Raw genomic sequence first — 72,089 nt, forward strand, 5'->3', positions numbered from 1 at the left:
GAGTTCATCAAGGCCCATATAATTCAGTTTTGCAAACGGTCTCTCTCTGCCCTGTCAGGTGAAGACAATGGGTTGGGGATTTCTTTTCTTTTGCTGGTGGGGCACTTTTCCTGGCTAACACAGCACATGTTGAGCTATATCTCTATCTATATAAAGAGTGCAATAAATTATGTGTGGTGGGAATATTTTGTTTAAATCCCTGATAAACAGCTTTATTACACTGGAGTCCTTGATGAGCTTCCCACAGCACAAAACTCATTTAGCAGGCCCATAGACTCCCAAATCAGCAAGCCAAGGCTGTGCTGGGCCCACTGTCTTGCTTAGGTAGGCAGTTGATGTTCCACTGTTCTGTAGTGATCTTGTGGCAAAGTTGTCTATAAACTAGGGTCAGTGTTTTCACACCTGCATGTGGAGAGCCAGGCACAGGGGCCAGATTGTGAGATGCACATAGTCGCAGGTGCCCAAGTGTAAGAAGAGGGGCCTTAACCTGCATTCATCCTGCCCCTCAGCAGGCACATCCATCACCTGGGAGAATATTCCTGAGCAGCTGCTGCTGTACTGAAAGGTGCGTGTTGATTTGTGAAGGGCTAGGTGCGTCCTAAGTTTGTGGCATAGCACAAAACTGGCAGCCCAGGTAGAGGGAGGACTCCTGGCTATTTCAGGGGATGAAATGGTCCTGCCCCTGCAATTTAGGTAGCCTCGCCTGTGCCACTTTCAGGGCTCTGCATTATGGCTCCCGCACAGACATGCACCCTCTCATCCCCTCAACACCCACCCGTGGTTCTCCTACACTCTGCCAGTGCAGGGGAGATTCTCCCACTGCTGCATGGGGTGAGTGTCTGTGTCTATGGCCCTGGACAGAAGCCCGGGAAGATAGGAATTGCCAGATTGGATAAGACTCGTGCTCCATCTATCCCAGCATCCAGTCTGTGACAACAGCCAGAGCCGGCTGTCAGAGGACGGTGTAAGAACGCCATAGTGGCAGATGTGGGATAATCTGCCTCTCATGTAGGTATCATCCTGGTCTCTCAGGGTACGTCTACACTCCAGTAAGATGCCCGAGGCTGGCCCATGCCAGCTGACTTGGGTTGGAAGGGCTCAGGCTAAGGGGCTGTTTAATTGCGGTGTAGCTGTTCGGGCTCGGGCTGGAGCCTGGGTTCTAGGACCCTGCGAGGTGGGAGGTCCCAGTGTTTGGGCTGCAGCCTGAGCCTGAACGTGTACATCACAATTAAACAGCCCCTTAGCCCGAGCCCAAGTCCTCTGGCATGGGCCAGCTGCAGGTGTCCATTTGCCCTTTAGACACAGGGCTAGTCAACACTCCTGCACTATAGCGCGTCAGGTGAAGACGCGCTATGCTGACGGGGGAGCGCTCTCCCGTTGACGTAACTACCCTACCTCAGCCAGATTGCATCTCCTGCCAACATAGCACGATGTAACCTGCATCCCTCAGCAGGGGTGGCTTTTTCACACCCTTGAGTGACGTAACTTACATCCATGTCAGCGGTAGTATAGACAAGCCCATAGTCAGAGATCAGCTTAAGCCCTGAAGCCCAAGGTTTATTATCCTTTCCAGCCCTTTGGTCATCATTATCCCTCACTGAAACCGTCCCGCACCAGCCCCTTGTGTATTTATGAAAGCCGGGATGGTGCTGTTCATTCCCATTCATGCACCATAGGAGAGTGAGCAGCAGGGTGCAGAGAGGAGTCAGTCATTTGATGTTGGGAGGCAGCTAGGATGGGAGCAGGAGGGCTGGTGGCAAAAGTCCTGCAGGCCTAGCAAGAAAAGCTAGGGCTGCCCCAAGTACGTGGGATGGGTTGTCCACTGAGTACACAGGACCACAGCTTTCAAAGCCCTAGCGCCTCAAGTGAAATGGATCTCAGCGTATCAACCTCAAAAGGCTAAAGAGCCGAGCTGACCCTGGAGAGATCAGCGACTTGTGGATCTCAAAGCACGCTCTTCTTTGACATTTCCCTGCTGAGATACCGACTTGCAGGTTGAAGGGCACCAAGGTATTTTTGGCCCTGATGCACACACTGTTGAGCCATCCTCTTTGGCTAAAGACATCGCTGTTATGCAGCGCAACACATCTGCAATTTTAGGGAGACTTTGAAATCTGTAGCAGCTGTGGCTTAGGAATGACTGCACGGCATGTGGAACGTGTGAAATCTTCCCCTAAGGTGGACAGGGAGAAGCAGTTGCTGATCTGTCTATTTCAAAAACATTGAGGGAAAGACGCACTTCGCAGCCTTGCACGGCTACCGGCTTCCACAAGATGTAATTTCCCCTCCTGTTACCTTATGCTACATAAGACTTTGCCAAAGTCACAGCTTGTTGCTCTTCCTCCTAACACAGCCCTGACAAAAAGAACAGGAGTACTTGTGGCACCTTAGAGACTAACAAACACGGCTGCTACTCTGAAACAGCCCTGACAGATTTGCTATCCAGCTGCCTAAATGATAGCAAAAGCCTCACTGCAGGACAATCAAAGAGGCATTGGCTCCTCCTTGCAGCAGTATCTAATGCAGAGGTGGTCCAGTCTACGTCCTAATGTCTTAACTGCCGAGTTAGCTCAGGTGATCAGCACCTGGATCTGAGCACCCTGGTTAGCCTAGCCTGCAAAGCCCTGCCTGTGTGACTGAGGCCTTGTGTACACTACGAAATTAGGTCGAATTTATAGAAGTCGGTTTTGTAGAAAGCATTTTTATACAGTCGATTGTGTGTGTCCCCACACAAATGCTCTAAGTGCATGTAGTCGGCGGAGTGTATCTGCAGGACCGAGGCAACCGTCGACTTCCAGAGCGTTGCACCGTGGGTGGCTATCCCAAAGTTCCCGCAGTCTCCACCGCCCATTGGAATTCTGGGTAGAAATCCCAATGCCTGATGGGGCAAAAACATTGTTGCGGGTGGTTCTGGGTACATATCGTCAGGCCCCCCTTCCCTCCCTCCCTCCATGAAAGCAACGGCAGACAATCGTTTTGCACCTTTTTTCCTGGGTTACCCGTGCAGACGCCATACCACGGCAAGCATGGAGCCCGCTCAGCTCACCGTCACCGTACGTCTCCTGTGTGCTGGCAGACGCGGTACTGCATTGCTGCACAGCAGCAGCTTATTGCCTTTTGGCAGCAGACAGTGCAGTATGACTGGTAGCCGTCATCGACGTAGTCCAGGGTGCTCTTTTAACCGACCTCGATGAGGTCAGGGGTGCCTGGGCAAACATGGGAGTGACTCAGCCAGGTCATTTCCCTTTTAAGTTTCATCTTATGTCTTTTAATCAGCAGCCAGGAGAAGATGATGGCCAGCAGTCATACTGCACTGTCTTCTGCCGAGCACCCAGGAGATGACGATGGCTAGCGGTCGTACTGCACAGTCTGCTGCCAGCAAGGTGTATAAAGATAGATGAAGTGGATCAAAAGAAGAAATAGACCAGATTTGTTTTGTATTCATTTTCTCCTCCCTTCCTCCCTCCCTCCGTGAAATCAACGGCCTGCTAAACCCAGTTTTGAGTTCTATCCTTGAGGTTTTGAGTTCTATCCTTGAGGGGGCCATTCTGTTTCTCGCAAAGCCACCCCCTTTGTTGATTTTAATTCCCTGTAAGCCAACCTTGTAAGCCATGTTGTTGGTCGCCCCTCCCTCCGTCTGAGCAACGGCAAACAATCGTTTCGCGCTCACTCCACTCAACACTGGTGAGGCCTCAGCTGGGGCACTGTGCCCAGTTCTGGGCACTCTCCTTTAGGAAAGATGTGGACAAATTGGAGAGTCCAGAAGACAGCAACAAAAATGATTAAAGGTTTAGAAAAGATGACCTATAGGCTGGGAGGAAGGGTTAAAAAAACAGGCATGTTTAGTCTTGAGAAATGAAGACTAAGGGGGACTTGATAATAATCTTCAAATATATTATGGGCTGTTATAAAGAGGACAATGATCAATTGTTCTCCACGTGCACTGAAGGTAGGACAAGAAGTGATGGGCTTAATCTGCAGCAAGGGAGATTTAGGTGAGAGATTATTAGGAAAAGCTTTTGATCTATTCAGGTAGCTAAGCTCTGAAACAAGCTTCCAAGGGTGGTTGTGGAGTCCCCATCTGTCATAAATATAAAGGGAAGGGTAACCACCTTTCTGTCCACAGTGCTATAAAACCCCTCCTGGCCAGAGGCAAAACCCTTTCACCTGTAAAGGGTTAAGAAGCTCAGCTAACCTGGCTGGCACCTGACCCAAATGACCAATGAGGAAACAAGATACTTTCAAAGCTGGGGGAAACAAAGGATCTGTCTGTCTGTGTGATGCTTTTGCCGGAAACAGATCAGGAATGCAGCTCCGAACTCCTGTAAAAAATTAGTAAAAGTAATCTAGCTAGAAATGCGTTAGATTTCTTTTGTTTAATGGCTGGTAAAATAGCTGTGCTGAATGGAATGTATATTCCTGTTTTTGTGTCTTTTTGTAACTTAAGGTTTTGCCTAGAGGGATTCTCTATGTTTTGAATCTGATTATCCTGTAAGGTATTTACCATCCTGATTTTACAGAGGTGATTCTTTTACCTTTCCTTTAATTAAAATCTTCTTTTAAGAACCGGATTGTTTTTCATTGTTCTTAAGGTCCAAGGGTTTGGGTCTGTGTTCACCTATGCAAATTGGTGAGGATTTTTATCAAGCCTTCACCAGGAAAGGGGGTGTAGGGCTTGGGGGGCTATTTTGGGGGAAGACATCTCTAAGTGGGCTCTTTCTCTGTTCTTTGTTTAACACGCTTGGTGGGGGCAGCATAGGGTTCAAAGACAAGGCAAAGTTTGTACCCTGAGGAAGTTTTTAACCTAAGCTGGTAAGAATAAGCTTAGGGGGTCTTTCGTGCAGGTCCCCACATCTGTACCCTAGAGTTCAGAGTGGGGAAGGAACCTTGACATGATGGCAGAGCGGTGGGATCATTTTGAGATCATTTTGAGATTTTTTTAGATCATTTTGAGATAATTTTTGAACCAGAAGCACAGCAAGATTTTAAAAGGTTTTGTAAAAGAGGATTGCAGCTGTAAATTCTATGTACCTGCCTGGGGGGACAGAGCAGCAGGCATAACAAAAGGGATCTTTCTTTTTTGAGCTGGAGTTTTCTCTACCTAAAGGCAGGGTAGTTAACCTCCTGCAGGGAAATTCACAAGTTTTTCACAGACCTGAAGAGGTTTTGTTTGTTTGTTTGTTTTGTTTTTTAGCTAAGAGCAGCTAGAGGCTTTTTCTGTCTATTTGCTTGGAGACAGAGGTGTTTTTTTAAAGGATTGTTCTGTAGGCTGAGAATAGCTATCAGAGAACATAGGTATCGGGTTACAGCACGGCAAAATTTTACAAGCCAGGGGTTTTTTTGTTTTTGTTTTGTTTGTTTTGTGGTTTTCTTTCTAACTCTCGGGTGTAAAGTTAGTTAAAACAGAGAGGCTAAGATGACAGAAACCAAGCACAACACAAACTGGAGTTAACCAGACTGGAGGCAGCAAAAGAGGCAGAAAAAGTCCTAGAGGCTGCCCACAGGAGAGCTGTGGAGGCAAAGGACAAAGAAATGGAGGCAAAGGACAAAGAAATGGAGGCAGTGAAAGAGGCAGAAAAAGCCCTAGAGGCTGCCCACAGGAGGCAAGGGAAAAAGAACTGGAGGAGAAGGAAAAAGAGAGGAAGCATGCACTGGAGATGGAGAAGGCAAAGGCTCAGCAGAATTTACCAACAAACCCTAGCAATCCTTCTCCAGGTACCACTTCCCATCCCAGAAGTTTCCCCACCTACAAGGCAGGCGATGATACCGAGGCCTTCTTAGAAAACTTCAAAAGGGCCTGCCTTGGGTAGAGCATCTCTACAGACCAATACATGGAAGAGCTGAGGCCGCAGCTCATTGGACCCTTAGCCGAGGTGGCAGATGAAATGCCTAAGGAACACATGAACAAGTATGAACTGTTTAAAACCAAGGCGAGAGTCAGAATGGGACTAACACCCGAGCATTCCCGTCGGCGACTCAGAGCCCTAAGCTGGAAACCAGACGTGTCATTTACCCGACATACCTACCACATTGTGAAACATTGGGATGCCTGGATATCAGGAGCAAGTGTTAAATCTCCAGAAGATTTATGCTTCCTAATGCAAATGGAGCAGTTCTTAGAGGGTGTTCCTGAGGAAATAGAAAGATACATCCTAGATGGGAAGCCCAAAATTGTAATCGAGGCGGGGGAGATTGGAGCCAAATGGGTGGAGGTGGCAGAAAAGAAAAAAAACTGGTCACAGTTGGAGCGGATACCAGAAGGGACAACCTCAGACCACACCCTACTACCGGGGGCAGCCCAGGGCCCCAACTACACCCCAAGGAACACTCCAGACACCTTATCATCCTGCCACACCGTTCTCCAGCAACCCACCTCACCCCAGTGACCCGTCAGCTGGACGATGTTTTACATGTAACGAGCCGGGGCATAAAGGCCAACTGCCCTAAAAACCCCAACAGATTACAGTTCATTGCACCAGAATCACACCAGAGGTCCTCAGGCCCAGATACCTCCCAGATACCCTCAGAGTGGAGGGAAACTGAGTGTGGGTGGGAAGACGGTCACCGCATGGAGGGACACCAGAGCACAAGTGTCGGCTATCCATGCCTCCTTAGTGGACCCCAATTTAATCGACCCAGAGATCCAAGTGACAATTCAACCCTTCAAGTCAAACTCTTTTGACTTGCCTACAGCCAAGTTGCTGGTCCAGTACAAGGGCTGGTCAGGAATGTGGACTTTTTCAGTCTATGATGATTATCCCATCCCCATGCTGTTGGGGGAAGACTTAGCCAATCATGTGAAGCTAGCCAAGAGGGTGGAAATGGTCACCCGCAGCCAGGCTAAGCAAGCTGTCACACCTAGCTCTATTCCAGAAACTTCTACCAGGACCTGGTCAGAGGTGACGGAGCCGGACCCCATGCCAACGTCAGCAACAGCAGTAGTGGATCCAGTCCCAGAGACCCAGACAGAGCCAGTCCCAGAATCAGAACCGGCGGAACAACCAGCACCAGAACCAGTGCCAGCACTGAATCCAGTGCTCGCAACCCCAACACCAGAGGGCCCCACCGAACCTGCACCAGCAGCAGCAGATAACCCTACACAAGAGGCTCAGCCAGAGCCTGAACCCCAACATAGTGCACCAGCAGAGAGCGGTTCACAGTCAACGGAAACAGCCCCATCACCTGCATCGCTTCCAGAGGGAACAAGCCAAAGTCCACAATCCATTGAGGAACTGATGTCTCCAGCATCAAGGGAACAGTTTCAGGATGAACAGGAAGCAGATGAAAGCCTCCAGAGAGCTTGGATGGCGGCACGGAGCAACCCATCACCTCTCAACTCTTCTCATCGATCCTGGTTTGTTGTAGAAAGAGGACTTTTATACAAGGAAACCCTTTCTGATAGGCACCAGGAAAACTGGCATCCTCAGAGACAGTTGGTAGGTCCAACTAAGTACAGGGAAAAGCTCTTGAGCTTAGCCCACAATCACCCTAGCGGCCATGCTGGGGTGAACAGGACCAAAGACCGTTTGGGGAGGTCATTCCACTGGGAGTGAATGGGCAAGTCCACAGTGCTATAAAATCCCTCCTGGCCAGAGGCAAAACCCTTTCACCTGTAAAGGGTTTTGCCTCTGGCCAGGAGGGATTTTATAGCTCTGTGGACAGAAAGGTGGTTACCCTTCCCTTTATATTTATGACACCATCATTGGAAGTTTTTAAGATCAGGTTGGACAAACCCCTGTCAGGGCTAGTCTCGGTTCACTCGGTCCTTCCTCAGCACAGACGGCTGGACTTGATGAGTTCTCGAGGTCCCCACCTTTCTACGATTCTATGTTTCATTATTTTAATGCTGTGGCGGTTCTGTTGTAATATTAATTGGGTATTAGTGTGCCTAGAGCCTCATGTGGGCATCTTTTTATTATTATTATTTCTCTTGAAATACATCAATAAATGAACAAGAACTGGAACTTGTATATCCAGTTCTGTGGGCCATCTGAGATTCAGAGCTTGCTCTGTATCTACAACTGACATCAAACCCATTGTGAAAGCCTGATTTTCAAAGTGCCTCAGATGTCCCTCCTCACAAGTCTGTAAATTTGGCCCTTATCTGTCTATCAATTTCATAAAGCAACAGCTGATTTCATATTGTTTCACTGCAGGCTTCTTCTTCCCCCCTTCTTCATAACAGGCAATACCCCTGTACGCATGGAAGTTCAGTGCTATGGGCTAGTGTGGTCGTGGTGGAGTGAGACGTGTCTTATATACAGCATCTGGGATATTTACATCTCATGGTTCCTTTATGATCAGAAAAGGGAAAAATGGAAAATAGGCAAATAAAACAAAACAAAGACATATTTTTAAGAAGGTGCCTGCCCAAGCTGTGATGTTATATTCTTGGCTTTCATGTTATACCAATAGTGTATCAAAGAAAACAAAACCAAATTCTAATGTCTATAGTAAAGGAACAGATCTTTAGTCTGGATTGGAGGGAGTGTGAGCTAGTGCATAGGGCATGGAAATGCGACTCTGGAGTTCTATTTGTGCCACTGGCCTGCTGTGTGACCTCTGGCAAGTCACTGCATCTGTCTGTGCCTCAGTTTCCCCCTACTTTTTGTCTATTTAGACTGCAAACTCTGTATACGTACAGCACCTAGCCCAAATGGGGCCCTGATCTCAGGTGGGCCTTCTAGAGCCACTGTAATACAAATAATAGGTATTAGTAATATTGCAAAAGCAATTGACTTGGGTATTGTTCTTTTCCACATGACACACTCCAGGTCTGTGTAACACGCTTGTGAATGAATATATCAAGGTAAGTCTTTCTGAACCAATCTAAATTGGAAGTCCCGGATGACTGGAAAAAGGCTAATGTAGTGCCTATCTTTAAAAAAGGGAAGAAGGAGGATCCTGGGAACTACAGGCCAGTCAGCCTCACCTCAGTCCCTGGAAAAATCATGGAGCAGGTCCTCAAGGAATCAATCCTGAAGCACTTACATGAGAGGAAAGTGATCAGGAACAGTCAGCATGGATTCACCAAGGGAAGGTCATGCCTGACTAATCTAATCGCCTTTTATGATGAGATTACTGATTCTGTGGATGAAGGGAAAGCAGTGGATGTATTGTTTCTTGACTTTAGCAAAGCTTTTGACACGGTCTCACACAATATTCTTGTCAGCAAGTTAAGGAAGTATGGGCTAGATGAATGCACTATAAGGTGGGTAGAAAGCTGGCTAGATTGTCGGGCTCAACGGGTAGTGATAAATGGCTCCATGTCTAGTTGGCAGCCGGTGTCAAGTGGAGTGCCCCAGGGGTCGGTCCTAGGGCCGGTTTTGTTCAATATCTTCATAAATGATCTGGAGGATGGTGTGGATTGCACTCTCAGCAAATTTGCAGATGATACTAAACTGGGAGGAGTGGTAGATACGCTGGAGGGGAGGGATAGGATACAGAAGGACCTAGACAAATTGGAGGATTGGGCCAAAAGAAACCTGATGAGGTTCAATAAGGATAAGTGCAGGGTCCTACACTTAGCATGGAAGAATCCAATGCACCGCTACAGACTAGGGACCGAATGGCTAGGCAGCAGTTCTGCGGAAAAGGACCTAGGGGTGACAGTGGACGAGAAGCTGGATATGAGTCAACAGTGTGCCCTTGTTGCCAAGAAGGCCAATGGCATTTTGGGATGTATAAGTAGGGGCATAGCGAGCAGATCGAGGGACGTGATTCAACACTGGTGAGGCCTCATCTGGAGTACTGTGTCCAGTTTTGGGCCCCACACTACAAGAAGGATGTGGATAAATTGGAGAGAGTCCAGCGAAGGGCAACAAAAATGATTAGGGGTCTAGAGCACATGACTTATGAAGAGAGGCTGAGGGAGCTGGGATTGTTTAGTCTGCAGAAGAGAAGAATGAGGGGGGATTTGATAGCTGCTTTCAACTACCTGAAAGGGGGTTCCAAAGAGGATGGCTCTAGACTGTTCTCAATGGTAGCAGATGACAGAACGAGGAGTAATGGTCTCAAGTTGCAATGCGGGAGGTTTAGATTGGATATTAGGAAAAACTTTTTCACTAAGAGGGTGGTGAAACACTGGAATGCGTTACCTAGGGAGGTGGTAGAATCTCCTTCCTTAGAGGTTTTTAAGGTCAGGCTTGACAAAGCCCTGGCTGGGATGATTTAACTGGGAATTGGTCCTGCTTCGAGCAGGGGGTTGGACTAGATGACCTTCTGGGGTCCCTTCCAACCCTGATATTCTATGATTCTATGATTCTATGAGAGTGATCACTTTAGATAAGCTATTACCAGCAGGAGAGTAGGGTGGGGGGAGAGAAAACCTTTTGTAGTGATAAACACCCATTTTTTCATGGATTGTGTGTATAAAAACATCTTCTGTATTTTCCACAGTATGCATCCGACGAAGTGAGCTGTAGCTCACGAAAGCTTATGCTCAAATAAATTGGTTAGTCTCTAAGGTGCCACAAGTCCTCCTTTTCTTTTAGAGAAGCTATACTATCTGCACCGGCAGATCCTCGGGTGATTAAAACAGGAGAAGCTTCGTTGGCTTCAATGGAGCTATGCCAGTTTATCGTCTCTGAGGAACTGGTCCATTAAAGCAACACAGGCTTTGTTCTCAGAAGTGTGTTCCTTTTCCACTTCTTCCCAAAGTGCTGCAGTCTTTCCAGCAATGGATTCCTCAGCAGAAAGCTGCAATAATATTGTTACCCGTCTGAACCACTCTCTGCCTTTTGAGTCTAATTAAGACTTGGGATTTTCACCTCTCACTTAATAGCCGAGCGCCCCCCCAAAAGGCCTTTCACGTCTATGACTGCAGGAAAGAGGAAAGCTTATTTGTGTAGACAGCAGAATGTAATATCAATGCTGTTGCTTATGCGCTGTGTAATTGCCTGCAGTCATGCTGTTAGCCACAGCACCATGAGGAACGCTCACTCTTAGGGGAATGGATTTTGAAAATTTGTCTCTCACTCAGAGCAAGTCAGCCCACTGCAATCCACTGAGCAGGCGGTCTGGCGTTGTTGGTGTTTAGATGGGGAATAGATGAATATTCTCCTTCCTCTGAATGCCTCAGCGTGGATGGAACAAGAAGGGTCCCGTTGATGGGCCTTTATAACTGGGCAGCAAACAACCTGCATCTGGTCAATTGCCCCCCGCCCCCCATGCAACAAGGGGAAAAGCTGCAATGAGTGGAAAATCGTCTTACAGGGTGTAATGAACTGCAGTCACCGACCCTGAGCCCCTGCAAATGCCATCCTGAGAAGGCAAAGGCAAACCAAGGCTGGTGGCATGGTCAGTGTAAATCTATTGCCCTTAATCTTGAAACAGCCTTCAGGGTTTTCAATAACCCAGCTCCCAGCAAGAAACACTAGTCAAAAGGGAGGGAAACTGAAGCACAGGCAAGCGAGGCTTCTAGGGATGGCTTGAATGGCAGAGAGATGCAGGGAGGCTCAAGCTGCAGAGGAGAAGGCTCTTGCTGCTATGATGGTCAGACCATGAGGAGGGGTGAGAGGAGGCCTGTGCTAGGTAAATGCAGGGAGGAGAGTGGATATAAGCGCCATACTTAGGACAAGTCTGTGGAGGGTATAGAGCAGTATAGTGTGAGTACTCCATAGCCATGTATCTTTAGGTGACTCTGTATTTAGGCCCCAGTTCTCCTGGGCCAGCTCATGTGGAATAGCAGTGTTACCACACAGGCTGTCTGTAAATCTTGGCATGAACCCCATGGTCATGGAATGGGCTGAAAACCACATTACACGCTACTCTTCTTCTTCTTGATAAGCATTTCTATAGCCCTGCCATTTACAAACTGGAGACAAGACAGGTCCCCTGCCCTGAGGAGTTCACAATTTAAATACATCCAGGCAGACAAGGTCAAAGCAGGCCCAGGACAACAGGGCTGCAGAGGGAGAACGTGGGAATTATAAGTGTTAAGGAGGAGGGGCTGCATAAGGGGCTGAGGTTTTTTAAGAAAGGCTTTCAAGGAGACAGAAGGGGGCACACGTGGTGGCTCGGGTTATTCAGTGTTACAGGCAAAGAGCCTGATTCTCCATCGCCCTGTACCTGTGTGGTCTCAGCACTAGGGTAAAGTGAATGGAAAACACGGTTGTTCTGATTTCATAGCATTTTAGGCTCACTTTGCACTCATGTTAAAGACGGTGCAGGGAGCAGGGCAGTGAAGAATCAGGCCTATGGGGGCAGCATGGTAGAAAGCTCACAGCCATATTCTGCTGTGTTGAGTTTATCCTCTGCTCTGTGCCATCTTGCCACTCCCAGTATTACCAACTCCAGAGGTTTAAAAGTCATGAGTTCAGCCCCTCCTCCCCCAAATCACAAGATATACTTATAGAATCATGAGGTTTTTTGTAAAATAAAAAAAAACTAGTTTCCTTTTCTTTGTCTTTGAGTTTTTCAGCCTTTGGGACATACTCAGATCACATTTTCAAGCTTTTCTCTGCTCCCATAAAGGCTAGAAACTTACTTCTTTTTTGTTTGTTTTTTAAATGGAAGCCGAGATGCTCATGCAATGTCAAGTTTCCAAAAAACACACCAAGAGTTGGCAACAGTGCACTCCCCTGATCCTGGGATACTTACAGGGAAAAATGGGCCCTGATATAACATAGAGCAGCTACAGGGCTGCTCTGAATTACGCTGCCACTGGTGGCAGGGAGCCAGATTAGGATTGTGCCCTCTTCCCTGCCTCCTCTCACTCTTGGGGTGCTCCCGCCCTGCCCAAACATGTCCATTGCCAAAGGAGGGAGTGGCATAGAACTGGATTTCCTGTGACAGGGGGAATCTTCATCTGCCCCTTTATGGCACTTCTCTGGCTGCTTCACACTGCCTCAGAGTGGGGACCCAGGATTCATCCCCCACCCATCATTCAGGGGGCACTCAAATCATTGTGAGCACATTACATTTTCAGAGCTGTTTTTATCAGGCTATCTGTTTTGTTGCAGTCTCCACTGTGGAAAACGAGACCAAAGACCAGTTCCGGGATTTGTTTTTAAATGAAAAACTCAATGCTGCAATTCTTGTCCTTTAAAATAAATGACAGCTAGTTTTATAGGGGAATAAGCAAAATCCCATGCTTTTAGCTTGGAAACTGCTGGCTTTTGTTTTCTGTGCATTGCTAAGCAGTCCCGTGTGTGAAGTGGAGCTCAGCAGCCATGTTGGTCTCAGACCTGCTGCTGTCTGTTATGGAGAATACGCACACTCTGTGCTCTCCCGGAGGCTTCACTTTAGTTCTTTCTTGATGTGATTTCCATAATCCTTAAATGAGTCATTTCAGACTGAAAGTACCTGTTTTGCTCTATGTGTGTGGAAGCATGATGCTGTGTGCCATAACTGCCCCCTACCTCATAACGAGCTAAATCCAATCGATCTACAATACTTATATGACACCCATCATGATAGAATCTGGGCACCTTGCCATCTTTAATGTATTTAGCATCACAGCACCACTGTAAAGTAGAGCAGTGCTACTATTCCTCTTTTTGGAATTCCTTATTGCCCAAGGTCACACGGGGAGTTAGTGACAGAGCAAGAAATTGAACCCAGGTCTCCCAAGCTAGTACCCTAATCACTGTGCCATCCTTCCTCTCTAAAGCCAAACCTCCTTACTAAGTATTTACTCACTCCCTGTTCAGAAAAAATTTCATCCACATGACTTGAGTAAAGCCGTCCGTTAGGATGTGGCATAGAGATTCCCCAAGGCACGTTTGCTTAGGTACATCACAGATTATTTTTTGTCTTCCTCTCATAGAGGTTGATGCATCGGTTGAGGCTGGATTAGATGGCCCATCGCTCTGTCCTACAATGGCAGTTCTTGGGTCACTGTAGCAGTGCCCATGTATTCAGAGCCATGCCCAGCTATATTAACTTACAATAAATATTCATGAATAGACTACACAGCCAGCATGATGAAAATCTTCCCCCCTCTGCTTCAGCGCTTACAGAATAAAATTGACATTAACAAATCTGTCCTTGCTTCAGCCTGGTCCTGGACTCTTGTGGACAGGGGCTTTCACTCAGCTGGCTCAGTAGCTATGCTGGTAGTGGTCCTGGGTCAGAATAATTTCTCTGGTAACATAGTGCAGCTCTATTAATGGGCTCCTTAACATCATCTCTGTATTAGAAGTAACTGAGTCTCAGAGCCACCCAGATTGGTGGCTGCTTATTTTTAAGTGCCAGTGGAAAGTCCAGCAGTTTGACAGCCCTGAAAACTAAAGATGCAGGAGTCCAGAGAACGGGGCAGTGCAGCTAACAAGCAAGCTGCCGTATCAATGTGACTCAGCCGTGACGTCTAGGGGTTTGGATGGGGGGAGTTCAGTCTCCATAGCTCATTCAGGGCTTGACTTCTCCACTGTCACTGCTAACAAGGGCAGCGCATGATGCCCACTGTGGTGGGGTTCTTCAGTGATGCAGGCACCACCGTAATGATGCAGGGAGAGTCCTACTGAACTCATTACACTTGGTCCTCCCAAACAGGCAGCAGATGACAGAACTTTTCCATTTCTATGGACCTGGGCTGGATTTGAATGAATGACCTAGTAAAGGATCTCTAGCCTATTAGCAATCCCCGAGTCACTCAGTCTCTGGGACAGTGACTCCATAAGCCCTGCCAGCTCTAGAAAAAATTACAGTGTTTAAACAAGGTGGTAGGTTATACAATGGCTTATTCTTACCACTGTTGCATCCATGGGATTGTGGGCTGTTGTGGGTGCTGAAATGGCCCGCTGTGTAAATTAGAGCAGCCCCAGGGGTGCTCTTGTTTTTGGCAGCTTCCTGGAAGCTGCCTCTTAGCAGCTCCACAGAGTGTTGCAGCCCAGAATCTCCAAAGAGGTAGGTGCTATGGAGACTTGCACTCCTGCACCAACATGCTGGCTCTGCCCTGGGCATGCCCCCTTGTTTTGGGTGTTGCAGTGGGTCCAGCCCAGGGCTGCTTAATGGCAGTCCTACACTGTGCTTGAGCGGGAGGGGCACTTGCAGCATAGTTCTGGCTTCTGTCTCCATCAGGAAGGGATAAAGGATTGAATCTCTCCCAATATGTGTCTTGTCTTCTCAGAAATGAGAGGGGTCGGGGGTGGTGGTGGTGGTGAAACCCAGGTTATATGTGGCCTGGCACAAGCACGTACAAACAGGGCGACATTTGTTGTGCAGGCAGGGCTAAATATGCAGCCTTTTCTCAAAGGTGGCCCTTTTCAAACAGACAAGTAAAACTGAGGCAGGAAAACAAATGGGGTAGGACGACTCACAAAACCACACCATGGATGGCTGAATTAAAATAATGGAAATGTAGGCCTGGAAGGGACCTTGAGTGAGGTCATCTAGTCCAGTCCCCTCCTGAGGCGGACTAAGTAAACCTAGACCATCCCTGACAGGTGTTTGTCTGGCCTGTTCTTAAAAACTTCCAAGGTCAAGGATTCCATAGACTCCATGGAGAACCTACTCCTGTACTAAATTAGCCTGAGAATTAGAAAGTTTTTCTTAATATTTAACCTAAATCTCCCTAGCTGCACATTAAGCCTATTCCTTCTTGCCCTAGCCTTGGTGGAAGTGGAGAACAATTGATCACTGTCCTCTTTATAATAAACTTTTACATATTTTAAGGCTGCTAGATCCCATCTCAGCCTTCTCGTCTCTAGAGTAACTGTGCCCAATTGTTTCCTCATAGGTCATGCTTTCTGGACCTCTTGTAGAAGTAGGGCTGGGTCTGATATGGTGGCCTGGAATTCAGAGCAGACGGGAGTATTTCAGGAGAGGGGCACAAAGCAGAGATTGTAATCACCATCAGTGGCCATGTGCAGCAATAGGCGCTTCAGATAGATAAATAGCCCTTTAAGTGGGACAGATCAACGGCATTTGAGACTCCTGTTATGTGTCTTCAAGTGCTCGGTCAAGGTTAGTTAGTTAACGACAGTGCAACCGTTACACAAACGAGACTGCTTCCTGGGCAGCTGAGACATGGACCCAGCCCTCGCCCCCAATAGCGTCTCTCTTTTTCATTTGCTTCTCCTGCCATGGGACCGTGGAGCCTTGACAAGCTGCCTTGATTAATCGCGTGTGCTCCTTGGCTCTCGTCTGGGGCTAACTGACAGAAAGTGAAGCATGACAGTGAATAATGGCAGGACCTTTAAAAATCCATGAGAAATGAAATAAACACAACAGTATTTGTTCCACCCCCCCCATGACATTTCAGACTGTGCTGCTGCATTCCCCACTTCATAAAACAGGACCCAACATGTCTGAGAGCAACAACCTTAAAACTGCCATTGACAGGTGCATGCTACCTACGCTGCATATCTACTTTTAACTCTTTCTCCTCCCCTGAGCTGGGGGGTACGAATTCAATGGAGGGATGGGCAGGCTATAGTAGAGTGAAAACGTAAAACTAACTTGAAGTGTGGGTGTATGTGTAGCACCTAGCACCCTGTGGTGCCACCAGGAACAAATAATAAATAGTATTAGCAGAGTGATCTAGAAGACAGGACTCTGGATTAGGAGACCTGGGTGCTATTCCCAGCTCTAACACTCCTTTCCTGTGGAACCTAGGTGGAGCCAGCACTAACCAGGGCTGGGTTCAATATTTAGGGGTTTCTTTCCATCAATACAATACAGAACCGATCGATCCCCCACCCAGTAACCTGGGAAAATTACACACCACTCCTGGGTAACTCTGAGAGGCAATACTTCCCCACTCACAAGCACAGAGTCCAAATGTAGAAAATAAACTTTTAATAAAAGGAGGGAAGTAACTTGGAGTTAATTTGGGAAAACACTGCAAACAAGGTTCATAAACATAAACCATGAATAAAAAACCCACCCCCAAGTAGGTTGGGCAGTGGCCTTTTCCCCTCAGGTTCTTAAGTCCAGCAACCCAAAAGTCCCTTTCACATGCCCAACCTTTCTCTGCACCCCACTCACAGTTGCAGTCCTTGGTCAGTGCAGATCCAGAGTTCAGAGGTGCATCTGCACAGTTCACCTCCCACCCTAGATGGGGGGTAAAGAGGCATCTTATTTGCTCCGGTGGCTGCTCACCGGCCACCTGCTCACCACTCTCACCGTGTCCTTCAACCAGCCACACTGCTGGCCACTCATCATGCCTCTCCACCGCCGCCCTGCTGGCCGCTCATCGCACCTCTCCATCGCCGCCCTGCTGGCCACTCGTCATGCCTCTCTGCTGCCACCCTGCTGGCCGCTCTTCGCACCTCTCCACCGCCACCCTGCTGGTCGCTCATCGCACCTCTCCGCTACCGCCCTGCTGGCCACTCGGCATGCCTCTCTGCCACTGCCCTGCTGGCCACTCGTCATACCTCTCTGCTACCGCCCTGCTGGTCGCTCGTCATGCCTTTCCACCACCGCTCTGCTGGTTACTCATTCGCCAGCTGAGTCTCAGTCACCTTCTGCCTCTCTGCTATGACCTCTGCACATTAGTCTTTTAGTGATTTTTAGCTCTTTTGCAGGCTGGGCAGAAACACTGCCCCATCCCAAGTGATTTCAGCTCTCAGTGATTTTTGCTCTTAGCAGGCAGCGTAGAAACACACATTTCTACCACAACTGGTTTCAGCTCTGATTGAGCAATTCAAATAACAAGAGGCTACTAATAAAGCCTATTTAGCTCTATTCTTTGAACAGTGTGGAAGAACAGTTTAAGTCAGTAGAGAGAGGACTTGGGGGTGTGGATGCAGCCTCCTGACGAGGGCACCAGAACTCCTGTCCCCACTCCTCTTACTTTCACAAGGCTCTGACATTCAAGCCCCTGCTTAATGAGGTTCTTTCAACTGAGGGTGTCCCCCACATCATTTGGGACAGGTTCCCCTCTATTCGACATTGGTGAGGCCTCATCTGGAGTACTGTGTCCAGTTTTGGGCCCCACACTACAAGAAGGATGTGGAAAAATTGAAAAACGTCCAGCGGAGGCAACAAAAATTATTAGGGGACTGGAACACATGACTTATGAGGAGAGGCTGAGGGAACTGGGGATGTTTAGTCTACGGAAGAGAAGAATGAGGGGGGATTTGATAGCTGCTTTCAACTACCTGAAAGGGGGTTCCAAAGAGGATGGCTCTAGACTGTTCTCTGTGGTAGCAGATGACAGAACAAGGAATAATGGTCTCAAGTTGCAGTGGGGGAGATTTAGGTTGGATATTAGGAAAAACTTTTTCACTAGGAGGGTGGTGAAGCACTGGAATGCGTTACCTAGAGAGGTGGTGGAATCTCCTTCCTTTGAAGTTTTTAAGGTCAGGCTTGACAAAGCCCTGGCTGGGATGATTTAATTGGGGATTGGTCCTGCTTTGAGCAGGGGGTTGGACTAGATGACCTCCTGAGGTGCCTTCCAACCCTGATATTCTATGATTCTATGATTCTATGAGAGTGATCACTTTAGATAAGCTATTACCAGCAGGAGAGTAGGGTGGGGGGAGAGAAAACCTTTTGTAGTGATAAACACCCATTTTTTCATGGATTGTGTGTATAAAAACATCTTCTGTATTTTCCACAGTATGCATCCGATGAAGTGAGCTGTAGCTCACGAAAGCTTATGCTCAGATAAATTGGTTAGTCTCTAAGGTGCCACTAGTCCTCCTTTTCTTTTTGCGGATACTGACTAACACGGCTACTACTCTGAAACCTGACATAATAACATGCAAATCAGGTGGCAGTTTGATTTCACTCTGTGGAAAGGCAGTAAAAGGAAGGGCAAAAATATGGAAGTGAAGGAGTTACCAGTTCTGTCCAAATCAGTAATCTTGCTGGAAAAAAAGGAAATAGCTTATTAAGCACATAAGACTGGAGCACAGAGAATATGCTGTTCTTTCAATGGGTTTCTTCATGTAACCAAGATCTAGCTCGAGTGACCTCTTGTGCAATGGTAATGTTGTCTTGTGGGTAGAGAACAGCATAGAGAATCAGGTCTTCTGAGTTTTATTCCTGGCCCAGACCTGCTGTGTGACTGAGGGAAAGCCATTTGAACCTCTTGGGTGCTTTGGTTACCCCACCAGCAAGATTGGGATAGTAACACCTGCCTAATGGGATGGTTGGGGCAGAAAATGAAAGGTAGGTGTGTTTGGTTAGCCCCACAGAGGAAGGCTGAGTGTACAGAGCTGTTATCTGGTCTGAATCCCACCTCCAAATCCCAGTTGCTTTCAGAAAAAGAATTTTTTTTAAAGCACGTGCAGGCTTCTTTTAACACTGAGAAAGGCTCCTCTGTATCAGGAAGGGTAGGTCACAAAGAGCAGCTGGACTGAGCCCAGAGGTGGAGTTCAGAAGAAAATTCCGGAGAAGTAACAGGACATCAGGCTCAAGAGTTAAATAAAAATAGCACATGGCCAAAACAAAAATAGTACATGGGCCAGATCCCAGAGCGAGGCCAATTGGCACCAGCCAAGGATCCCGCCTTAAATGTATGTACCCCAGTGGGAGATGATTAGGTGAACTAGAATGGCCGGCCGCGGGGGAGGAGCTCTGTAGAAGAGACATTACTGCAGCATGATGGAATGATGAAAAAATGAGTGGGGTAATGTGATCCCTGTGCATAAACTTCACAGGCAAGACAGAGTCAAGCACAGAGGGCTGGCGAAGCAACATATCGAAACAATTCCACAAAACACGAGGCGAGGAAATCCCGTCAGGAGAATCTTATAACACTCGTGACCAGGAAAAGGCTGTTGAGCCAGTGATGTTGGGAGAGATCAAAGAGGCAACTGAGTCTAATAAGAGTGACAGCAACCACTAGCCACATATTAACTGGTCAAATATCACATGGGGCCCAGATTTAGACAAACAATTTCCTGACTTCTTGGCAGAACTGGCTCCGAGGCACACAAGAAAAGTAGCGGCTGTCGGCAAGGCACTTACGCCAGGGTGTAGCAATACCTTCAGTGGGACTGTTCCTTTGATTAAAGTTAAGAACATGGTGCCTTGCTGGATCAGAGATTAAGTCCTAAATAAACCTCTGGAGCTGGTTCTGGAATTACTGCCCCAAGTAACAGTGAACACAAGACAATTATGGTCAACATTTCTAAGGGAGGAATGATGAGATAACTGGTTCTGTGGATGAAGGGAAAGCAGTGGACGTGTTATTCCTCAACTTTAGCAAAGCTTTTGACACGGTCTCCCACAGTATTCTTGTCAGCAAGTTAAAGAAGTATGGGCTGCATGGATGCACTACAAGGTGGATAGAAAGTTGGCTAGATTGTCGGGCTCAACGGGTAGTGATCAATGGCTCCATGTCTAGTTGGCAGCCGGTATCTAGCGGAATGCCCCAAGGGTCGGTCCTGGGGCTGGTTTTGTTCAATATCTTCATTAATGATCTGGAGGATGGTGTGGATTGCACCCTCAGCAAGTTTCCAGATGACACTAAACTGGGAGGAGTGGTAGATACGCTGGAGGGTAGGGATAGGATACAGAAGGACCTAGACAAATTGGAGGATTGGGCCAAAAGAAATCTGATGAGGTTCAACAAGGACAAGTGCAGAGTCCTGCACTTAGGACGGAAGAACCCCATACACCGCTACAGACTAGGGACCGAATGGCTCGGCAGCAGTTCTGCAGAAAAGGATCAAGGGGTTACAGTGGACGAGAAGCTGGATATGAGTCGACAGTGTGCCCTTGTTGCCAAGAAGGCCAATGGCATTTTGGGGTGTATAGGGAGGGGCATTGCCAGCAGATTGAGGGATGTGATCGTTCCCCTCTATTCGACATTGGTGGGGGCCTCATCTGGAGTACTGTGTCCAGTTTTGGGCCCCACACTACAAGAATGATGTGGAAAAATTGGAGAGAGTCCAGCGAAGGGCACCAAAAATGATTAGGTGACTGGAACACATGAGTTTTGAGGAGAGGCTGAGGGAACTGGGATTGTTTAGTCTACGGAAGAGAAGAATGAGGGGGGATTTGATAGCTGCTTTCAACTCCTGAAAGATGGATCCAAAGAGGATGGATCTAGACTATTCTCAGTGATAGCAGATGACAGGACAAGGAGTAATGGTCTCAAGTTGCAGTGGGGGAGGTTTAGGTTGGATATTAGGAAAAACTTTTTCACTAGGAGGGTGGTGAAACACTGGAATGCGTTACCTAGGGAGGTGGTGGAATCCCCTTCCTTAGAAGTTTTTAAGGTCAGACTTGACAAAGCCCTGGCTGGGATGATTTAGTTGGGATTGGTCCTGCTCTGGGCAGGGGGTTCGACTAGATGGCCTCCAGAGGTCCCTTCCAACTCTGTTATTCTATGATTCTATGAATCCTATCCAGATCTGTCTCCTGTCTACGTCACTTTCCCCGCAGTTTGGGTGGATCTATCATGCACAGTGGGGAAGAGGGAAAACACTTCATTCCCAGGTGCAACCCACACCCTCTCTGGGTGGCCCTAGTGATCGCTCTAGTGATGACTGGGACACAGATAGAGGTGGTTGAGCTTTTTACAGCCTGAATTTTTACTGGGGGCTTTTAGGTCAGCCAGTAGAGTTGCACATGTTTAGATTCCGAGGTCCCAGGTTTGAGCCCTGCTCTCATCAATCTACCCATGGGGCTTGGTGTTACATAGGAAAATGTGACTTGGGAACCCCCCAAATAGGCAGGGGATCTAAAACAGGGCAGTACCAGAAACTACTTTTCACTCCCCTTGTGACATTGGCCAGATGTCAAGCTGACAATGTCTCTTTAAATTAACTTAATTATTTGATTACTTTTCTGAATGCGTCAATGGTAACCCCCATGGTGGAACCACTACTGCTTGGTCCTATGTGGTAGTTAAACAGAGGGATGAATTCCACAAGGCTGTTAATCCAACACCAGTTTTCATCAGCACTGAATTCAGTTCAAAGAAAACCCTGCTTGAGCCCTACCAGGCAATTCTACACAAAACACAGACAGAGAAAAACACAGGTCACAATGAGTAGTAGTGTTACGATAGCACTTAGAGGCCTCAACTGAAATCAGGGCTCCGTTGCGCTAGGTGCTGTACAGACACCTAGCAGGAAGCAGTCCATGCCCTCAAGAAGCTTAGTTTAAAGAGACAAGACAGGGTGGAAGAGGAATCAGACCCTGGCTCACGGTCACTTAGCAAGTCAGCCATGGAAGCAGAGCAGAGAATAGAACCCTGGAATCCGAGCGCTAATCAAATGCCTGATCCACGGGACCACACTGGCCCAGAAAGAGCACTGCCCCCACTCCAGTCCAGTCATAGGCCACGTGTGTCATTCGTTTAATCTCTGCTCAGAATACCCACCGGTCTTAGATAGACTTCCCCCCCCCCAGTAATTAATCGCTTCCTTTCTTGTAAGTAATCCCTGTCTCCTCAAACCTCTCAGGCTTGATGGGTCACTGGGAGGTCAAAGCAGCCCCTGGGGGGATGAATGACCCATAGCACTGTATTGGGTAAAGGGATGTGACCTCAGGCAGGTGCATTGATGCATCATGCATGTGCATGATGGAAGAATCCAATGCACCGCTACAGACTAGGGACCGAATGGCTAGGCAGCAGTTCTGCGGAAAAGGACCTAGGGGTGACAGTGGACGAGAAGCTGGATATGAGTCAGCAGCGTGCCCTTGTTGCCAAGAAGGCCAATGGCATTTTGGGATGTATAAGTAGGGGCATAGCGAGCAGATCGAGGGACGTGATCGTTCCCCTCTATTCGACACTGGTGAGGCCTCATCTGGAGTACTGTGTCCAGTTTTGGGCCCCACACTACAAGAAGGATGTGGATAAATTGGAAAGAGTCCAGCGAAGGGCAACAAAAATGATTAGGGGTCTAGAGCACATGACTTATGAGGAGAGGCTGAGGGAGCTGGGATTGTTTAGTCTGCAGAAGAGAAGAATGAGGGGGGATTTGATAGCTGCTTTCAACTACCTGAAAGGGGGTTCCAAAGAGGATGGCTCTAGACTGTTCTCAATGGTAGCAGATGACAGAACGAGGCGTAATGGTCTCAAGTTGCAATGGGGGAGGTTTAGATTGGATATTAGGAAAAACTTTTTCACTAAGAGGGTGGTGAAACACTGGAATGCGTTACCTAGGGAGGTGGTAGAATCTCCTTCCTTAGAGGTTTTAAAGGTCAGGCTTGACAAAGCCTTGGCTGGGATGATTTAACTGGGAATTGGTCCTGCTTCGAGCAGGGGGTTGGACTAGATGACATTCTGGGGTCTCTTCCAACCCTGATATTCTATGATTCTATGATTCATTCAAACCATTATTAAGCCCAAGGGATTCAGATGCAGTTCACCGCCAAAAACTGAACAGAGAGACACTGAACAGAGAGTCACATGGTGCTTAAGGCCAGAAGGAACCACCATGCACCAGAGGCCACTCAATGACCCCTCTATTGCATCCAACACCAAGGCTTGGACTAAAGTATTACAGCCTTCTGGAGACTGCACTGTGGTGGCCAAAGGCAGCAAAGAGGAGGCCCAAGTGCAGCAATGCCTGAGGCCCCTGCTGTGCCAGAGAATTGACTTGGTTAGATATACACTGATGAGCCTAGCAAGCAACCCACACTACAGAGGAAGGCGAAAAGCCCCCAAAGCCCCTGCCAGTCTGGCCAGAGGGAAAATTAGTCTGGAGATCAGTTCAACCCTGAGCATGTGAACAGGACCCTCCAGCCAGGCATCTGAGACAATTTCCTGTACCATAGGCTACTGGGCTTTAACACTCTCTTCCCCATAGCTCCATGGTTGTGGAAATCACTCCAGCCCTTAAACTGTAGTAGTGTCTGTGAAGTGGCTTCACTATGATCCCATGGTCTGAGGCTCTGAGATTCCTCAGGCAATGCATCACCAGCTGCTGATGGACAGAAAAGATATATGAAGAGAGCAAATCATCTCAAGACCCTGTAAATCCCCATATGGATTCAGTTCAGGCCAGAAAGGGAAATGGAGAGATTCTACCATACCCCTTGGTAATCTGTTATTTTAAGTGCTACTTCCCCTCCCTGTTAAACCTCTGCTCTACCACAAGGGTTTTGTCTCAGATCCAGACACAGAACATTGTTGTGGAGCGTATTGTCTGCTGCCTGTGAAGGCTGCGGAGATGGCAGTGTTGCAAAGCTGAGCACAGTGCCTGTTGAGGCAATGTGCAGGCAATTACAGGCTGAACTTTGCTGGGCTGCCTTGCTGAGAAAGCCAATCCTGATTCAAAAACCCTGCTGGACGAACGGCTGTGGTACGAACCATACACTACCCTGGAGCGACACGGTCTGTGGGAGGCCCCACATTTTGCCCGGCAATAGATCTGTTCTTCACGTCCGTGGAGAGAAGAGGAGCTCAATTACCTTTAATAGGCTGAAGATCGAGTTCTTCTGCATGTCATGTCTAGGAGTCGGGTAATAGCCCTTTAAATAGCATGGGAGCCCTCTAGTGGCTAGTAGTCCTGTGTTGCAGAAGTCATGAGAGCCCTGCCAGAACAGCAACACACGTAGGTTGCTAGGCCTTGTACATACATTATTAATAAACAGTTATTTGGACTCCAGCTAGGCTACTGTGGTTCCCCATATCCTCAATATGGTGTAGTGAGCGGAACAAGGAGACAATGTTGTTGTTCTCCCATTACATTGTGTAGTGATTTTGTACGTGCTTTTCCTATTACATCAGCTCTTGCTGGGTCTCACTCAAGTGTCTGAGAGCCTAGGATGTGTCCCAGATTTTCAGATGGGACTAGTGATTTGGGGTGCCTGGCTTTTGGGGGGCCCAACTTGAGACACCTTGAAGGGGCCTGACTTTCAGACAGTGCTGAGCACCTGCCCTTTGAGAATAGATTCCCTTAAAGTACCTCAGTTGGGCCTCCCAAATCAGGAATCACTTTGAAAACCTAAGACTCCGGTAGGCTAGGGAGAGGAGCTGCTTTAGTTTAGTGCACACCTTTCGGACAGTCCCGGTCTTGCACCCTCTTGGCAGCAGCAGCCCCGGTGTGATTCACTGCTATTGCAGCAGGCTGATTTGCATGGATGATTAATTGCAAAAGCATCCATAGAGCCAGCAACTTAAAAAGGTCAAATCATTCATGTTTTAACCCTGTATCCCATACACTAAATCAGTCCCCCTTTTACACTCCTACCCTGCCAGTCCCCAGCAATCAAACATTCTAGCAACGGATATGTGAGACGAGCAGACCCACAGCAACAATTCAACTGGCTCGCCTTTGCTTTAGGGACCCGCTTTAAGTGAATTTCTGTAATCTAATCTCTCCCTCCATCTACCTCCTAGCGCTGGGGGTGTTCCAGCAAAATACTGGTGTGATCCTGTCTCAATTTCAATTCCTATAATGCTTAACCATGCATGATATATATTTTTTTGTTGGCGGCCTTAATGCATTATTATCAGATTAGCATGCTAATTTATACTACAAAGAAATTAAAGCACTTGCCATGGCATTAAGTTATTCATGCAGATATAAATCCCTCATGGCAACCTATAGTAACTCTCCATTCTAACCAAGGGGCTTGGAATGTGTAAGTGACAAATGATCTCCCACCGCACAGTCGGCAGGCACAGATTTAGTCAATTTCCACAGGGCTGGGATGCTGCTTTTAACCAGAGTGGCAAACAGTGGGACACATTGGGTTTAATCATTTCCACTCATTCAGGTTTTTTGGCATCCTTTGTGTGTGACAGATTCAAGCTTAGCCGATCGAAGAGATTGGCTTCTGGGTCCTGTATTTCTCCTGCTACATTATGTCACCGGGCAGGGAACTGTATCCCTAGATGTTAGGGATGTCATCGGCTCTAGCCTATAAAACGTCCCAGCTGCATGAGCACTGACAAGATGATTACGTTAGGAAACAATAGTCATTAACTGACTCCTTCCCTCCCAGTTCAAATTTGCCATTTGAAAATTTACTCGGAGCTAGCAAAATGTTCAGTTGAAGGCATTGTCCTCTAGGGGGCGCTCAGCTCAAAATGGCTCAGTTGTGCCTTAAGAGCTTGGTCAAAAAACTTTCGATGAAACGTTTTCAGGTCAGAAAAATTCAGTTTTGTTGAAAACAGGAATGTGTTGATTTCAATGACATTTTTTATGGGAAAAAGTCTAAATGAATCACTATGATGTTCTTGTTTCTCTGTGATAACGTCAAAATGTTCAATTCAGGACAGTAAAAATGTTTATCACTTCAGTTCATTTTGTTTTGACTTTGATATTACATTAAAACATTACATTACATTAACATTAATGTTAGCATTAAATTATATTTATATATGGTCTCTTTAATGTTATATAGAATATGTAGTATTAATATTTTATAATATTTCAATATTACCAAAATAAAACACTTTCACCATATTGGAATAGATTAGTTTGGTTGCTCTGAACTGAAACTTTCCAGAATTTTTATTCCATGGGCAGTGTTGTGTTTTTGTTCTGAACCAGAGCAAAATGCCATTTTGAAATGTTGGAATTTCCTGCGAAAGGGAAACAGCAGTTTCTGACCAGCACCAATTGGCAGGCTGGTACAGATCTCAACCTTACCTGAACTCAGACTCCTCTTGAATTGAGCCATTTTTGGAGGTTTGAAAGAATTCAGACTGTTTGAACTTTGTCCCGTGTGTAATTCATGCTTATGGGTTGTGGCTCTGAACCTGTTTTGTAGCTAGTGCACATACACATTGGTGAGGTTGCTGTGGTACTTAACTCCAGGAGTCTGAGGTCTTTCTCTCTGGCAGCAGACTTAGATGTCCTGGGTTCAGCCCTTGCTCCTACAACCCAACCCAGGGCTTTACCTTAGAAGTGGTGACTTGTAGAGGGATTTGTGCTGTGGTGGGACAAACTTTCCTGGCCAGAGGGAATGTGTAATCCATGTGAGCTGTAGCTCACGAAAGCTTATGCTCAAATAAATTGGTTAGTCTCTAAGGTGCCACAAGTACTCCTTTTCTCCATGCTTATATGTTGTGGCTCTGCCCCCTATCTCTTGACTCCTCCATGTATAGACACTTGTGGCTGAGTCTTTAAACTAAGATAATGTGTTTGTTTTTTCAGATCCAAAGGTCTGAGGTTTGATTCCCACCCAACCAGATGTTGCTTGAAATACTGAACAAAATAACCCCAGCGAGAGTCCATGATGCTGCATCTTTGACCCAACCTTTCATCAATAAGTCATGCTGCTAAAGTGTTTTTAGAAACCTTGCTTGGTATTTCAGCATCTCCAAAAGCATATGATGCTGGTCTCACAGTGATAAAAAGTTCACGCTTGTCTTCACCCCAGGATCTCCAAGTGCTTTACAAACAGCAGTGGCCCAATTATCCCACCAGTTCCACTGACGTTAATGAGAGGAGCATGTACAAAACTGACAAAAAACCAGGGCCTGCTTAATTAAGCTTCTCAGTGTCCTTGTGAAGGAGGCAAGTGAGATTTGTCGCCATCTGTAAAATGAGGATATTTGGGCACTGGGAGGATGCCCAAAGGTTGAAACCAGATTCCTAATGTTATGCACCTAAATTCCTATCGAGACACCTTATAAAGGGGCCAATTTTTAAAATTTTCTCAGAGGGGCTGAGCATGTGCAGCGTCCACTTACCTCGGTGGGAGCTTTGTGCTTTGCCCCATTTCAAATTCAAGTCACTTACTTAGGTAGTAAATACAATGCACGCCGGTTTGAAAACCTGGGCTCGCCCAAGTTTATACAGCAAATCAGTGGCAGAGCTAGGAATAGAGCTGAGGAGTCTTGAGTCCCAGCCCCCTGCTCTAGCCACTGCCTTCCCAAGCAAGGAACAGCACCCAGTCACATGCTCTGTAACCATTCTAACATACACCCTTGCCACGGCAGAACAGACTCAGTCCACTGGCCTAGTGTCTTGCTAACCCCCAACCAGTCTGACACTGGTGACTCCCACGAGGGATTGGCTACTAAACAACTAGCAGAACATACGCAGCAGACTTTCCGTGCTGTTGTTCTTTCTCATGCATTCAAATGCAGAGCCACACTCCTATTTTCATATCCAGCATGAGCCTGCCAGCGTCCTCTTTAATTGCTAATTATGTTTTCATCATATTTACGGCATTAATTTATTTTTACAAGTTATGGGCTGCAGCTCGTTTGCAAAGACATTTACATGAATTATGCTATCAGAAACCAACGTGCACAGTCACAATGTTTGCTCATGCCTGTATCTTCCTCCAGAAGGCAACAGAAATGGCTAATTGTTTTCAATTTATCCGCCGTGGAGACTGTTGCTTTGCTCAGCAGAGGGTGCCACTTAACCAGTAAACTTCTAACAAGTTTCCCTTTGACTGGAAATGCTACCTATTTTAGGGCTCAGGAGCAGGGCTAGCTCAAGGTGTAACTCATGTTGCCCTAACCTGACGCCTGTCCACACACAAACACTCTAGCTCCACCTGAGTAGTGCTTTAAACTCAAGCTAGCCGGCTTGTCAGGGAGGGTGGCTCAAATGCTGCTGATGCTTGAGCTAGTAATGCGGCGGGGATGCAGCTACTCTGAGTGGCTAATCCAATCTCTCTGTACTGCAAGTGTTATTTTGCAGTGTGGTTGCTTTCACTAGAACCAGGCTGAAGGTTTGTCTATGCTGCAGTTGTAACCCACACACCTCCTGCTTGTGGTGTTCTGTCCCACCTAGTGGCAGCGAGACCACTTAGAGAGAGAGATTAATGAGTTTGCTCTACAGCCTTAGCTAACAGCCAGTTGGCTTTTAGCTCATGCGATAGAGGCTGATGCACTGAGGTCCCAGGTTTGGTCCAGTCCAAAGACGACCTGGGTCTGTCGGCGTTACACAATCACGGGGTGTGACTGCAGCTTGGGTAGATGTACCTGAGCTAGCTTTAATCTAGTTAGCTCAGGTCCTGGAGCAGTGAGGCTAAAGCAGGCATGATTCAGGCCAGGCTGGCCTCCCAAGTAGCTACCCAAGGTTCTAGGTGAGCTTCTACAGCCTGTGCTTAAGTCCATGCTACTATGGCTTCATTCCTTCTGTAGTTAAGCCCGTTCAGGTATGTTGACACAAGCTGCAGTCACACACCATGACTGCAGGGTAGATATAGCCTAGTCCAATTAGGGTAACTTGAGCTCATACTGCAATGAAGACAGGCCCTTAGTTTCCTATAGCACCTATTAGTGTTGTGTCTAAACTCTTCCCAGGTAAATTAGATTTGTATTGGTGGACTTCATGGAGTCATCTGCTCATCTCCTTTCTCTGATATAGGAGGAACTTCATGAGATGGACAGGTTTGACTCTCTCTGACCTGCAACTTGTACAGTCCTTTATGCCAATGCAAAAACAGGTGCAAAACACTCCTGAATCAGAACAGTGCATCCACAGAGCACGCCACCCCACCGTGTGACACTGCAGTCCGCCTACCTCAGTTTCCCCTTCTTGTTTCTCCAGCTAGCTCTCATGCACCCAGGGGTTTTAATGGAACATTCCTCCCCCCCTTGGGGTCTGGTTTATTACACCATCACAGAATGAACACACCATCCCTTCTGCGTTTAATGCAGAGTCCTCCTTCAAGAATTGTGGTTGAATCACGGTAGGCTCCGCCAGCCAACCATCGCTGTGGCTATGCCATAGCAATGCCTGCTTATTCGAGCTGGTTGGAAATTTGTTGACAAAATGGTTTTTTTTATGAAAAATTCCAATTAGTTGAAATCAAAATGGCCTGAGAAAGGGTCAGTTTCAACTCATTTCCCAACTTGAAAAACATTGAGAGAAAAAGTTTTGAAATTGTCAGGGTCCCATTTCACCATTGTGGAACTGAAAAATTTTGTTTTTTTCCATTGAAATATTTTTGAAAAAAAAAATTAAATTAATCTATATCAAAGACAAGGGTTTTTTGTTGTTTTTTTTTTAAAGGGAGGAAAGATCAAATTAGGTCAAAATAAAAACAAAATGTTTCAAAATTATTAAAGCAAAACCTTTTGATTTACCCTAATCAAAACTAATTTTTGTGGTTTGTTGTTTCATGAAAATTTCCGAGATATCAACTTTTTGTACTGATCAAGGATGGGAAGAAATTTTGAAACCTTTAAAATTTTCATGGGCTCAGAAAACAGTTTCCTGCCTAGCCCTACTTCAGAGTCCCTGATCAGTGGGGGGTCCTTCTCTTCTCTCCCAGTCAAAACTGAAGGCCCTGCCTTTTTATTTCCTACTTGGCCATATGATTAGTCACATGACTCGGTCACCTCATGCCCTTTCCCAGCTTGGCCCTTTCTAGGGGAACTAAAAGACCCAGAAGAGCTGTTCTTAAGGGGGCCAGACCTTGGAACACAGTTGGCTGATCAGAGACCTCCACCCCTGTAGAGGAGAGACTGCCTTGTTCTGATAGCATTTAAAAATCCTCTGTGCAGAAGTGTAAATGGCTGTGGAAGGTGCAGGGTAACTGAAAACCAGGCCTGTGTAAGAACAGAGTTTTTAAATTCCCTTTTCCCAGCCCTGCTTCCGTTCGGGTTATGGTGGAGGAGCTTTCTCAAAGAGGAGAGTCTTGTGATATGCTGTAGAGCAGATCAGACTCTGCATTAACCTGTCCTCCTGGGGAATGCTGTTCTTTGTCATCAGAGAAGGTGTTATCTACAGCTTCTGCATACTGCACCCCAGGCTTTGAGCTGCAAATTGTTCTTGACAAATTCACTTGAGTGTGCTGCCAGGGTAGCACTGTATCCAACATGTGTTATTTCACTTGGGGGCAGTGGGAGGGGGTAGGAGGCGAAGACCTCAAGGGTGGAGCTAGGATCTCTTCCCCTGGCAAAAGTGGATGGAAATATCTGTGCATGCGAACAACCTGCTCACTGGAACAATCTGATAGTTTCGAAACACAAGAGTTTTGCTCTTCAGGAGCATTTTCCAGAGCTTCAGCCTGCCCTAAGTTGTCAGTGCTCATAAAACCTAGATGCCCAACTTGATTTAAAGGTCTCATCCTAGAAAAATGTACATGTGGAGAGCAAAGGAAAAATGCCTTCCTTTAGGAGCTTGGGGAAATGGTTAATATACAAAGCCCACTTAAAAGCTAAGAAGCATGTCTATAATAATTTGTTTTTAGAACAGGGCTGTCACAAACTGGGTTATGTCTAAAGAAGACAGGATGCTTCCATTCCACCTACTTGTGCAAAATCTGTCCCTTGGCTACTTTTACTCTGGAGAAAAACCCTTTCCATCAAGATTAAAAAGGAAGGATTTCCACAGAAGCAGAACAGTTAGCTCAAATGCCTTTTATCTTAATGCACTTAATCATGTACGGCGGAGGTTATGGGGCAAGTGATGCTGTTTGTTCACAATTTCAGCCTGTGCCCATCTGCGGAAGCACTCTATGTAGAAGTCCAGTCCGTCATTTCGACCGTCAGGAGGGACTGGGAGTGGCTGGCTCACTACAAAAGCAATTTTGCCTCTCTTGGTATTGACACCTCCTCATCAATTATTGGGAGTGGACCCCATCCACCCTGACTGTATTGGCCTTGTCAGCATTGGTTCTCAACTTGTAAGGTAACTCCCTTCTCTTCATGTGTCAGTATATTTATGCCTTCATCTGTAATTTTCACTCCATGCATCTGAAGAAGTGGGTTTTTTACCCATGAAAGCTTATGCCCAAATAAATCTGTTAGTCTTTAAGGTGCCACAGGACTCCTTGTTGTTTTAATTATTGAATATATGTTCCCCAGGTAGCTACTTAATGGACAGTAATCAAGTCACCCATTAGCCGTCTCTTTGTTAAATAGATTGAACTCCTTGAGCCTGTGGACCTCTGCAAAGAGGAAACTTTCACCCCAGTTAAAATGGGACAAGGTAGACACAAGGGAAGGTGAAGGGACCTAAGAGAAAAGGAATGTGAGTTAATTTATGTCACTGGGACAAATGCATTGGTGCCGACTTCGAGGGCGCTCCAGGACTGGAGTACCCATGGCAAAAAAATAGTGAACGCCCACTAGCCACCCGCCAATCAGCTGTTCAGTGGTGGGAGTGAAGTGGGAGTGGAACACCCACCCGGAAAAATGAAAGTCAAAGCCTGTGAGCTTTTTTCTTTTGTTTGTATGTATCATGCTTAGAGCTGGTTGGAATTTTTCAACTAATAGTTTTTTAATAAAAAAAGCCTATTAATTGGAACCGAAACTGTTTGCAAAACAGGGTGGGGTTTTAATGCATCTTTAGACTAAAAAAAAAGTGTTTTTGAAATTGTTGAAACACTGTTTTGACTTTAAAAAAAACACAAAAAGTTCTGGTTTTCTGGTTCAGAACCATTTTGCTTGAAACAAGCTAATTAGACTGACAGTCTTTTTTGTTGTTATTATTATTTTTATTATTTTAAAACAAGGGTGGGGAAAGGTCAAAATTGAAACTTTGTTTCCAAATGGTCAATACAAACGGTTCTGTTTGACCTGACCCAATCTTTTGATTATTTTATTTTTTTATTAAAACACTTTTGAGACTTTTTTTGACTTTTCATCCTGATTTGTGAGAAGAAAAATGTTCAAATTCTCACAATGTTAACAAGATGGAAAAGCCATTTTCTTCCCCACTGTAATCCTGCTATTTGAAGGCTAGGAGCAGGAAAGGGGTCTAGTGATGGAAGCCTAGAGGCAGTCAGAAGTAAACCCTGTGAGCAACCTATGCAAAGTGTCCAATGAATTTCCTTCTCAGTGTCTTGGAAAGCTTAGTGAGGGAAGGAGCAGATTATGCAGAATCTGTGTTTATTGGAGCCCTTAGAGAGCAGGAAAGGAAGAAGGCGTGATCCTCGACATGCCTTTTGCACCTTGTAAAGCACCGTGTATATTTAATCTTCCCTAGCTCCATACTTGTTCACCATCGCCCCAACGTACTAGCAGGTGCTCAGAATGAAAATAAAGGGAGCCACCTGCAGATACGCCCCCGATCTGTTGAATTACCATCTGTGACTGCCTTTTCTAAGTGCAGTACACGGCATATCTTTGTGGGGATGCTATTTGCACTTGAGTGGCCGTGCTGAATGAAAGTCTAGGAAGGATCCAGCTACAGCTGTTTTCACAGCATTTGATTGTTTGTTCTCATTTGCTGTAACATTTCATAAAGGCCCATTCTTTGCAGAATCATTGGATAGCAGCTGAACTGCTCTGACTGCCTTTGTGCAAACAGCACTGGGAAGATGAACAAAGAAGCCACTTTCTGTGGAACTGTGTAAAAGAAGAACCAGAAATCCAGATCATAGAATCATAAAAGATTAGGGTTGGAAGAGACCTCAGGAGGAGACCTCAGCAGGTCCAACCCCCTGCTCAAAGCAGGACCAACCCCAACTAAATCATCCCAGCCAGGGCTTTGTCAAGCTGGGCCTTAAAAATGTCTAAGGATGGAGAGCCAAACCTCCCTGAACTTTGGAAAAGTTCAGATCTAAATCTATACATGAACATTGGGACTTCATAAGGATGTGTCATAACGGACCCTAAAGAGGAGGCATTAATTAAAGAAAACAGCTACAATTACAGGATAGCCAAAGGCCGTGCCCTAGCCTCTGTCAGATTCATCGGCCAGGTCCTCACTGAAGAAGTTTGCATGGTCGTAGTGGCAAAGGGGGGTGGTGAGATCCTTCCCTGGATCATTTAGTTGCTTCTGGGACATGGCCTTGGCCAGGGGTTTGGGGAAACTTGGCCCACTGTTGTCCAGCGGTGCCCTGTACTCTATGAAACATGCCACATACAGTGCAAACACCTGTCTGCACATATTTAACATTTCCTCCTTGTGAGTCCTCACTCATGGAAGCGTAGAACTGGCTACTCGCAAGGGTTTCTGTCACTAATACCAGGTGGCCGGAATGTTTGCAGAAATAAAGCAAAGAACTGGAACCTGAGCATGGCTCAAGTTATTTCACTTTTAAATTTGGGACCATGGTAAATATCTTGGGGCATTTGCCCAGCTCCTCCACCTGAGCAGGTCATCTGGAATGCTCTGTTGCTCCAAGCTAGATCTATTGGGAACAACCATCAACCAACCACAACTATGATCTTCTGGAACTCTGAATTTCTTGACAGCGCCTACTGCAGTGAGCTCAATGCAGGCCATTATGGTTATTGTCCTGGATCAGCAGGGCTACGTGTGGAGCTCCATCTGTGGCTAACTGTTTTTTGGAGGGGTACAGGGAGGAAATCAAGTTATGGAAGACAATAATGGAAGGGGCTAGAGTTTCTTCCCTTACATTTTGGGATCAATTTCCTGCATTTTAGAAGATTTAAAAGCTCTAAGAACATAAAACTATGGCAGCATAACATTTCTATCTGGAAGACCAAGAACTGGCTCATCCTGGTGCCTCTGTACCCTGCTGCCCCCTACGTCTTCCCTGGGGGCAGTCCCTGCAGGGATAAGAGGCAGCTAGTGGATGCAAAGAAAGGAAGAGAAGCTTTCTGTGTTAAGAGGGTGGCAGATGCATTCTGCACTGGGCTGCTGGCTAGCTGGAGGCCAGGGATTTTGAGTGCTCATTGCTGGGAGCTCTGGCTAAGGAGTCAGCACCCCGTACTGGTTCTCCAAAGCCACAGATCTGTTTGGAACCCCAATCTTCTGTGTGTGTCCAGGGGGACACAAAACATCAGAGGGCATCATCTTTCCCCATCAAGATTTGTTCCTCTAGAAAGCTCAAATTAACCCTCAGTGTTTGCAGTAGCCAGGGTTCCCACCGAAATCTCCCACTGGAAAAGCTGTGGAAATGAGATGCAGCAGCCAAAAAAGCAGACACTCCTAATACTTCCCTGACAAGGCTGCTAAGCAAGCCAGTTAGGCTTTATTCTCCTCTCCTAATTTGGTGGCTCCACTGTGTTCCCACACTGACAGACGGCTGCAGTGGCCCAGGAGCCAGCAAACAGAGCTGTAAACAGCGGAGTTTGAGGGGGAGTTTGTATTGTGGTGCTTGTTTGGGGTTTGTTTTTGCTGTGGGTGGTGGTGGTTTGGTGTGGTTTGTGTTTCCCAGATGAATAGGATTTAGGTGGTTTCAGAGTAACAGCCGTGTTAGTCTGTATTCGTAAAAAGAAAAAAGAAAAGGAGTACTTGTGGCACCTTAGAGACTAACCAGTTTATTTGAGCATGAGCTTTCGTGAGCTACAGCTCACTTCATCGGATGCATAGCATATCGTGGAAACTGCAGAAGACATTATATACACACAGAGACCATGAAACAAAACTTCCTCCCACCCCACTGTCCTGCTGGTAACAGCTTATCTAAAGTGATCATCAAGTAGGGCCATTTCCAGCACAAATCCAGGTTTTCTCACCCTTCCCCCCCCCCCCCACAGACACACATACAAACTCACTCTCCTGCTGGTAATAGCCCATCCCTCTTTGAAACCTCTCTTTATAATGCGCATGATAATCAAGGTGGGTCATTTCCAGCACTAATCCAGGTTTTCTCACCCCCCCCACACACCCCCCCCTCCAAAAACCACACACACAAACTCAGTCTCCTGCTGGCAATAGCTCATCTTACAATGTGCACAGCAATAATCCAAGTTTAACCAGAACGTCTTGGGGGGCGGTTGTAGGAAAAAAACAAGGGGAGATAGGCTACCTTGCATAATGACTTAGCCACTCCCAGTCTCTATTCAAGCCCAAATTAATAGTCTTTTGCTGTCTTTTTTTTGGGTCGCTATCTTAAAGCAAAAAAACTTCAAATCCAGACTCCAGCGAGAAACTGCTGAATTGGAATTCATATGCAAATTGGATACTGTTAATTTGGGCTTGAATAGAGACTGGGAGTGGCTAAGTCATTATGCAAGGTAGCCTATCTCCCCTTGTTTTTTTCCTACAAAGGATCCTAAAGGGAGCAGGAAAGAATCCCCTAATTATCCTTCATGTGGGAACAAATGATATGGCTAGATTCTCACTGGAAAGTATTAAGGGAGACTATGCTAGACTGGGGAAGACGCTTAAGGAAATCGAGGCTCAGGTAATCTTTAGTGGGATTCTGCCTGTTCCTAGAGACGGGCAAGAAGGTGTGACAAGATTATGACTATCAACAGATGGCTCAGGCAGTGGTACTATAAGGAGGGCTTTGGGATGTATGGCCACTGGGAGGCATTCATGGACAGAGGACAGTTCTCTCGGGATGGACTTCATCTGGGTAGGGAAGGAAATAGACTTCCAGGATGCAGGCTGGCACAACTGATTAAGAGAGCTTTAAACTAGGAATTTGGAGGAGATGGTTGGGAGATGTCCAGGTAATCTCCACACCGGATTTTAGCATTGAGAGGGAAGAAAACAAAGTAAGAAAGGATACAGTCATGGGTAGGAGAAAGTATATAAGGAGGAAGGGCAGCGTGGATACCAGTCTAATAGGTTCTACTGGCTGTAGAATGACCATGCCTAATAGGGTACAGAATGTGAGCGAGGCCAAACAGCAAAAATTAAGATGTTTGTACACCAATGCGAGGAGCCTAGGTAACAAAATGGAGGAACTAGAGCTACTGGTGCAGGAAGTGAAACCAGATATTATAGGGGTAACAGAAACATGGTGGAATTGCAGTCATGACTGGACTACAAGTATTGAAGGGTATGTGCTGTTTAGGAAAGACAGAAATAAAGGTAAAGGTGGTGGAGTAGCATTGTATATCAAGGATGAGGTAGAATGTACAGAAATAAGAAGCAATGGAATGGATAAGACAGAGTCCGTCTGGGCAAAAATTACATTGGGGAAGAAAACTATTAGAGCCTCCCCTGGGATAGTGCTTGGGGTGTGCTATAGAACGCCGGGATCTAATCTGGATACGGATAGAGCCCTCTTTAATGTTTTTAATGAAGTAAATACTAATGGAAACTGCGTGATCATGGGAGACTTTAACTTCCCAGATATAGACTGGAGGATGAGTGCTAGTAATAATAATAGGGATCAGATTTTCCTAGGTGCGACAGCCGATGGATTCCTTCATCAAGTAGTTGCTGAACCGACTAGAGGGGATGCCATTTTAGATTTGGTTTTGGTGAGTAGTGAGGACTTCATAGAAGAAATGGTTGTAGGGGATAATCTTGGTTCGAGTGATCATGAGCTAATTCAGTTCAAACTGAATGGAAGGATTAACAAAAATAAATCTGCAACTAGGGTTTTTGATTTCAAAAGGGCTGACTTTCAAAAATTAAGGAAATTAGTTAGGGAAGTAGATTGGACTGAAGAACTTATGGATCTAATGGTAGAGGAGGCCTTGGATTACTTTAAATCAAAGCTGCAGAAGCTATCGGAAGCCTGCATCCCAAGAAAGGGGAAAAAATTCATAGGCAGGAGTTGTAGACCAAGCTGGATGAGCAAGCATCTCAGAGAGGTGATTAAGAAAAAGCAGAAAGCCTACAGGGAGTGGAAGATGGAAGGGATCAGCAAGGAAAGCTACCTTATTGAGGTCAGAACATGTAGGGATAAAGTGAGACAGGCTGAAAGTCAAGTAGAGTTGGACCTTGCAAAGGGAATTAAAACCAATAGTAAAAGGTTCTATAGCCATATAAATAAGAAGAAAACAAAGAAAGAAGAAGTGGGACTGCTAAACACTGAGGATGGAGTGGAGGTCAACAATAATCTAGACATGGCTCAATATCTAAACAAATACTTTGCCTCAGTCTTTAATAAGGCTAAAGAGGATCTTAGGGATAATGGTAGAATGACAAATGGGAATGAGGATATGGAGGTAGATATTACAATATCTGAGGTAGAAGCGAAACTCAAACAGCTTAATGGGACTAAACTGGGGGGCCCAGATAATCTTCATCCAAGAATATTAAAGGAATTGGCATCCGAAATTGCAAGTCCATTAGCAAGAATTTTTAATGAATCTGTAAACGCAGGGGTTGTACTGTATGATTGGAGAATTGCTAACATAGTTCCTATTTTTAAGAAAGGGAAAAAAAGTGATCGGGTTAACTATAGGCCTGTTAGACATCTGTAGTATGCAAGGTCTTGGAAAAAATTTTGAAGGAGAAAGTAGTTAAGGACATTGAAGTCAATGGTAAATAGGACAAAATGCAACATGGTTTTACAAAAGGTAGATCGTGCCAAACCAACCTGATCTCCTTCTTTGAGAAAGTAACAGATTTTTTTGACAAAGGAAACACAGTGGATCTAATTTACCTAGATTTCAGTAAGGCGTTTGATACCGTGCCACATGGGGAATTATTAGTTAAATTGGAAAAGATGGGGATCAATATGAACATTGAAAGGTGGATAAGGAATTGGTTAAAGGGGAGACTACAGCGGGTGATACTGAAAGGTGAACTGTCAGGCTGGAGGGAGGTTACCAGTGGAGTTCCTCAGGGATCAGTTTTGGGACCAATCTTATTTAATCTTTTTTATTACTGACCTAGGCATAAAAAGTGGGAGTGTGCTAATAAAGTTTACGGATGATACAAAGCTGGGAGGTATTGCAAATTTAAAGAAGGACTGGGAAATCATACAGGAAGATCTGGATGACCTTGTAAACTGGAGTAATAGTAATAGTATGAAATTTAATAGTGAGAAGTGTAAGGTTATGCATTTAGGGATTAATAACAAGAATTTTAGTTATAAGCTGGGGACGCATCAATTAGAAGTAACGGAGAAGGAGAAGGACCTTGGAGTATTGGTTGATCATAGGATGACTATGAGTCGCCAATGTGATATGGCTGTGAAAAAAGCTAATGCGGTCTTGGGATGCATCAGGAGAGGTATTTCCAGTAGGGATAAGGAGGTTTTAGTACCGTTATACAAGGCACTGGTGAGACCTCACCTGGAATACTGTGTGCAGTTCTGGTCTCCCATGTTTAAGAAGGATGAATTCAAACCGGAACAGGTACAGAGAAGAGCTACTAGGATGATCCGAGGAATGGAAAACTTGTCTTATGAAAGGAGACTCAAGGAGCTTGGCTTGTTTAGCCTAACTAAAAGAAGGTTGAGGGGACATATGATTGCTCTCTATAAATATATCAGAGGGATCAATACCGGAGAGGGAGAGGAATTATTTAAGCTCAGTACCAATGTGGACACAAGAACAAATGGATATAAACTGGCCACCGGGAAGTTTAGACTTGAAATTAGACGAAGGTTTCTAACCATGAGAGGATTGAAGTTTTGGAATAGCCTTCCAAGGGAAGCAGTGGAGGCAAAAGATCTATCTGGCTTCAAGATTAAACTCGATAAGTTTATGGAGGAGATGGTATGATGGGATAACATGATTTTGGTAATTAAATATTCATGGTAAATAGGCCTAATGGCCTGTGATGGGATGTTAGATGGGGTGGGATCTGAGTTACCCAGGAAAGAATTTTCTGTAGTATCTGGCTGGTGAATCTTGCCCATGTGCTCAGGGTTTAACTGATCGCCATATTTGGGGTCGGGAAGGAATTTTCCTCCAGGGCAGATTGGAAGAGGTCCTGGAGGTTTTTCGCCTTCCACTGTAGTATGGGGCACGGGTCACTTGCTGGAGGATTCTCTGCTCCTTGAAGTCTTTAAACCATGATTTGAGGACTTCAATAGCTCAGACATAGGTGAGAGGTTTTTCACAGGAATGGGTGGGTGAAATTCTGTGGCCTGCGTTGTGCAGGAGGTTGGACTAGATGATCATAATGGTCCCTTCTGACCTTAGTATCTATGAATCTATGATTAACCTCACTTTCCCTCCTTGGCTGGAGGCACTGGGGATGCTGCACAGTGATTTAATTTCTAACCAGGGACATGTTTTTCAGAGCTGTCCTGTGCTGCTGCTGTACATGATATTCGTTTGTCAAGCTGACTGTATTGATTTTGCCCATGACATGTGGTAATGGATAGACTCCTCTCGCTCCGTGAGGGTACATGGCAGGGAGAGGAGCCCTCTTCATTCCAGATGGGTTAAGTGGTTTGGCTGAATTAAGAACCCTGAAACCAGGTCCTGTTCCTGCTCTGCTCCTAGCACTGCTTATGCACACTGGGTATATTGGGGACTAATCCCTCCATGAAGTTGCCGTTATTGTTTACTAAAATAATCACAAAGATATAAATAAACTTAAGCTTCCAGTGGAGTTTGGCAGTTTCTACAGCTAATGCCTGTAGAGCTGCCTCTGCCCCAGTCCCTTTTCCCCTCTGTCACAGAGAAATACTTAAACTCATTGAAGTGAATAGGACTCACTTGGTCCGACTGTCAGTGTGAGTCAGCAAAATAATTCAACATTTCCATGCAGGAGCTTGGCACCTAACTCCCTGTCACAAAGACTCTTACCCTCCAAACTCTCACTGAATGAAAACTCAGGAGAGGCTGGTTTGTCAGTATAGAAGGCCCTGCAGTTTTTTTTAACTGCAAGAGCACTTAGACTAAGCTAAGTTTGCTCAGGCTTCTGGGAATATCTAGTTCTCACTAAGCATGCTCGGAAAGCTTAAAACTGGTATGAGCACAGTGTGACGTTCCCCTCTGGTGTTATCTGGACCAGCGATCTGCTAGGTCATTCCAATCCTTGACTCTGGGAGCCAGTCTTACCCTGCTGCGCTGTGAGAACCCCCACTCCTGGGCTGTTCACGCACAGCCCCTGGCATGTAATCTGCTTCTTGGATTGTGTAACCGAATGACACTAGCCAATATCTCCGGTCCCAGACGTAACCCTAGGAACTTCCATCTTGCAGTGTCCAGTTATGCCCGCTGGACTCTGCAAGCTTATATGAGTTTGTCAATTTAACAAAGAAATTGATATGTACCAAGCTTGTTATCCCATGGGGAGTCTCTGACACTGCTTCAGGTAGAATAAACAAACAGAGTTATTAACTACAAAGAGAGATTTTAAGTGATTATAAATCAAAGCACAACAAGTTGGATTTGGTCAAACGAAATAAGAGCAAAATGCATTCTAAGATGATCTTAACACTTTCAGTGCCCTTACAAACTTAGATGCGTCTCACCACAGGCTGGCTGGTTGCTCTTCAGCCAGGCTTTCCCCTTTGATCAGCACTTCAGTCACTTGGTGGTGATGTCTGTCGATGGAGGTGGAAGAGAGAGGAAGAGCATGGCAAACGTCTCTCCCTTTTATCATGTTCTTTATTCCCTCTTGGCTTCGCGCCCCCGCTTCCACCTTCAGAGTCAGGTGAGCTTTACCTCATCGCAGTCCCAAACTGACCAAAGGAAGGGGGGTGACTTCCTCGAGAGTCCAACAGATCCTTTTGCTGCTGCCTAGGTCAGCGTCCTTTGTTCCTGTGAGGCTGACCTGGGTTTGTCCCGTATCTGCCTGATGAGGTGTGAACTGCCTCTCTGCTCTTGGAGAGTTTTTGCCTGGGTTTATTTTAAGCCATGAGGACACATTTTCAGCCTCATAACTATATACATGAAATTATAACCTATAACATTACTGTAACAACAATTACTATAACATCACTATCACAGCAATGCCCAGTGCATCATGAGCCTTCCAAAGACACCCAACATGACAAACTTTGCATTAGATACCACACCATCATATTATAAGGATTAACATGGGGGTGTAGGGTGTTCCCTCGAGGTACAGAACGTCACACACAGTCATTCCCTTCCTAATATAATCTACTGGCTGAGTGTCCATATTTATGTCCCCTCTAGGGTCTTGGCCACATAGAGGATAAAAGCCTACTACTGCTACCAACTAACAAAATTCCTCCTTTATCTCGAGATGTATAAATATGTGCTTTGGTGATAAAGGTTCCTACATTCAATCCCTGCTGGTTGTGGGGGTCATTACTTTAAGGTTACAAAACCTCCTCTGCAGAGTCACTGCTGGGATCATAAGTAACCTGACCTTTTGTGATTGCTCATTGCTAGCTGCGATTCAGCAGTTTTCATCATTTTAGAAGCAAGCTGCGTGGCCAGGGCACTGACATCTCCTGGCCTGAGTGGTGCTTTATATGCACTGTGATACAGCATGGCTAGAAGGCAGCAGGAGAGTGATATAGGAGAGATATGTAAGTCCCAGGATGAGGAGAAGCCTTATTCCCTGTAGAGGGAAGAAAGGTTTCTATAGATTAATTAAAAGCACCTGAAGCCACTCACCTGATAAAACCCCCCTGCTTCAATCAGCCAGGGAAAGGAGTTGGAGCAGAGTGGTTTGGAGTTGGAGCAGAGAACAGTTTGAAGGTGTTGGAGCAGAGTGCAGTTTGGAGGAATTGAAGTAGAGGAGAGTTTGGAGAAGTGCCATGGCTGGCTAGAAGACCAAGACCCTAGGGAAAAAGACATCTGGCTTGTGCAGAGAGAGGGCAGGAAGCCCCACAAGCTGAAGAGCAGGAGAGGGAAGTAGCCCAGGGGAAGGAAGCACTAGTTCAAGTGGTTTGCTACTATCCCTAGGGCCCCTGGGCTGGGACCCGTAGTAGAGGGCGGGCCCAGGTCCCTCCCTCTCCACTACCCTTCTCTGGGTTACTAGTGGTACAGTAGATACCCTAGTTCAGGGGCAGGAAACTGCCCCCTGAACCCTCCCCCACAATAAGAGGAAGCATGGGATCCATCATAATCGTGCCAGCAATTTGCCACAGCACACATCATATGGGTATCAAACCAAACTAGGCTGGAACAAGGGTGCAACCCGAACAAGGCAGATTATCTGCTGCTGCTGAGAACTGCTTGGTACACCAAAGAGGGAGTCCTCTGATAACTCGTTAATTACAGTCACCATTAGAAATTTGCATCCTTTGTCTAGTTTCCAGTTTTCTAATGTCAGCCTCCAGCCATTGAATTCATTATGCCTCTGTCTGCCGAATTAAGGGCCCTCCACTATCAGCTACCTTTTCCCTGTGTAGGTAATTATAGACTATAACGAAGTTGCCTCTTAACCCTCTCTTCAACAAACTAACCAGATGACAGTTGTTAAGGCTCATTACAAGGCAAGTGTTCCAAACCTTGAATCCTTCTTGTAGCTCTTCTCTCCACTTGTTAGCAACCTCCTCGTTGTGCCCTTCCTAGCTCCCAAAAAGATGAGTCGTATATCAGATGAATCAAATATAATGCTAATAAAAGGTTGTACCACAGTTCCAATATCTGTTGCTAGAGAGCTGATGTGGTCTGCTGGGCTAGGAGGCAGGAGATTTGGTTTCCAGGGCTCTGCCCCGACCTGTTGTGTGATCTTGACAAGCCACTTCACCCCTCTGCTTCCTCTCTTGTCTATTCAGGTACAATCTCTGCATGGCAGGGCCTGTCTCTCACTGTGCGGGGCACTGCATGGGCACAGGAGGGTCCTGATCCCAGCTCTTGCCCCTAAGTCCTACTGTTACTCAAATATAAATAGACATCCTGTTGAGATCCATACATATACATATATATTTAGACATTCCTTTGCAATATGTCTCCCATCTTAAAATCAAGCAACCTCTCATTTAAATGCCTATCCAGCTGGCAAATTTTTTTCTCCATTTTCCCTGATGGATTATAAAGCACTTCAGGATAGCATTCGCATTTTTAACTGCTTCCCTTAATGGCCACACCACTATTTATGTAAACAGTGTGTGTGTGTAATTTAACTGTTTTAATATAGGCCTGGTTTATGAAGCTTGTTGGAGCTGAAAGATGAAAATTGCTAATGTTAAGAATGGCTTTGAATGCTGCTACAGCCCCCAGTGTGGACAGAGATAACAGAAATTGGGGATGGGAAAGATTTGAGGTATTAGATCATTTAGCCCCTCCCCAGGCCAGTGCAGACTAGCTCCCTGGGTTACATTTCCTTGTGCTTTGCCTAGTCTTGTTTTAATCATAATGCCTGTTCTTGTGTTGTGCTTTTCATCAGTAGATCTCAAAATACCTTACACAGGAGGGCAGCATCAATATTTCAGATATGGGGAAACTGAGGCACAGAGGTGAAGTAACTTGCCCAGGGTAACTGAGCTGGGAATAGAATGCAGCAGAATCTGTTGCCTCCCAAATGTCATACTCATGGGACATTCACCACTTCCCTTGGGAGACCCAGACTGAGAAGCCAGTGGCCTCCCCTACTCCACCCCGATTAGTGCCCTGGGCTGCCGTAGGAGAGGCCTAAGCTTTGTGTCTCACTGTCTGGGCCAACCAGAGCTGAGACAGCACATGGAGACGGCATACCCAGCTCATGGTGGGGGAGGAATCGCATCGCTGGGGAAACTGGAAGGAGATGAGTATGGAGAGGCAGATGGAAATCCTCTCCTCTGAACAAAATAAAGGACCCTAAGGGTGGGTCTGTGAAGAAAATAATTGAGCAGGAAGTTCAAATTAATGAGTGGTTAATTTCTCCAGCATAATTAATGCCTTTATAGCCTCATTTACATTATTTTGCATTTGCAATGGGAATGATTTATGATTATGAAAGTGAAATAATACTAGGTCTGTGTGCTTGCCTTCAGTTTCTACTGGAGAACAGGGAGGGATGGCTGAGTGAGATGCAGTGACTATTCCTGGATAATGTGCCCATCTCCATTCTGTAGCCAGGGTTTTAGATGATGGTTTTCACCTGAGCCTTTTTTTATTCTCCAGTTTTACGTTAAAGTTGCCTAAGAAACTATTCTAACTCTCAGTGGGTTCCTTGAAACTATCCCACTCAGATATGTATTTTGCTGTTATATTGAGTAGATGGGCCAAATGAAGGCGCTCGGATGGCCCAGCCCTTTTGTTAGGATATAGATATTCAGGCCTGTCTGCAAAGGCCTGTACTTTAAGAATTTAGGTGTATTCTTATCACTTGGCTAGTTCTAGAGGTATAAAAGAGAGAATCAAAATCACTGTCTGCCGGTGTAAGGGCCTTTTCTTACTATGACAGTCTGAGGCCCTGTGCTTAGGCTAAGGCCTTTGGCTAAGCAGCAAAGGCTGCCATAAGCTAGGAAGCGACTGGTCACATCCTCACATTCCAAACTAGTCACATTGAAAGAAGGTGCTATTGGGCTGTTAGGAATACAATCCTGTCCTGATAATGCCTATCACCTCCAGAGAAAGGGAAGTGCCTAGAAAATGTAAAAGGAAACAGCATCCTGTCTGGCAAGAACTCACTTATCAATACTGGGATGTGAAATCCTCACTTCTGTATTGTTTTGTCATTATAGTTCCCACTTTGCTATTGTTTGTCTGTATAATCTCTGTCTGGTTCTGTGATCGTTCCTGTCTGCTGTATAATTAATTCTGCTGGATGTAAACTAATTAAGGTGGTGGGATATAATTGGTTACATAACCATGTTACAATATGTTAGGAATGGTTAGTTAAATTTCAGGAAAATGATTGGTTAAGGTATAGCTAAGCAGAACTCAAGTTTTACTATATAATCTGTAGTTAATGAGGAAGTGAGGGGGTGGTGGGGTGCGTGTGTGGGTGGGGGAGATGGGAACAGGGAATGGCGGTGGAGAAATTGGAATCATGTTTAGCTAAAGAGGGGAGATGGGAACAGGGAATGGGGGTAAGGAAATTGGAATCATGTTTTGCTAAAGGGGGGAATGGGAACAGGGAATGGGGGTAAGGAAATTGGAATCATGTTTTGCTAAGGGCAGGAATGGGAACAGGGACACAGGTGTAAGGCTCTGTGGTGTCAGAGCTGGGAAGGAGAATACTAAGGAAGGAAACTGGAATCATGCTTGCTGGAAGTTCACCCCAATAAACATCGAATTGTTTGCACCTTTGGACTTTGGGTATTGTTGCTCTCTGTTCATGCGAGAAGGACCAGGAAGTAAGTGGGTGAAGGAATAAGCCCCCTAACACCTTTCCTTAAGGGGCAGGAGTTTTCAGAGTTAAGATGAATGAGGCAGCTGATATCTGTTGGAGCTAGTGTTTCATCATTTTTTGTTAATGAATGTTAAGATTCTGATCTCCTTTAGGAGTTGATCTTGTCTAAGAACTGGGCCTTACGCCTGGGACTGTTGTGGTTATGCCATAATCTGGCCCCGATTCCGAGGTTCATGGAACTTCAAAGGGATACCTCAGCTGAATCAAACACAAACATGGAGGGGGCATATTCCTCTCCTGAACCTCTTTGCATTTCTCTTTGTTCTGCTGCTTGGCACATGAATTTGATGTCCCTGAGTAGCCCATTCATATAATTTTTTTAGGGTTGCACCCCAAAATTACATGGTCTCTAATGGGGAATGATTGTGAGGGGGTTTCAGACCCCCCCACTATGCCAGGGTAAGGCAGAGAGCAGTGCTGAGCTAGGGATGCCCCACCCTGCAGCAGCTGCAGGGCACATGCCAGGTGGCGGGATAGTTTAAAAGGGCATTGATAGGCCAGGGAAGGAGCTAAAGGCTGCACAAGCGGGTGGGGCTGATGCCCAGAGCTATGAGAGGCGTAACTACAGCACTGCCAAAGCTACTCTGGAAGTGGGAATCCAGATTCTCCCCCAACCCCTCACTCTTGGGAGTTGGAAAAATCACAAGATGACAAACGGGCAGACAAAGAAGTTACCCCTAAATCTGACCATCTCCCAAACGGAGGAGCCATATAGCCCTGTAGGAAGTGCCTGAAGGGGAGTATAATTTGGGGTGGACCAATGAGATGTCTAGACCTGTAACACCCCTCAAGGGCCCTGAGTGGGGACCCGTTGGAGTGGGTGGGCGTAGTCCCCTTGCCTTGCTTCCCTGTACCTCTGCCATGACAGCACCCTTAGGGGAGTAGAAGGGATGGAGGCCCACCACATACGACCTAGCTGGCGCCCTCTCTAGAACGACCAGGCCAGAAAGAAGTGTGGAGCCACTGCCTGACTACTAGGCCAGTTGGCTATGAGACTGATCCACTATAGGGAGATTATGGGGCTCTTGAGTCTATAACAAGATCCAGTGGCTGGATCCAATGACTGTAAAAAGTCAAATTGGAAACCAGACCCGTCTTTTAAACAATGAGAGTAATTAAGCACTGGGACAGCTCACAGAGCAATGTGGTTAATTCAGCATCACTTCAAGTCTTGAAATCGAGGTGGAACAGGTCTGATTGTCTATTGTCCTGTATCTCGTGTAGTCATTCATATTAGTGTAAAGCTTGGGCACCGCCCTGCTGTGTGACCTCGGGAAGGTCATTTCTCCTCTCTTTCCCCTCCCACCCTTTGTCTTTTTTATTTCGACTGTCAGCCCTTTGTGGCAGGGACTGTTCCATACCAGCTCTCAGCACAACAAGGTCTTGGTCACCAACTTCTGACCGTTTTTTGGAGTTGAAAAATCCAGATTCGTCAAAACTGACACTGTTCACAACACAGAGCTGGTTTCAACAAATCTTTAAACCTGACTTTTTTGGCGGGGGGGGGAGTGGCAGACAGGTTTTTAAATTGTCCAAATGCTTTGTGTCTTCTAAACAAAACAAAACGAAAAGGTATGCTGCTGGTTCAAAGTCGATTTTTTTTTTGTTTAGAAACTTAAAATAATAGACTGGAAAGTGTTGTTGTTTTTTTAAAAAAAGTCAAAAGAAAAATTTAAAATTTTGAGATTTTTGAAATACCCTTTCAGGTGACCCAAACTGGACTTTTTTCAGTATCTGAATTTGAGATGTTGGCTGTTCAGCCCAACTTGAGATGGGGAGGTGGGTGGCAATGCAGGATTCTCAGAAAATTTTTGTGGGATGGGAAATTCATCTCCTGCCCAGTCTTGCTAACCATCTTTGGTAAATCAGGGCCTAGGAGACTTGCCCACATCATACAGGAAGTGTGTGGTGGATCAGGGAATTGACATTAAGTCTACAGCATCATGGCATAGTGATCTTCAAGCTGGACCACCTTTCCTTCCAGCTGAGGAGCTGGCTCTGGCATTTCTGGATTCAGCCCCTGACGCTATCACAAACCTTTGGAGTTTGTTCTGTCTCTAAAGTTCGGAGCCAAGAAGGGAATCTGTTTCCACTTTTAGAATCATAGAATCATAGAATCATAGAATATCAGGGTTGGAAGGGACCCCAGAAGGTCATCTAGTCCAACCCCCTGCTCGAAGCAGGACCAATTCCCAGTTAAATCATCCCAGCCAGGGCTTTGTCAAGCCTGACCTTAAAAACCTCTAAGGAAGGAGATTCTACCACCTCCCTAGGTAACGCATTCCAGTGTTTCACCACCCTCTTAGTGAAAAAGTTTTTCCTAATATCCAATCTAAACCTCCCCCATTGCAACTTGAGACCATTACTCCTCGTTCTGTCATCTGCTACCATTGAGAACAGTCTAGAGCCATCCTCTTTGGAACCCCCCTTTCAGGTAGTTGAAAGCAGCTATCAAATCCCCCCTCATTCTTCTCTTCTGCAGACTAAACAATCCCAGCTCCCTCAGCCTCTCTTCATAAGTCATGTGCTCTAGACCCCTAATCATTTTTGTTGCCCTTCGCTGGACTCTCTCCAATTTATCCACATCCTTCTTGTAGTGTGGGGCCCAAAACTGGACACAGTACTCCAGATGAGGCCTCACCAGTGTCGAATAGAGGGGAACGATCACGTCCCTCGATCTGCTCGCTATGCCCCTACTTATACATCCCAAAATGCCATTGGCCTTCTTGGCAACAAGGGCACACTGCTGACTCATATCCAGCTTCTCGTCCACTGTCACCCCTAGATCCTTCTCTGCAGAACTGCTGCCTAGCCATTCGGTCCCCAGTCTTTAGCGGTGCATTGGATTCTTCCATCCTAAGTGCAGGACCCTGCACTTATCCTTATTGAACCTCATCAGATTTCTTTTGGCCCAATCCTCCAATTTGTCTAGGTCCCTCTGTATCCTATCCCTCCCCTCCAGCGTATCTACCACTCCTCCCAGTTTAGTATCATCTGCAAATTTGCTGAGAGTGCAATCCACACCATCCTCCAGATCATTTATGAAGATATTGAACAAAACCGGCCCCAGGACCAACCCCTGGGGCACTCCACTTGACACCGGCTGCCAACTAGACATGGAGCCATTGATCACTACCCGTTGAGCCCGACAATCTAGCCAGCTTTCTACCCACCTTATAGTGCATTCATCCAGCCCATACTTCCTTAACTTGCTGACAAGAATACTGTGGGAGACCGTGTCAAAAGCTTTGCTAAAGTCAAGAAACAATACATCCACTGCTTTCCCTTCATCCACAGAACCAGTAATCTCATCATAAAAGGCGATTAGATTAGTCAGGCATGACCTTCCCTTGGTGAATCCATGCTGACTGTTCCTGATCACTTTCCTCTCATGTAAGTGCTTCAGAATTGATTCTTTGAGGACCTGCTCCATGATTTTTCCAGGGACTGAGGTGAGGCTGACTGGCCTGTAGTTCCCAGGATCCTCCTTCTTCCCTTTTTTAAAGATTGGCACTACATTAGCCTTTTTCCAGTCATCCGGGACTTCCCCCGTTCGCCACGAGTTTTCAAAGATAATGGCCAAGGGCTCTGCAATCACAGCCGCCAATTCCTTCAGCACTCTCGGATGCAACTCGTCCGGCCCCATGGACTTGTGCACGTCCAGCTTTTCTAAATAGTCCCTAACCACCTCTATCTCCACAGAGGGCTGGCCATCTCCTCCCCATTCTGTGATGCCCAGCGCAGCAGTCTGGGAGCTGACCTTGTTAGTGAAAACAGAGGCAAAAAAAGCATTGAGTACATTAGCTTTTTCCACATCCTCTGTCACTAGGTTGCCTCCCTCATTCAGTAAGGGGCCCACACTTTCCTTGGCTTTCTTCTTGTTGCCAACATACCTGAAGAAACCCTTCTTGTTACTCTTGACATCTCTTGCTAGCTGCAGCTCCAGGTGCGATTTGGCCCTCCTGATATCTTTCCTACATGCCCGAGCAATATTTTTATACTCTTCCCTGGTCATATGTCCAACCTTCCACTTCTTGTAAGCTTCTTTTTTATGTTTAAGATCCGCTAGGATTTCACCATTAAGCCAAGCTGGTCGCCTGCCATATTTACTATTCTTTCGACTCATCGGGATGGTTTGTCCCTGTAACATCAACAGGGATTCCTTGAAATACAGCCAGCTCTCCTGGACTCCCTTCCCCTTCATGTTAGTCCCCCAGGGGATCCTGGCCATCTGTTCCCTGAGGGAGTCGAAGTCTGCTTTCCTGAAGTCCAGGGTCCGTATCCTGCTGCTTACCTTTCTTCCCTGCGTCAGGATCCTGAACTCAACCAGCTCATGGTCACTGCCTCCCAGATTCCCATCCACTTTTGCTTCCCCCACTAATTCTACCCGGTTTGTGCGCAGCAGGTCAAGAAAAGCGCCCCCCCAGTTGGCTCCCCTAGCACTTGCGCCAGGAAATTGTCCCCTACGCTTTCCAAAAACTTCCTGGATTATCTATGCACCGCTGTATTGCTCTCCCAGCAGATATCAGGAAAATTAAAGTCACCCATGAGAATCAGGGCGTGCGATCTAGTAGCTTCCGTGAGTTGCCGGAAGAAAGCCTCATCCACCTCATCCCCCTGGTCCGGTGGTCTATAGCAGACTCCCACCACTACATCACTCTTGTTGCTCACACTTCTAAACTTAATCCATAGACACTCAGGTTTTTCTGCAGTTTCGTACCGGAGCTCTGAGCAGTCATACTGCTCCCTTATATACAGTGCTACTCCACCACCTTTTCTGCCCTGCCTGTCCTTCCTGAACAGTTTATAACCATCCATGACAGTACTCCAGTCATGTGAGTTATCCCACCAAGTCTCTGTTATTCCAATCACGTCATAATTCCTTGACATCACCAGGACCTCCAGTTCTCCCTGCTTGTTTCCAAGGCTTTGTGCGTTCGTATATAAGCACTTGCGATAACCTGCTGATCGCCCCTCATTCTCAGTATGAGGCAGGAGCCCTCCCCTCACAGACGTTCCTGCCTGTGTTTCCTCCCGGTATCCCGCTTTCCCACTTACCTCAGGGCTTTGGTCTCCTTCCCCCGGTGAACCTAGTTTAAAGCCCTCCTCACTAGGTTAGCCAGCCTGCTCGCAAAGATGCTCTTCCCTCTCTTCGTAAGATGGAGCCCGTCTCTGCCCAGCACTCCTTCTTCATGGAACACCATCCCATGGTCAAAGAATCCAAAGCCTTCTCTCCGACACCACCTGCTTCATATACATATACAATGATTTAGTTTGAAGGCCAGAGAGTTAAATGAGTATCACAGAGCAGCACATGTGCAAAGCAGAATGATTATTTTTTTTGACTCAACATATTCTGTCTTTAGTCATCAGACACAACCAGCAGCATGAACATTTCATGAGAAGATAGTTAAATTTTAATTTCCCCATTGAATTCATTAAGGTGTGATCAGGCATCTGAATTTAATTTTGCAACCTGGCAAGGAACCAAATTAAACATTACATAGTGACAAGGTTTTTTCATTGCATTTTCTTCCACTTGCCCTCTGCCGTATTCATATGTGTTCTCCTCCCTCCCCCCCACCCACATATCCCACGACCATTTCTTAATCAAAGTCTTTGCAAAAGTGAAGAAAACTACCTTGCCCTGAAGCATCAATCACAGACTTATACAATGCACTAAAAAGGGGTCTGACAGAATTCATTGTTTATGCTGGCAGATGGAGTGATTGCAACATGGAAAAACAGGTGTTTTGTAGGGAACGATAGTTGTCTCTGTTATGATGGTTAATTTATTATATCAAATAAATTGCACACAAGCTGACCTAGTAACAAACAAGCTTTTCCCTGTTCCAAATGCAAACCTCTCTCAACTCACTCATTTCCCCCACATGCGCTCTGAGAGGCACAGTTTCCTCCCAAAGCTCCATCTAGTGACTCCCTAAGAAGTGGGCTTTGCTGGAGCTGGTGGGTTTGGGTTCATGGGACTCACAGATTTTTTTTGGTAAGACCATTATATCATCTAGTCTGACCTCGTGCATGGCACAGGGCATAAAACTTCATCCAGTTACTTCTGTGGTGAGCCCAGTGACTTGCATTTGGCTAAAGCATTATTTCCAGAAAGGCATTCAGACTTGATTTGAAAACTTCAGGGAGGACCCATCACTTGCCTTGATAGTTTGTGTTAGACCTGAGTGAGTCCCTCTCAAGTGGACAGTTACCCGTCTGCAGGACTTGACCCAACCTTTGGATCCCACCTGCTGCGATGCCAACCGGGTCCGGGAAGAGTCCAGACGCTGACTGAAGTCCTGGCCTCTCAAACCCAGTCCTGGGGTGCATGCTGTCTGTCTGGCACCTTGGATGGTGAGATCTCACATCCCAACTAGCCTTGGCCCTGAGACCAGTGCTGAGCCCAACAAAGCCTCCCCAGTAATTTATGCATGGTTCCCCGGAGCTCCATTCCCATGGGCACTCTGTATTACAATTTACCCTTTGGGGACCAAATGACACCCACTGACCCCTTAAACCCCTCTGAGGAGCAGCGGGCTCCTGCTTGATGTCCCCTCTGGATCCCTCATTACTAATCTTCGACCTCATTCCTGATCCTGGTTTGGCTGTTAGCCCCAGACATTACTAGTAGCCGGGCTCAGTGGTTCTGCCCCCTTAGTTGCAGGGGTGGGCCTATTGCGTTCACACTCCCTCTTTACTTAAGTTTAGGAAGTATAAGAGAGAGACAGATCCAAAAGGCTATGCACAGGCCTCCCCTTTGTGGTTGCCCCTCCTGAGAGTTCACAGGGTGTCTGTGTCCTGAAGGGAAAGCCAGTCCCTCCTGCCCCACTCCACGAGCATGTTTGCTCTTTCTGGCACCGGTACGGCCTTTCATGTCTCTTTTAAAAAGCTGTCTGGAGCCTTTTGTCATTCCTCAAACTGGGAAGGATTCCAGCACCCCCTAGCCCCTAAACAGGTTTCAGTGAAGAGATAGTGCATGCAAAGGCTCTTGCTGGCAGAAACCCCATTGTCCAAGCAGTTAAGAACCATTCACTGTTGATGTCTCCTTGCTGGTCCCGACATGGCTTTCCAGACAGTCTGTTTGCCATGTGCCAGGACTCTGCTAGCAAATGGCTGAGCTAATTTACAGTGGCTGTAGCAATCACAGATGATATTTCATATAACAAAAAGGAATTCTTAAGCTGACACTGACATATTCCCCAGACTGTCACAGTTTGTTGCACCGGCTAATCACCTTCACTGTTAAAGTGTGCCTTATTTCTTCTCATTTGAATGTCTGGCTTAACTTCCAGCTAGTGTTTCTTGTTCCGCCTTTCTAGTACCTGGTATTTCTCCCCATGAAGGTCCTTGTACACTATAATCAAGTCTTTTCTCACTTCTCTTTTGAGAAGCTAAAGAAATCGAGCTCTCTCTCATTGCGAGGTGTTTCCTCCATGCCTCAACTTACTTTTGTGGCTATTCTTTGCACCCTCTCTAGTTTTTTCAACATCCTTTGTGACATGTGGACACCAGAACTGTGTACAGTAGTCTACTTCGTCTCACTACTGCTGTGCACAGAGGTTGGTGCACTCCCTGCTCATACACCCAATTTTCCTGTTCCTACATCCCAGGACGGCATTAGCCCACTTTGCTTCTGCACAGCATTGCAGTGGGAGCTCGTGGTCAGCTGGTTGTCCACTATGACCAGGGCCATCCTTAGGCATCTGCAGCATAGACAGCTGCATAGGGCATCCGAAAATTTAGGGCACCCCTGGGTCTTAGTGTCCTCCCCGCTACTTCTTCCTATCCCTGTTCTGACCCTTCCTATAGGCTCCCACCACAGCTGGCTGCTGCAGCCTAGTGAGTCTTCCTCCGGAGGGGATCTAGTACTTAAAAGTGAAAAAGCCTCCAGCCTGCCAGACCTATTAGCTCAACATTGAAACTGTTAAAGAGCCTGTAGCGGGGCCATTACCCCACTCCTGGGGAAAAAGGCTAGGCTGATTGGGGAGGCAGCCACAGCTGTGGCCACACCCAATCAGGCAACATCTGGCCCTGATATAAGGACTAAGAGAGGTGCTGGATCAGTCTCACTCCAGTCTTGGGGTATGTCTACATTACGAAATTAGGTCAAATTTATAGAAGTCGATTTTTTAGAAACTGATTTTATACAGTTGATTGTGTGTGTCCCCACTTAAGACCATTAAGACCATTAAGTCGGTGGAGTGCATCCACAGTACCGAGGCTAGCATCGACTTCAGGAGTGTTGCACTGTGGGTAGCTATCCCACAGTTCCCGCAGTCTCTGCCACCCACTGGAATTCTGGGTTGAGATCCCAATGCCTGATGGGGCAAAAACATTGTTACGGTGGTTCTGGGTACATGTCGTCAGCCCCCCCGCCCCCGGTGAAAGCAAAGGCAGACAATCGTTTCGCGCCTTTTTTCCTGGGTTACCCGTGCAGACACCATACCACGGCAAGCATGGAGCCCGCTCAGCTCACTGTCACCGTACGTCTCCTGGGTGCTGGCAAACGTGGTACTGCATTGCTACACAACAGCAGCTCATTGCCTTGTGGCAGCAGATGGTGCAGTACGACTGGTAGCCGTCATTGTTGTCTCCTGGGTGCTCTTGACCGATCTTGGTGAGGTCTGTCAGGGGCACCTGGACATAAATGGGAGTGACTCCAGGTCATTCTCTTCTTAAGTTTCGTCTCATGGAGATTCAATCTGCCTGGAAATGATGACGGCTACAGTCGTACTGCACTGTCTGCTGGCGAGCACCCAGGAGACGACGACTGCTAGCAGTCGTACTGCATGTCTGCTGCCAGCCTACCCCTTCCTCCCCCTCCTTCCCTCCGTGAAAGCAACGGCCAACAATAGTTTCGTGCCTTTTTCCGTGCAGGCGCCATATTGCTGTCAGCATCCTCATCCACCCGCCGCTTCCGCTGCCACTCTGCTCTCCTGCTGTCCTGCAGATGCCATACCACGGCAAGCATGGAGCCTGCTCAGATCACTGCGGCAGTTATAAACATTGTAAACACCGCACGCATTATCCAGCAGTAGATGCAGAACCAGAACCTGCAAAAGCAGGCGAGGAGGCAACAGCAGCGCGGTGCCGAGAGTGATGAGGACATGGACACAGATGTCTCTCAAAGTACGGGCCCTGGCAATTTGGACATCATGGTGGTAATGGGGCATGTTCATGCCATGGAACACCAATTCTGGGCCTGGGAAACAAGCACAGACTGGTGGGACCGCATAGTGTTGCAGGTCTGGGATGATTCCCAGTGGCTGCAAAACTTTTGCATGCGTAAGGGCACTTTCATGGAACTTTGTGACTTGCTTTCCCCTGCCCTGAAGCGCAAGAATACCAAGATGAGAGCAGCCCTCACAGTTCACAAGTGAGTGGCGATAGCCCTGTGGAAGCTTGCAATGCCAGACAGCTACCGGTCAGTCGGGAATCAATTTGGAGTGGGCAAATCTACTGTGAGGGCTGCTGTGATCCAAGTAGCCAACGCAATCACTGAGCTGCTGCTATCAAGGGTAGTGACTCTGGGAAATGTGCAGGTCATAGTGGATGGCTTTGCTGCAATGGGATTCCCAAACTGTGGTGGGGCAATAAACGGAACCGATATCCCTATCTCGGCACTGGACCACCAAGGCAGCCAAAAGGGGTATGGAAAGGGGTACTTTTCAATGGAGCTGCAAGCATTGGTGGATCACAAGGGATGTTTTACCATCAGCGTGGGATGGCTGGGAAAGGTACATGACGCTCTCATCTTCAGGAACTCTGGTCTGTTTCAACAGCTGCAGCAAGGGACTTTCTTCCCAGACCAGAAAATAACCGTTGGGGATGTTGAAATGCCTATAGTTATCCTTGGGGACCCAGCCTACCCCTTGCTCCCATTGCTCATGAAGCCGTACACAGGCAGCCTGGACAGTAGTCAGGAGTTGTTCAACTATAGGCTGAGCAAGTGCAGAATGGTGGTAGAATGTGCAGTTGGATGTTAAAAAGTGTGCTGCCGCAGTTTACTGACTCAATTAGACCTCAGTGAAAACAATATTCCTATTCTTATTACTGCTTGCTGTGCGCTCCACAATATCTGTGAGGGTAAGGGAGAGACGTTTATGGTGGAGTAGGAAGTTGAGGCAAATTGCCTGGCCGCTGATTACGCGCAGCCAGATACCAGGGCAGTTAGAAGAGTACAGGAGGGTGCGGTGCACATCAGAGAAGCTTTGAAAACCAGTTTCATGGCTGACCGGGATATGGTGTAAAAGTTCTGTTTGTTTCTCCTTGATGAAAACCCACCCCCTTAGTTCACTCTACTTCCCTGTAAGCCAACCGTCCTCCTCTCCCGCCTTCGATCACCACTTGCAGAGGCAATAAAGTAATTGTTGTTTCAAATTCATGCATTCTTTATTAATTCATCACACAAATAGGGGGATAACTGCCAAGGTAGCCCGGGAGGAGTGCAGAAGGAGGGAAGCACGGGGTGGGGTGGTGGAGGAGGGAAGGACAAGGCCAGACTGCACTTTAAAACTTATTGAATGCCAGCTTTCTGTTGCTTGGGTGGTCCTCTGGGGTGGAGTGTTTGGGTGCCCAGAGGCCTCCTCACCGCGTTCTTGAGCATCTGGGTGAGGAGCTATGGAACTTGGGGAGGAGGGCGGTTGGTTACACGGGGGCTGTAGCGACTGTCTGTGCTCCTGCATTTCCTGCAGCTCAACCATACGCCGGAGCATATCAGTTTGATCCTCCAGTAGCCTCAGCATTGCCTCCTGCCTTCTGTCAGCAAGCTGACACCGCCTAACATCTTCAACCTGCCACCTGTCCTCACGTTCATATTGTGCTTTCCTGGACTCTGACATTTCTTGTCTCCACGCATTCTGCTGGGATCTTTCAGTGTGGGAAGACTGCATGAGCTGAGAGAACAATTCATAGGGAGTGCGTTTTTTTCGCCTTCTAATCTTCGTTAGCTTCTGGGATGGAGATGACAGTGTGAGCGTTGAAACATTTGCAGCTGCGGGAGGGGAAAAAAGGGAGAGTAGTAGTTAAAAAGACACATTTTAGAGAACAATGGGTAGACTCTTTCACGGTGAACCTTGCTGTTAACATTATATAGCACATGTGCTTTCGGTACAAGGTCGCATTTTGCCTCCTATATTGAGGGTCTGCCGGTTTGGTGAGAGATCACACATGCAGGGCCAGGCACCAGAATTCAGCTTGCAGGCAGCCATGGTAAGCCACAGTCTTTTGGCTTCTTTACCCTTCATAACATGTGGGAATGGTTTCAAACACCAGAGTCCTCATTTGCCATACCAGGCAGCCATTGGGTTGGCCATTTAAAATGGGTTGGTAATTTAAAAGGAGGGGCTGCGGTTTTCAGGTTTGTGCAGCACAAACCCAACTAACACCCCCCCCACGCACCCAATTCTCTGGGATGATCACTTCACCCCTCCCTCCACCGCGCGGCTAACAGCGGGGAAGATTTCTGTTCAGCCACAGGCACACAGCCCAGAAGGAATGGTCACCTCTGAATGTCCCCTTAATAAAATTACCCTATTTCAACCAGGTGACCATGAGGAGTGACCATCCAGGAGAGCTTTATGGAGATGTCCCTGGAGGATTTCTGCTCCATCCCCAGACACGTTAACAGACTTTTCCAGTAGCTGTACTGGCTGTGAATGCATCACAAGTCTTCAGGGCAAATTAATAATTAAATATGCTTGCTTTAAACCATGTATTATATTTACAAGGTACACTCACCAGAGGTCTCTTCTCTGCCTGGTGGGTCCGGGAGCCCGCCTTGGGTGGGTTTGGGGGGTACTGGCTCCAGGTCCAGGTGAGAAACAGTTCCTGGCTCTCGGGAAAAACGGTTTCTCCGCTTGCTTGCTGTGCGCTATCTTCAACCTCCTCGTCCTCATCATCACCTTCCTCGTCCCCAAAATGCACATCCCTGTTGCGTGATAATCCATTGAAGGAGTCAAAGCACAAGGGTGGGGTAGTGGTGGCTGCACCCCCTAGAATGGCATGCAGCTCATCATAGAAGCTGCATGTCTGGGGCTCTGACCCCGAGCGGCCGTTTGCCTCTCTAGTTTTTTGGTAGGCTCGCCTGAGCTCCTTAAGTTTCATGTGGCACTGCTGTGGGTCCCTGTTATAGCCTCTGTCCTACATGCCCTTGGAGATTTTTTCAAATGTTTCCGCATTTCCTCTTTTGGAACGAAGTTCTGATAGCACAGATTTGTCTCCCCATACAGCGATCAGATCCTGTACCTCCTGTTCGGTCCATGCTGGAGCTCTTTTGCGATTCTGGGACTCCACCATGGTCACCTCTGCTGATGAGATCTGCACTCACCTGCAGCTTGCCACGCTGGCCAAACAGGAAATGAGATTCAAAAGTTCATGGGCCTTTTCCTGTCTATCTGGCCAGTGCACAATGCACAAAGCCTTGGAAACAAGCAGGGAGAACTGGAGGTCCTGGTGATGTCAAGGAACTATGACGTGATTGGAATAACAGAGACTTGGTGGGATAACTCACATGACTGGAGTACTGTCATGGATGGTTATAAACTGTTCAGGAAGGACAGGCAGGGCAGAAAAGGTGGGGGAGTAGCACTGTATGTAAGGGAGCAGTATGACTGCTCAGAGCTCCGGTACGAAACTGTGGAAAAACCTGAGTGTCTCTGGATTAAGTTTAGAAGTGTGTGCAACAAGAGTGATGTAGTGGTGGGAGTCTGCTATAGACCACCGGACCAGGGGGATGAGGTGGATGAGGCTTTCTTCCAGCAACTCACGGAAGCTACTAGATCGCATGCCCTGATTCTCATGGGTGACTTTAATTTTCCTGATATCTGCTGGGAGAGCAATACAGCGGTGCATAGGCAATCCAGGAAGTTTTTGGAAAGCGTAGGGGACAATTTCCTGGCGCAAGTGCTAGGGGAGCCAACTAGGGGGGGCGCTTTTCTTGACCTGCTGCTCACAAACCGGGTAGAATTAGTGGGGGAAGCAAAAGTGGATGGGAATCTGGGAGGCAGTGACCATGAGTTGGTTGAGTTCAGGATCCTGACGCAGGGAAGAAAGGTAAGCAGCAGGATACGGACCCTGGACTTCAGGAAAGCAGACTTCGACTCCCTCAGGGAACAGATGGCCAGGATCCCCTGGGGGACTAACATGAAGGGGAAGGGAGTCCAGGAGAGCTGGCTGTATTTCAAGGAATCCCTGTTGAGGTTACAGGGACAAACCATCCCGATGAGTCGAAAGAATAGTAAATATGGCAGGCGACCAGCTTGGCTTAATGGTGAAATCCTAGCGGATCTTAAACATAAAAAAGAAGCTTACAAGAAGTGGAAGGTTGGACATATGACCAGGGAAGAGTATAAAAATATTGCTCGGGCATGTAGGAAAGATATCAGGAGGGCCAAATCGCACCTGGAGCTGCAGCTAGCAAGAGATGTCAAGAGTAACAAGAAGGGTTTCTTCAGGTATGTTGGCAACAAGAAGAAAGCCAAGGAAAGTGTGGGCCCCTTACTGAATGAGGGAGGCAACCTAGTGACAGAGGATGTGGAAAAAGCTAATATACTCAATGCTTTTTTTGCCTCTGTTTTCACTAACAAGGTCAGCTCCCAGACTGCTGCGCTGGGCATCACAGAATGGGGAAGAGATGGCCAGCCCTCTGTGGAGATAGAGGTGGTTAGGGACTATTTAGAAAAGCTGGACGTGCACAAGTCCATGGGGCCGGACGAGTTGCATCCGAGAGTGCTGAAGGAATTGGCGGCTGTGATTGCAGAGCCCTTGGCCATTATCTTTGAAAACTCGTGGCGAACGGGGGAAGTCCCGGATGACTGGAAAAAGGCTAATGTAGTGCCAATCTTTAAAAAAGGGAAGAAGGAGGATCCTGGGAACTACAGGCCAGTCAGCCTCACCTCAGTCCCTGGAAAAATCATGGAGCAGGTCCTCAAAGAATCAATCCTGAAGCACTTACATGAGAGGAAAGTGATCAGGAACAGTCAGCATGGATTCACCAAGGGAAGGTCATGCCTGACTAATCTAATCGCCTTTTATGATGAGATTACTGGTTCTGTGGATGAAGGGAAAGCAGTGGATGTATTGTTTCTTGACTTTAGCAAAGCTTTTGACACTGTCTCCCACAGTATTCTTGTCAGCAAGTTAAGGAAGTATGGGCTGGATGAATGCACTATAAGGTGGGTAGAAAGCTGGCTAGATTGTCGGGCTCAACGGGTAGTGATCAATGGCTCCATGTCTAGTTGGCAGCCGGTGTCAAGTGGAGTGCCCCAGGGGTCGGTCCTGGGGCCGGTTTTGTTCAATATCTTCATAAATGATCTGGAGGATGGTGTGGATTGCACTCTCAGCAAATTTGCAGATGATACTAAACTGGGAGGAGTGGTAGGTACGCTGGAGGGGAGGGATAGGATACAGAAGGACCTAGACAAATTGGAGGATTGGGCCAAAAGAAATCTGATGAGGTTCAATAAGGATAAGTGCAGGGTCCTGCACTTAGGATGGAAGAATCCAATGCACCGCTACAGACTAGGGACCGAATGGCTAGGCAGCAGTTCTGCAGAAAAGGATCTAGGGGTGACAGTGGACGAGAAGCTGGATATGAGTCAACAGTGTGCCCTTGTTGCCAAGAAGGCCAATGGCATTTTGGGATGTATAAGTAGGGGCATAGCGAGCAGATCGAGGGACGTGATCGTTCCCCTCTATTCGACATTGGTGAGGCCTCATCTGGAGTACTGTGTCCAGTTTTGGGCCCCACACTACAAGAAGGATGTGGATAAATTGGAGAGAGTCCAGCGAAGGGCAACAAAAATGATTAGGGGTCTAGAGCACATGACTTATGAAGAGAGGCTGAGGGAGCTGGGATTGTTTAGTCTGCAGAAGAGAAGAATGAGGGGGGATTTGATAGCTGCTTTCAACTACCTGAAAGGGGGTTACAAAGAGGATGGCTCTAGACTGTTCTCAATGGTAGCAGATGACAGAACGAGGAGTAATGGTCTCAAGTTGCAATGCGGGAGGTTTAGATTGGATATTAGGAAAAACTTTTTCACTAAGAGGGTGGTGAAACACTGGAATGCGTTACCTAGGGAGGTGGTAGAATCTCCTTCCTTAGAGGTTTTTAAGGTCAGGCTTGACAAAGCCCTGGCTGGGATGATTTAACTGGGAATTGGTCCTGCTTCGAGCAGGGGGTTGGAGTAGATGACCTTCTGGGGTCCCTTCAAACCCTGATATTCTATGATTCTATGATTCTATGATTCTGAGATGAGAGCGCTGTCCAGAGTGGTCACAATGGAGCATTCTGGGATAGCTCCCGGAGGCCAATACCGTCAAATTGCGACCACACTACCCCAAATTCAACCCAGCAAGGTCGATTTCAGAGCTAATCCCCTCGTCGGGGGAGGAGTACAGAAATCGATTTTAAGAGCCCTTTAAGTCGAAAAAAATGGCTTCATCGTGTGGACAGGTGCAGGGTTAAATCGTTCTAGTGCTGCTAAATTCGACCTAAACTCATAGTGTAGACCAGGGCTTGGAGTGGGAAGGACCTAGCTGCCTGGGTGCTCAGGGTACTACTGTAAGCAGAGCAGTGCTGGGGAAGGGCAAGAGGAGCTGGGGAGCTCCAGCCTAGCAACTTCCCAGGCTGAGGCCTTTTTAAGGCCTAAGCAGGTACTGGGGCTGCAGAGGGGCAGCCTGGGGATAGGCAAAGGCATCAGGTCTGACCCTCTTGCCAGTGATGAGTGGCCATTACAGACTGCAGTCTGCCCCAGAGTAAGGGGGGCTAGTAGCCACTGAAGCAAGGTGGGCATAGGGCGAGGGGGTTCCCCTGCGAGGGGAGACTCAGAGTGTGGGGGCACTGCTGTGGGGCAGCACCCCAAGGTGAGGGGCATGGGGCCCAAGGCAGGCGAGACACCAGCCAGCAGGAGGCGCTCTGAGGCTGGAAAGAGCTAATTCCTGGACGACCAGCAGGAGGTGCTGTGGCGGTGAGTGCTCGATCTGCTACAGAGCCATTCAAGTGGTAATGAAGCCATTTAACAGGTATTTGCCAACCCCCAGGTATATACTGTCAGTTTCTGAATTTACTGACAAACACAGTTGTGCATTACTGTAATATTTACTCAGAACATATTAGTCTACAGGACCTTAGTTTAAAATGTGCTTTAAAAATATTGTGTTGCTGAAGATTATAAAATCACATCTCTAAAAAATCCTTGCATAGATTTTTAGATGCACAATCTGAGTATTCATCTTTAGCCTTAAATGCTTGGATCTTCAGACATATAGCTTTCTAAATAAATCCTTCAAAAGACCACCCTTCTCTAAAATACACATGTGAGCCTGGGCTGCCATCGGGCATAGGGGCACTGATTTAATAATATTGCATAGGGCCCCATAAATCCTAAGGACGGCCCCGACTATGACCCCTAAATCCTTTTCAGAGTCACTGCAGGATACAGTCCCCCAGCCCCTTCTGTAGAAGGGGCCTGTTCTTCCCCCGCCCCCCCAAATAGAGGACCTTCCATTTGGCTGTAATTAAAATACCTTTTGCTTGAATGGGCTTGGATTACAAAGAAATCCAGATCACTCTGTATGGCTGACCTGTCCTCATTATTTACCACTCTGCCAATCTTTGTGTCAACTGCCAATTTTATCAGCAGTGATTTTTACATTTGCTTCCAGAGCACTGATAAAAATAATGAATAGCTTTGGGCTTAAAACCAATCCCTGTGAAACCCTTCTAGCAATATCCCCTAATTCAATGATGATTCCCCCATTGACAACTACCTTTTGAGATCTGTCAGCCCACTCTTAATCCACATAACATGTATTTTATTGATATTGTACAGTGCTAATTTTCCAATCAGAGTACCTTGTGGTACTATGCCAAATGCCTTACAAAAACCAAAGTAAATTGCATCTATGCTGTTACCTTTATTAATCAAACTTGTAATTTTATCAAAAAATGAAATCAGTTTGGTTTGACAAGACTTATTTTGCATAAAACCATATAGACTGGAATTAATTGTATTCCCCGCCTTTAATTTTTTTATTGGTTGAATCCTATAGCCACTTTTCCATAAGTATGCTCAGGATTGATGTAAGGATAACTGGCCGCTAATTACCTTGGTCATCCCACTTGTCCTTTATGAATATTGGCACAACATTCGTACTTGTCCACTCTTCAGGAATTTCCCTAGTATCCAAGAGTCATTAGAGATTTACATCAGAGATCTCCTCAGAAAGAACTCTTTTAGGACTCTTACATGCAAGTTATCGAGGCCTGCTACATTAAAAATATCTATCCTTAGTGTTGATGCTTTTTAAGTCCTCCTTAGTTAGTAATGAACTGGAAAATAGTTCATCATGCTGTATGAGTAAATCATCCTACTTCTTTCCAAATACTTCTGCCTTTCCTGCATCATCATTAACTACTTTACGATCAAGAAGAAGGCTGATCTTGTGTTTAAGGAACTAGATTATTACTCCATTAACAAGAAGAAAAGGAGTACTTGTGGCACCTTAGAGACTAACCAATTTATTTGAGCATAAGCTTTCATGAGCTACAGCTCAATTCATCAGATGCATACTGTGGAAAGTGTAGAAGATCTTTTTATACACACAAAGCATGAAAAAATACCTCCTCCCACCCCACTCTCCTGCCAGTAATAGCTTATCTAAAGTGATCTCTCTCCTTACAATGTGTATGATAATCAAGTTGGGCCATTTCCAGCACAAATCCAGGTTTTCTCACCCCACCTCCCCCCCACACACAAACCCACTCTCCTGCTGGTAATAGCTTATCTAAAGTGACCACTCTCCTTACAATGTGTATGATAATCAAGGTGGGCCATTTCCAGCACAAATCCAGGGTTTAACAAGAACGTCAGCGGGGGGGGAGGGGGTTAGGAAAAAACAAGGGGAAATAGGTTACCTTGCATAATGACTTAGCCACTCCCAGTCTCTATTCAAGCCTAAGTTAATTGTATCCAATTTGCAAATGAATTCCAATTCAACAGTTTCTCGCTGGAGTCTGGATTTGAAGTTTTTTTGTTGTAATATAGCAACTTTCATGTCTGTAATGGCGTGACCAGAGAGATTGAAGTGTTCTCCGACTGGTTTATGAATGTTATAATTCTTGACATCTGATTTGTGTCCATTTATTCTTTTACGTAGAGACTGCCCTGAATAGATATGTGGGCACAGTTGGCAACGGGCTTTGTTGCAAGGATAGGTTCCTGGGTTAGTGGTTCTGTTGTGTGGTATGTGGTTGCTGGTGAGTATTTGCTTCAGGTTGGGGGGCTGTCTGTAGGCAAGGACTGGCCTGTCTCCCAAGATTTGTGAGAGTGTTGGGTCATCCTTCAAAATAGGTTTTGATCTTTAATAATGCGTTGGAGGGGTTTTAGTTGGGGGCTGAAGGTGACGGCTAGTGGCATTCTGTTATTTTCTTTGTTAGGCCTGTCCTGTAGTAGGTGAAGTGAAGAAACAGATTGATAGAGCCAGAAGAGTTCCCAGAAGTCACCTACTACAGGACAGGCCTAACAAAGAAAATCTATTCAGGGGACACCATCACAGGGCCTAATAACATCAGCCACACTATCAGAGGCTCGTTCACCTGCACATCCACCAATGTGATATATGCCATCATGTGCCAGCAATGCCCCTCTGCCATGTACATTGGGCAAACTGGACAGTCTCTATGTAAAAGAGTAAATGGACACAAATCAGATGTCAAGAATTATAACATTCATAAACCAGTCGGAGAACACTTCAATCTCTCTGGTCACGCGATTACAGATATGAAAGTCGCTATTTTACAACAAAAAAACTTCAAATCCAGACTCCAGCGAGAAACTGCTGAATTGGAATTCATTTGCAAATTGGATACAATTAACTTAGGCTTGAATAGAGACTGGGAGTGGCTTAGTCATTATGCAAGGTAACCTATTTCCCCTTGTTTTTTCCTAACCCCCCCCCCCCCACGTTCTTGTTAAACCCTGGATTTGTGCTGGAAATGGCCCACCTTGATTATCATACACATTGTAAGGAGAGTGGTCACTTTAGATCAGGTATTACCAGCAGGAGAGTGGGTTTGTGTGTGTGTGTGTGGGTGGGGGGGGTGAGAAAACCTGGATTTGTGCTGGAAATGACCCAACTTGATTATCATACACATTGTAAGGAGAGTGATCACTTTAGATAAGCTATTACCAGCAGGAGAGTGGGGTGGGAGGAGGTATTTTTTCATGCTTTGTGTGTATAAAAAGATCTTCTACACTTTCCACAGTATGCATCTGATGAATTGAGCTGTAGCTCACGAAAGCTTATGCTCAAATAAATTGGTTAGTCTCTAAGGTGCCACAAGTACTCCTTTTCTTTTTGTGAATACAGACTAACACGGCTGTTACTCTGAAATCCATTAACAAGGGTTCAGATCCTAAATCTGCCACGGACCTTCCTGTGTGACCTTGGCAAGTCACAAATCACTGAATCCGTATTTCATTTACCATCTGTACAATGGGAATAACACAACTTTTTCTCCCCCATGCTTCTGTCTTGTCTGGTTAGGTTGTAAGATATTGCGGGTCTGGACTGTCTCTTATGTCTGTGCAGTGCTTAGGCTCTGCTATGTTAGAAGAAAATCCTTGCTACTATTATCTCAATCCACATAATTTTCCATACCGTGGCCAGATCCCCAGTTGGTGAAAAGTTGATGTAATTCCCCTGAAGCCAACAAGGTTACATTAGGGTACACCAGCTGAGGATCTGGCCCTATCTACTGACATGACCTTCATATAATACCTCAGCACCGCACAATCATTGGTGGACGTTATCCTACCAGCACTGCCGTGAGGGAGGGATGCGTTACCCCCATTTTATAGATAGAAAACTGAGCCACAGGCAGGTTGCTCAAGGACACACAGGAAGTCGGTACTGAACCTAGATCTCCTGAATTTCACTTGAGCCCAAACCACAAGACCATCCTTCCTGCAAACCATTTATCCCAATTCTGTGATGAACAGTTGTGAATAGCAAGGAGGTTCCTGGAAGCCAGGATCATAAAGAGCTAAAAAGACTTAAATCTGTCACATTTTTGGTTCACTTTTGTTGTGGGCTTCCCTCTTGTGTGTCAGTTTTACTCCAATATTTTTTCTAGGGGCTATCAATGTCGTTTCTTCCTGATCCTCTGATGGGCTGGCCTGCTCATTTCACATTGATTTATGGACATTTGTATTTTGCGTGATTAATAAATTCTGCCATGATTTATGTTTCAGGCAACTTTTATGATTACATTTCATGTTTCCCTATGTTTCTCCGGAATCGTTTTTTGTTATATTGAAACTGATTAGATGTCTAACTGTCACTTTGTAGGAGTTCATCAACTTTAATTCTTTAAGCGCATCTTTGCTTTTGAATAATTTATTATCTGAAATAAATTAATCTGCATTATTTGTGGACTCACTCTGTGTATGTGTGTGTGTGTGCATATTGGTTTGGATTTGAACAGATGCCAGGATTATATTTCACCCCAGTAGCCTGGTTCTCCACTGGGATATCTCATGGTTATGCGTCAGGGATCCAGTGTATTGGCAAAGCAACGAAAGGGAAATTTGTACTGCCACTGTCTGTGTTCCATGGATAAACAGAAGACTTCAGTCTCCAAGGTTATTGCAGGGTGTGCTGAGCGTGAGCAGTATGTCCTATCCTGATCTGGAAAAGTTGAAGATGAATATAAGAAGCCTGATTCTTTATTGCCCTGCACCTCATGTAGTTATTTACATCAGTGCCAAAGGGAGTAAATTGCTACCAAACCAGAACAGTAACATTTTAACACTCACTTTGCCTTGGTGTAAATGATGCCACAAGGTTCCAGGAAACATGGATTCAGACCCATTTGAATTATATGATTTTTTTTTCTTTTTGCACACCAGACAGGACACCAGAGTACTACCATATTTTGGCTGCCACTTGCTGATGATGATCAACAAGCACGGGTGTGCCACACACACTAATGTTTCCAAGTCTTTCAGGCTGCTTATGACTATGCATTAGAAAAGCATCGCGCTAGATTTAAAAAAAAACACAGCATAAACGAGGATGATGATCCACTTCCTGAATTCAGCTGTTTTAATCAGAGACACTTGCATTCTTACTGGGTTCGCTTGGTGTATTAATCGGTATGTGTATGTCTACACTGCATTGATAAGGTGTGATTGCAGTGCGTGTAGACATAGGCGAGCTAGCTTTGATCTATCTATATCACAGCTCTTAACTGCCATGAAGACAGACCCTATGATCACCTTTAGCGTGTAATGCAGTTTCCAGTCCTCATGACTGTGGAGAAAAGATTGAAAATGTGACCTCCAAAAGGCTCATAAATGAGGGGAAATAAACAAAACATTTTGTTTATCACATGATTTTTTTGAACTGTTCTCAGGATTCTGTAATACTGGGGTTGGCACCCATGTAAGGAAGAAGAAAATGTCTTTGCTTTTGTGATGAGTGCACACTATGCCACTCAGCATAACGGGCCAGACCCTCCATGGGTGCAAACTGGTGTGGTTCCATTGACTTTGGTAGAGTGATGCTGAGATTGTGACCTGATGGAAGGCCACCCCATAAAACATTATTTTATTAGCCACAAAAAGCAGATCTTCTAAGTTATGGATGTCCATAGGGGCGTTAGGTTTGTACCACATAACAGCTGTTCACATCCATTGCTGCCTCACGAAATCTTAGTATGGTTAAGAGAGACTGGCTGTCCATAAGTTGCAAAAGATAATGTTTTAGCCCCAAATATGATTGTCATTTATAAAATGTTGTAAATTCTGCAAGTCAAGATGTCCAATAATCTGAAACAGCTTCAGAGCGCTGAATGTTGGACTCCAGCTTTCTGATTGGCTTGCAGTGATCTCACCTCTGTGCTTAATGGGCTTGGTAAATGTAGTGGGTTTAGTTATTTCTTTATGTATTTATGAATTCAGAGCAATACGGTACTGGGAGCCGTGTGTTTCAAGGGGATTCTTATTATCCTTCAAGGCTAGTCAAGGTCACTTATCTTTCAGTCTTCTGTATAACACAGTAGCGAATGCCAGTGACCACAGCTGGCTGTTGAGCAGCGGGCAAACCAGGGTGACTAGTACACAAAGCAGGGTGAAATTCTGAGCCAGCACAAGGCCTAGGCACTACATAAGTACCTCCTTATTACTAGTATTACAGTAGCTCTGAGAAGCTCACACCAAGATCAGGACCATATTGTGCTAGACAATGTACATACATATAGCAAATTTTCAACTGAAACTTTTTTTGGAGGGAAAAAAACGCCGTTTCAAGTCGATGAACATTTTGTGGATTGGTGTCAATGTCAGTGAATTGTTCCAGCTTGGGAGGTGGGGAAGCCTATAAAAATTCCAAAATATTAAAAGGAAATGTCTTGATTTTTTAATTTCAAAATGACTTCTTGTTTAGAAATGTCCTCTCATTTTATTTTTAAGCATTAAAAATGTTTTTTAAAAAATGCTCGAAATTGAAAAGAAACGTTTTGTATTATGTCAAGCTAAATGTTTTGTTCGACCCAAAATGAATTTTTTGACTTTTCAATTTGTCAGAAATTTTAAACATTCAGTGTTTGGTTGATCCAAACCAGTTTGTTTTATTTTTGTTTCTATTATTCTCACAGCTCTAATTAAAGCTATTTCTAGCATGTAATGCAGATTCACTGCATACAGTGTGTGACACGGCAACCCATATTCTGCATAGTTGTATGATTATGGCATAATTCTGATTCATTTTGTACAAGATGGGTCATGTAATGTGTCACTGGAAAAGGTGTGATTTGCTGAGTATGATTATCTTATTTATATGCATGTATCATTTGTATCTGAAGTTATGAATATTGATTATGAATCTGTATTTCAAATGTGCTTACTCTGGAGAACATCCACAGCTAGCCTTTCAGGTACAACAATGATGAAGCTAGACAGTTCTAATGGCTCATCAACAAAGACAATGGGCTGTAGAAAAGCTTAGCCTTCCTGTGAATGTTTCAGCTGGCCTGTAAGTAATGGCGACTATGACTCAGCAAGGGCATGTGACCAGACCACATGACACTGAACGCCATTTTGGGTACCTGTATTTTTCCACAAACTGGGCTGGGAACTGTTTTTGGAACAAAGGGTTCCCATCATATGTTAAATCTATATAAGGTGGGATGTAACATCACCCAGGGCCCTCACTACCCACACGAGAGAACTCCTGGAAACACCCGAAGAACAAAGACTAAACGGGGGGAAGTGCTGTTCCCAGGCTAAAGGGATTTCTAGCCGGTGTATGGAAACCTGGTGGACTGCTTGTATCATCAGCCAGAGTGAGAGATTGCTCATTCACACCAAATCTCTCTAGTATTTTAGGCTTAGTTTGCAGTTTTGTTTATTTACTAGGTAATCTGCTTAGACCTGTTTGCTATCACTTGTAATCATTTGACATCTATATTTTTGTAGTTAATAAACTTGTACTTTGCTTTATCTAAACCAGTGTGCCTTTGAGTGAAGTGTGTGGGGAAAAATCTCAGCTTGGTTAACAAGGGCTTGTTGCATATTCCTCTCCAGATTGAGGGAGGGGCAAACTATTTATGAGCATACATTGTACAGATCCCGGTGCAGTGCAGATGGTATAATTTGGGGTTTATAGCCCGGGGGGTAGGGTGTCTGGGGAGCTGGGACATTGGCTGTGGTCTGCTGTTTGCACTCAGGTAGTTCAGTTTGGGTGAGTGGTGCCACCTGCTGTCATGTTGGGTGATACAGCCAGCCTCACTGGGCCCTGTTATCTCTAACAAAGCACTATGAGCATGGCCAACCCAGCTGGATGGTTAGAGGGGCACAGTGGTTTCCATGGCTCCCAGACTTCACCCCGGGAGTGACAACCCATCATACAATGTACTAATGCAAATGTTACTCCTGGGGGAATTCTGTGCACACACATAATTAATGAGCCATGCATATTTTTATTATTTTGTGCAGAAAAAAGCTTCTGATGGAAAGTTGCTGCAGTTCTGGTTTTTTGATCACCAGAGGATGCTGTGGCAATAGAACAGAGTAGCAGCTCCCCGCCAGCTAGGGAGGAGAAAGAGCCTGCCTTCTTAACCATGCCTGTCGGGCCAGGTCAGGAGACAGGGGCTATGGGGAGACAGACAGCATGGGGCTGCTGGAGGGTCAGACAGGCTCATAAGGGCTAGTGAGGGAGGACAGAGTGGGGTAGGGGATGAATGGGAGTGGAGGTGCAGGGTCACTTGGGGATGGGGGTGGGAGTACAGGAACACATAGGGATGGGGGGCTAAATTCTCTGTAAGCTGCGCAGCTCTGCAGCAGCCTATTTAGTGTCACGCAGGCGCTCAAGGAACCCACCCATGTACCTGCCGGGGGCAGGGCACCCCTCCTGGGTCCCCACCTAGCCTGGCCTCTAACCTGAAGGGGCATGGGGCAATCCTCCCCCAGCCCCAACTCTGCTTCAGCGTGGCCCTGCTGGAGGTGGAGAACTCTTCTGGAGTGTCCTGGACCCAGTCATGGACAGGGTGTCCAGACCTGCTGGGGTGGCATGGCCAGAGCAGCCTGGACCAAGCTGGAGTGGCCCGGTCCCAGGCATGGCTTTCCCTTGGCATGGACCTACTGGGACCAGGGGATGGGTGCCTATCTTGCAGCCCCAACCCCAGAGCTGCCACGGTGGGGAGAGGCACCTCTCTCCCCCAGACCAGGTGCTGCTGCTGTGGGGAGAGAGAGCTGGGGGGAGTTCTCTCTCCCCATCACAGTCATCAGCATCCTCCTTCACCCCAAACCCCTCATCTCTGGCCCCACACCACAGCCCGCACCCCTAGCACCCTAACCCTCTGCCCCAGCTCTGAGTCTCTCATCCCCAGCCCCATCCCAGAGCCTGCACTCACAGCTGGAGCCCTCTCACCTCTGCACTGCAACCCTCTGCCCCAGCTCTGAGTCTCTCATCCCCGGCCTACCCCAGAGCCCACACTCCCAACTGGAGCCCCTGCACTCTAACCCTCTGCCCCAGCCCTGAACCCCTCATCCCTGGCCCTATCTCAGAGCCTGTACCCCCAGCCAGAGCCCTCACATCCCTGCACCCCAACCCTCTGCCCCAGCCCTGAGCCCTCTACCACACTCCAAGCCCCACCATATGAATTGTGTTATGTGCACCGATATGAAGGTGATGTGTCACACATCACCTCCATAGTGGTGCACATAACAAAATTCATTCTGCACATGGGAGGGAAAAATTAGAGGGAACACTGATTGGGGGTGGCTGAGTGGGGCACAGAGACACATGGGGACAGGGGGAGGCAGCTGGATGAGTGGAGGTACAGAGACACATGGGGACGAGGTGGAGGTGCAGGGGGATGGGGGCAGTGGGTGTCTGAGTGGGGGGTTGATGTGAACAGGGGATGCAAGGACAAATGGGGGTGAAGGGACACATGGGGATAGGGACAGATGTGTCTGATTGAATGGGAGACGCTAGGGGTCAGCCAGTGTCTTCATGGGGGAAGCGCTCTAACAATCGCTCCCCACCCCCCAAAATCTGCTCCATACTTTTCCCACCCATACCCAACAACCCTCCAAGTTCACACTCAGGCTCCTTCCCAGCAATTACGTCCCTCTCCCTCAGCTCCTCTGTTACCCCTGACTCCCCCAAGCCTTTGCACTGCTTCTGAGGGGTGCGGTAAATATGGTTCTGTATTGTAGTTTAAATGAATTATTACTCAGAGTTCTGTATTAATATGTTTAGTAAGGAATCTATTTGTCAAAAAAACATTTCCTGAATCTCTTTTGCTGTCTGTAATATTACAGACGTACTTGTTGACAGGTATTTTGAAATAAATGGCAAAAATAATTGAAACTGGTGTGATTATATTGTGTTATTTTTGACAAATAAAATTTGCAGAATTTTTCAGAATTTGAAAATATTGTGCGCAGAATTTTTAATTTTTTTGGCACAGAATTCCCCCAGGAGTAAAATGTCTTCAACCTACCTTTTAGTCAACACACCCAGATACTGCCCCAGATCCAGTACCAAATTCATATTAAAAAGAACACAAACACACTAAAGCAAAAACCCTTTCTAGTTTTGTCCATTTCTCTTTGGCAAACGTTGTGCATTTTTTTTCCGTAAGGGTCAAATCCTGCTCCCAGTGAAGTCAATGACAATTTTGGAGCTGAAGTGAACACGGTGGTTTTTCATTTACTTGCCTCTGTCATGCACTGAGGTCATCACAGTGCCTGTCCTGCTGTGGGAATAGTATACGTTTGCTACTGCACAGGGAACACGAGCAAAAATATTGTGTATTTTTATGGGTCCCACAGAAATTGGGCTGGTTCTTTAAACTTTATACTCTGAACAGATGATGATTAATCCAATGAGTCATATTTTGCATCTCCTACTACCCTACATTCTTATCTCTTCATTTTATGTATAAATGACTCAGCTAATTATTCTGCAGTTATCTCCGGAAATCTCCTGTTTTTCCAATGGATACAAGGAGGCTCTGAAAAAAGCATCTTA

Source organism: Natator depressus, chromosome 19 (assembly GCF_965152275.1).
Source record: "Natator depressus isolate rNatDep1 chromosome 19, rNatDep2.hap1, whole genome shotgun sequence".
NCBI classification, from domain to species: domain Eukaryota; kingdom Metazoa; phylum Chordata; order Testudines; family Cheloniidae; genus Natator; species Natator depressus.